This window comes from Bos mutus, chromosome 3 (genome assembly GCF_027580195.1).
Source record: "Bos mutus isolate GX-2022 chromosome 3, NWIPB_WYAK_1.1, whole genome shotgun sequence".
Taxonomy (NCBI): domain Eukaryota; kingdom Metazoa; phylum Chordata; class Mammalia; order Artiodactyla; family Bovidae; genus Bos; species Bos mutus.
In genome coordinates, this window is record NC_091619.1 from 111,471,917 (window position 1) to 111,544,005 (window position 72,089).

Genomic DNA, 72,089 nt, shown 5'->3' on the forward strand with positions numbered 1-72,089 from the left:
TTCTTGGATTTCAGTATCAAGATGTGAAGAAATGAAATGTGAATGCTTTGAGGGCCATCGCTTTATTCCTTCCATACAAATAATATCCTTGAAATACCCTCTGAGCCAACAAAGGTCCGTCTAGTCAAAGCTATGGTTTTTCCAGTAGTCATGTATGGATGTGAGAGTTGGACTATAAAGAAAGCTGAGCACCGAAGAATTGATGCTTTTGAACTGTGGTGTTGGAGAAGACTCTTGAGAGTCCATCCTAAAGTCCATCCTAAAGGAAATCAGTCCTGAATATTCATTGAAAGGACTGATGCTGAAGCTGAAACTCCAATACTTTGGCCACCTGATGCAAAGAAGTGACTCAATGGAAAAGACTCTGATGCTGGGAAAGACTGAAGGCAGGAAGAGAAGGGGACAACAGAGGATGAGATGGTTGGATGGCATCCCCAACTCAATGGACATGAGTCTGGGTCAGTCTGGGAGTTGGCGATGGACAGGGAGGCCTGGCATGCTGTAGTCCATGGGGTCTCAAAGAGTTGGACATGACTGAGCGACTGAACTGTTCTGAATTGAGACCCTCTGAAGCCACCAATGGTTTTCATCTCTTTCTTATATGTTTTCTTTTTCTCCTTCTAATTTTGCGATTTTTTCCCTCCTAGGTCTTTAGTCTCTATTCTCTTCCAAGTGGTTAAACTAATTTCTCCCACACTGCTATCCAGATTTTATAGAGGACTCTGAAAGAGGACATACAATCAGGGTTTAATAAAGCATCAAAGAAAAAGCTCTGGGCCGGAAGTTAGGAGACAACTTTTACATTCATTAGGAGTGATTGGTTATGGGCAACTGGGCAGGTTGCAAAACTTGTTTCCTCATCTGTACTCCCTCCCTCACTCAACAAGTCACTTATTGAATTATTTGCAATAAATGACTTTGTTCCTGCCTTCAGAGACTCACTGTCTAATGAGGCAGACAGGAGAACTCAAGATCTTCCCACGGTGAACAGTGTGACATCAAAGGAAATCCTGGAGAGCCACTGCAGAGCCCTGCAGTGGGCAGAGGAAGGTGATCTGTCAGAGTGAGCCGGGGCCTGAGCCCAGTCTGCTCGGGCGACTGGCCATGAAGAAGGCCAGGACAGGGGCTTTAGTCAAAGGAAGCAGTCCCTACAATTTTTACTGAGTCTTTCCCTTATCATCCTTGCTTGCCAGGCTCTGGCTCTATGATCAAACCTCTAGTGCTAGTCTCCCTTCCAGGGGAGAATCTTTATCACCCCCAGGGCCACGTGTACCTCGTGGACAGCAGTGTGAGGTTTCTGTGAAGGGCCCAGCCCCCCTCCGCCATAAGCCTACTGTCTGGACCCAGCCTTCTTGTCTGCCTAAAGGGGATCCTATTAGCATCCCCCATGGGGTGGTCATGCTTCACTCATAGCTCAGCCGTAAAGAATTCACCTGCAATACAGGAGATGCAGGTTTGATCCCTGGTCTGGGAAGATGCTCTGGAGATGGAAATGGCAACCCACTCCAATATTCTTGCCATGAACCTAGGAGACTGGTGGGATACGGTTCACGGGGTTAAGAGAGAGTCGGACATGACTGAGAGACTGAGCACGCACACGACCGGTGGTTGTGGGACCTGAGGGCTTGACACAGACCTTGGCAAAAGGCAAGCATCCAAGTGCCTGCATCCAGATGGGGGCAGGGAAATTTGGAAATTATTCATGGCCTCTAGTCCCATCACTTCATGGCAAATAGAACAAGGAATCATAGAAGCAGTGACAGATTTTCTTTTCTTGGGCTCCAAAATCACTGCAGATGGTGACTGCAGCTATGAAATTAAAAGGTGTTTGCTCCTTGGAAGGAAAGTTATGACCAACCTAGACAGCATATTAAAAAGCACAAATATCACTTTACCAACAGAGGTGTGTATAGTCAAAGCTAAGGTTTGACTATATAGTAGTCATATATGGATGTGAGATTTGGACCATAAAGAAGACTGAGCACTGAGGAATTGATGGCTTCCAATTTTGTTGCTGGAGATGACTCTTGAGAGTCCCTTGGACTGCAAGGAGATCAAACCAGTCAATCCTAAAGAAAATCAACCCTGAATATTCACTGGAAGGACTGATGCTGAAGTTGAAGCTCCACTACTTTGCCACCTGATGCAAAGAGCTGACTTATTGGAAAAGACCCTAATGATGGGAAAAATAGAGGGGAGGAAGAGAAGGGGCGACAGAGGATGAGATGGTCAGATAACATCACTGACTCAATGGACATAAATTTGAGCAAACTCTGGGAGATGGGGGAGGACGAGGAGCCTGGCATGCTGCAGTCCACGCGGTTGCAAAGAGCTGGACAGGACTCAGCCACTGAACAAAAACAACTTTCTTTTTTGCCTCTTTGAGAACACAAACATTTCCCCAGTTGGCTTAGCATTTCCATCTGCCTGGGGTGGGAGGAGGGAGCCCAGATCAGAAACATATCAGCATCCTGCAGGGAGGCAGAGATAGTTCCCAGTTTCTAACATGCATAATAGGATTAGGGAGTAAGCAGTTAGCCTTGGAAGGCAGAATATTGTCTAGAGGTGGAATTTACAAACTCTATTATTCTCCTGTCCTGAGTCTTCTCCCCACCAGTCTTTAGAAGGAAGACAAGAGTGATTCAGGGCATCTGGTGAGAATATGAAAGACTGTCAGTATTATTTACATCTATGTGAGTCAATAGAAAGAGTTTAACAGCCTCAGTCACCTGGCGTTGGCTGACCTGCCAGGAACCAGCAGGGAGACAGAGCCATGCTGGCCCCAAATAGGTCCCATTCCTTCTGTCCTTCAAACAAGCATATGCTTGGAAAATGGCTGTCATGAAAATATCCATATCTTATCAGGTAGAAAAAAAATTAATATTTCTAATTCATTTCAGAGAGGTACAAACAATCTCAAGAATTTGGAAAAATCACAGAAGCTTTTAAATAAATCTTTGGAGTGCATTCAGTGATTGAGCCTGCAAACAGGTCCTCTGATTTACATTTTTAAAATAAAAGTGTGCTATTTTAAAATTAGCTTTATTCCAGTCTCATAGAAATGGCATTGTGCTTCCAAGGGGTTGGAACATGGCTAGATGTGGTTAATGGAAGGGTTCAGTTCAGTTCAGTTCAGTCACTCAGTTGTGTCTGACTCTTTGCGACCCCATGAATTGCAGCACGCCTGGCCTCCCTTTCCATCACCAACTCCCGGAGTTCACTCACACTCACGTCCATCGAGTCAGGGATGCCATCCAGCCATCTCATCCTCTGTTGTCCCCTTCTCCTCCTGCCCCCAATCCCTCCCAGCATCAGAGTCTTTTCCAATGAGTCAACTCTTCACACGAGGTGGCCAAAGTACTGGAGTTTCAGCTTCAGCATCAGTCCTTCCAATGAACACCCAGGACTGATCTCCTTTAGAATGGACTGGTTGGATCTCCTTGCAGTCCAAGGGACTCTCAAGAGTCTTCTCCAACACCACAGTTCAAAAGCATCAATTCTTCAGCGCTCAGCCTTCTTCACAGTCCAACTCTCACATCCATACCTGACCACAGGAAAAATGGAAGGGTAAAAGCTTGCAAATCATTCTTTGTTGGGGGTTACTGAGTTCTTTAGTTTTCTTTGCTCTTAAGTGATGCTTATGTGTTGGTTGTGAAAATGGAAACAGACTCAGGATTTGCTCCAGGGCTGAGCACTTGGAGTTGTGTGGCAAAGATGCCAGTAATGCAAATCATCTCTCTCTTCCCTTTTCTGCAGAGAAAGATGACATGGAGGAGAACATGGCAACCCACTCCAGTACTCTTGCCTGGAAAATCCCACGGATGGAGGAGCCTGGCAGGCTACAGTCCACAGGGTCACAAAGAGTCAGACACGACTGAGAGACTTCACTTTCTTTCACTTTCTCTTTGGGACTCTCCATTAAAGGATTGCCCTCCAGCACACCCCACTGCCAACACACACAGAATTGTCATCCTGGAGATCCCCTTTATCTCAAAACTTTGGCACATTAAACCCCTGGTTCCTGCAACTCAACTTGGCAAAGATTATTATCCCTACCTCTATAACTATTGTCCTAATTAGTGGATTGTATTTCCCGGCCTTCTTTGCAATAGGTGTGCTCTATAACTTATTTTTGGCCAGTGAGATACAAACAATAATGTATGTTAACTTTGGAAAGTGTCCTTAAAGAAAAGAGGCTCACCCTTTTCTGTCTTTTTCCTCATCAAACTGCACATAATAGAATGTGATGGCTGGAGCTTCAGCAGGCATTTTGGGTCATAATGACAAGGATATTTTGCAGAGGTCTAAGCCCCTAATAATTACAGCACCACAAACCAAGCACCAGTCTGTTCATTGCCACATCTTTATTTTTTAGTGTGAGAAATATACTTTCATCTGGCATTCAATCTAGTATTAAGCTTTTGGTCACATGAGGTTGAAGCTGATTCAAACTGGTCTTTTTGCTCAGTTAATTCCATTGTTTTTGTGGAGCACATCCTCTTAGCTGTGGCTCAGTCAGGAAATAGAAGCAATTCATATCATGTATGAAGACTTTTAATACAGTAAAGAAACTGTTAAAACTTCACAACTTTTATGAAAGTTAATTCCAAATGGATTAACTAAGTATAAAAAAGGAAATCTAACACATAGGTAAACATTGATGTTATTCCAAGCTGGAGGAAGACTGTCTAAAGATGACACTAATAGAAATCATGTTGAGTGGGTTTAAAATAAAAATAAGAAATGAAAAGTAAAATCATTTGTGATACGTGGAACACCAAAAATAAAATAATAAATAAAAATGAATAGGAAACATTAAAACTCGGAGTTGCTCATCAGAGTTCTTTCCTTTCACCACGATTTCTCAGCCTTGGAGCTATTGACATTTTGGACTTGCATTCTCTGTTATGGGAATCTGTCCTGTGCCCTGTAAGGTGTTCAACAGAATCTTTTGCTTCTACCCACTAGATGCCCACTACAACCTCTCCCCTAGTTGTTGACAACTAAAAATGTCTCCAGATGTTGTGAAATGCCCTGGGGGTAGGGGGGCAAGCTGACTCCCAACTGAGAACCATTTGAGTGCTCATCAGAATCCCCTGGAGGATTTGTGGGACACTGATGTCTGGTTCTTCTCCCTAGGGTGGCTGACATAGTAGGTCTGGGTTGGGGGTTGAGAATTTACATTTGCAGTAAGTTGCCATGTGATGCTGAAACTGCTGGCCCAGGGAACACCCTTTGAGAACTTCTGATTTCTGCCACTTTGATTGAAAATAAACATGCCATCCCCTATAAAATAAAAGTAACAATAATATTGACGTTTTGAGAACATGGAAAAAGACAGCGAAGTTCAGGAGTTTAGAAACCAGGCTATTACAATAAATTGGAAGACAGCTGCAAAATTTGTGGTTTATGGATTGGATGAAGATATGGTTTATGCTTGGTCTTCCCAGGCGGTGCTAGTGGTAAAGAACCCACCTGCTGATGCAGGAGACATAAGAGACATGGGTTTGAGCCCTGGGTCAGGAAGATCCCCTGGAGTAGGGCATGGCAACTCACTCCCATATTCTTGCTTGGAGAATCCCATGGACAGAGAAGCCTGGTGAGCTGTAGTCCATGGGGTCACAAGCAGTTGAATGTGATTGAAGCAACTTAGCGTGTACACACATGGCTTATGCTTGCTCTAAATTTAGTGATTTTTCTCAAATAATATTACTGGAAGGATGACCACAATGAAAAGAAACTGTCTCAAGAGAAATGATAAAGGTAATAACAATGAATTATTAGTCTATGATGGATGTCATACATCTTTATTCATCTTTTCCAAATTTCTCATTAAGCTTCCAATGATAAGTTTTATATAAATTTCCAGAGGCCACATAAGAAAAGTTACACTGTACTCTTTCCCTTAGTGACACAGAACTTTTAATACCTTAACTAAATCCTTTTTGTTGGAACAGCAGGAAACTGCTGGAATTATTGCTGTGTACATTTCTGCCAATCAGAAAAAGAACAATGAAAGAAATCATTGTGGCTTGAATTTAAGTGGTTGGCTTCTATTTAATCTTCTAGGTTTACCAGACATGATGGAACTCTGCAGAGACATTTTTAGTAGTAATCGCTCTTTAGCACTCATCAGCGGCTGCCCTGCATGCCCAGTGTCAATGTTTATTGTAAACAAATGAATCTGAGAAATAAAATGATTTATCCTCCGCACCAGCAGGATACAAACAAAATCAATAGCCCTGTGCTGGCAATGTTATTTTATTGTTGTCTCCTTAATCTCCTCTACTTTTTGCAATTACTTCTATTATTACTGCTCATTTAATGAGACCCTGGAGTTTGGAGCCAGATGGTGCAGTCAGTTAAATCTGGAAGGCCATAATAGAGTTGAGTTCAAACCAGGTTAAGAGTAACAGAATCACAAACCTTAGCGGTCGTCATCTCATAGGGAATGGTTTTGTGTACATTTTGTGCACCAGAAATCGGTGCAGGCTTCAAACAGAAAGACTTGGATTGAGGTTCAGAGAGACCAAGGGGGCTCACTCACTCACTCATTCATTCATTTACGCATTCGTTCAACAAATATTTAATCATGTTTCTACCTGGGTGCTTTAGCATCACGATTCATGGGGTCGCAAAGCATCAGACACGACTGAGCGACTGAACTGAACTGAACTGAGCTACCTGGGTGCTGCACTTTGACATCAACAAGACAGGTGTGGATCCTGCCCTGTGGAACTTACAGTCTACTGTGAAAGTGAAAGTCGCTCAATCGTGGCCTACTCTTTTCGACCCCATGGACTGTAGTCCATCGAATTCGCCAGGCCAGGATACTGGAGTGGGTAGCCCTTCCCTTCTCCAGGGGATCTTCCCAACCTGGGAATTGAACCGGGGCCTCCTGCATTGTGGGTGGATTCTTTACTAACGGAGCTATCAGGGAAGCTCACAGTCTATCAGCCAGTTCAGTTCAGTTCAGTCACTCAGTCGTGTCCGATTCTTTGTGACCCCATGAACCTCAGCACTCCAGGCCTCCCTGTCTATCACCAACTCCCCGAGTCCACCCAAACCCATGTCCATTGAGTTGGTGATGCCATCCAATCATCTCATCCTCCATTGTCCCCTTCTCCTCCTGCCCTCAATCTTTGCCAGCATCAGGGTCTTTTCAAATGAGTCAGCTCTTCTCATCAGGTGGCCAAAGTATTGGAGTTTCAGCTTCAACATCAGGCCCTCCAAAGAACACCCAGGACTGATCTCCTTTAGGGTGGACTGGTTGGATCTCCTTTCAGACCAAGGGACTGTCAAGAGTCTTCTCCAACACTACAGTTCAAAACATCAATTCTTCTGCACTCAGCTTTCTTCACAGTCCAACTCTCATATCCATACATGACCACTGGAAAAACCATAGCCTTGACTAGACGGGCCTTTGTTGGCAAAGTAGTCTCTGCTTTTTAATATGCTATCTAGGTTGGTCATAACTTTCCTTCCAAGGAGCAAGTGTCTTTTAATTTCATGGCTGCAATCACCATCCGCAGTGATTTTTGGAGCCCAGAAAAATAAAGTCAGCCACTGTTTCCACTGTTTCCCCATCTATTTCCCATGAAGTGGTGAGACCAGATGCCACAATCTAAGTTTTCTGAATGTTGAGCTTTAAGCCAACTTTTTCACTCTCCTCTTTCACTTTCATCAACAGGCTCTTTAGTTCTTCTTCACTTTCTGCCATAAGGGTGGTGTCATCTGCATATCTGAGGTTATTGATATTTCTCCCAGCAATCTTGATTCCAGCTTGTGCTTCCTCCAGCCCAGCGTTTCTCGTGATGTACTCTGCATGTAAGTTAAATAAGCAGGGTGACAATATACAGCCTTGACGTACTCCTTTTCCTATTTGGAACTAGTCTGTTGTTCCATGTCAAGTTCTAACTGTTGCTTCCTGACCTGTAAACAGATTTCTCAAGAGGCAGGTCAGGTGGTCTGGTATTCCCATCTCTTTCAGAATTTTCCACAGTTTATTGTGATCCACACAGTCAAAGGCTTTGGCATAGTTAATAAAGGAGAAATAGATATTTTGGTGGAACTCTCTTGCTTTTTCAATGATCCAGCGCATGTTGGCAATTTGGTCTCTGGTTCCTCTGCCTTTTCTAAAACCAGCTTGAACATCTGGAAGTTCACGGTTCACATATTGCTGAAGCCTGGCTTGGAGAATTTTGAGCATTACTTTACTAGCGTGTGAGATGAGTGCAATTGTGTGGTAGTTTGAGCATTCTTTGGCATTGCCTTTCTTTGGGATTGGAATGAAAACTGACCTTTTCCAGTCCTGTGGCCACTGCTGTGTTCTCCAAATTTGCTGGCATATTAAGTGCAGCACCTTCACAGCATCATCTTTCAGGATTTGAAATAGCTCAACTGGAATTCCATCACTCCACTAGCTTTGTTCGTAGTGATGCTTCCTAAGGCCCACCTGACTTCACATTCCAGGATGTCCGGCTCTGGGTGAGTGTGAACGATCACACTTTCGTGATTATCTGGGTCGTGAAGATCTTTTTTGTACAGTTCTTCTGTGTATTCTTGCCACCTCTTCTTAATATCTTCGGCTTCTGTTAGGTCCATACCATTTCTGTCCTTCATCGAGCCCATCTTTGCATGAAATGTTCCCTTGGTATCTCTAATTTTCTTGAAGACATCTCTAATCTTTCCCATTCTATTGTTTTCTTCTATTTCTTTGCATTGATTGCTGAGGAAGACTTTCTTATCTCTCCTTGCTATTCTTCGGAACTCTGCATTCAAATGGGTATATCTTTCCTTTTCTCCTTTGCTTTTCACTTCTCTTCTTTTCACAGCTATTTGTAAGGCCTCCCCAGACAGCCATTTTGCTTTTTTGCATTTCTTTTTCTTGGAGATGGTCTTGCTCTCTGTCTCATGTACAATGTCACGAACCTCTGTCCATAGTTTATCAGGCACTCTGTCTATCAGATCTAGTCTCTTGAATCTATTTCTCACTCCCACTGTACAGTCATAAGGAATTTGATTTAGGTCTATAGGAGAAAGAAAATATCAAACAAACAAGCAAAATTACTACCCCTTGTGTTAAGTGCTAGGAGGGAAGAAGCAGACAGCTGAAGTAGGGGGAAAGGATGTGTGACCTTCAGGTGGGTGGTTAGAGAAGCTCTCCTGGGAGGTGCTATTTAAGCTGAAACCCACATGAAAGGAAGATGTGCAGGTGAGGAAGCAAGAGAAATGTCCATGTCCTGTGGAAGGAATGGCACAAGCAAAGGTCAAGGAATGGAAGTCGCTTGTCCTGGAGGAACTTCAAGGATACCGGTGTGGCTGGAACCTAGTGCAGGAAGGAGGGTGGCCCAACAGGAGGCCAGGAGCTGGGGGACTCAAGGATGATGTGTGTGTGGGGAGGGTGGAGGGCAATGGGTATTTAGGCGCTGGGATTTTCTGGGGATTTTAGACACAGGCTTTGTGCCAATGTGCTGATGACTAAGACTTACAGGAAGAACACGTTTTGGGTGAGGGCAATAAGTATTCATGATCCAGACGGTACGTAAAGTCAGAAGTGCGAGTTTAACCCTTTGTGCAGAGGGCAGGGAAAGCAGAGGGAACATTTTGGTTAATAAATTTGCCTTGTGTAGTAGCAACAATTAGGATTTTGCATCTCTGCACTTCCCTTTAAGGCACATCTTTCCTGTTGAATCTACCCAGTGTTCCTGCTTCCGTCCCCCCGCCCCCTTTCCTCCTCTGTGTTGGTAACAAGGCCTGGCCTGCCTCTGGCAAACGTCACCTCCCCACATCAATTACACCTTTGGAAAATGGCTGCAGCATTCTCCCCGTGGTTTCCTGTCTGTTCTTTTTCTTCTTGGCCTGAGTCTCCATCTCTCCTGTTGGATACTTCTGCATCTGTCAACCAAAGTGACACACAACCATCTGGGAACCAAAGTCAGGAAGACTGAACAAATTGCCAAAGACCCCAGTATCTCTAAGAACCCTCATAGCAATTTATGTTTCCCTGTTGGCACTGACATGTGCCTTGTTTAAGCAGGGTGAGCTAGATGATTCATTTATTTAGATGTTCTCTGGATGCCGATAATTCTTCAGTGCTCAGCTTTCTTTATAGTCCAACTCTCACATCCATATATGACTACTGGAAAAGTCTTTTACATAGCAGATTCTAAAAAAATATTTATCAAATTAAATTCTTGTCAGCAGTTCCTATTTATTGAGCAATTAATTTGGCCAAGCATTCTCTCTAGGGTTTGTTATTTAATTTTTATGTGATGATTGATTTTGTGTGTCACCTTGGCCATGGTGCCCAGGTATTTGATCAAGCATTATTATAGATGTTTCTTTTACATCAGTCAGTCATCAGTTCAGTCAATCAGTCTTGTCCGACTCTTTGCGACCCATGAACCACAGCATGCCAGGCCTCCCTGTCCATCACCAACACCTGGAGTTTACTCAAACTCATGTCCATCGAGTCGGTGATGCCATCCAGCCATCTCATCCTCTATTGTCCCCTTCTCCTCCTGCCCTCAATCTTTCCCAGCTTCGCATCAGATGGCCAAAGTATTGGAGCTTCAGATTCGACATCAGTCCTTCCAATGAACACGCAGAACTGATTTCCTTTAGGATGGACTGGTTGGATCTCCTTGCAGTCCAAGGGACTCTCAAGAGTCCTCTCCAACATCACAGTTCAATAGCATCAATTCTTCAGCGCTCAGCTTTCTTTAGAGTCCAACTCTCACATCCATACATGACTACTGGAAAAGTCTTTTACATAGCAGATTCTAAAGAACAATTTGTCGAATTAAATTCTTGCCAGCAGTTCCTATTTATTGAGCAATTAATTGGCCAAGCATTCTCTCTAGGGTTTGTTATTTAATTTTTATGTGATGATTGATTTTGTGTGTCACCTTGGCCATGGTGCCCAGATATTTGACCAAGCATTATTATGGATGTTTCTGTGATAATTTTTAGTGAGATTAACTCTTAAATCAGTGGACTCTGAAGAAGTCAGATTGCTCTCTGTATTGTGTGGGGGCCTCATCCAATCAGTTGAAGGCCTGAATAAACAAAGACTGTTCTCCCCATGAACAGAAAGGAATCATGACAACAGATGGCTTTTGGAGTTGAGCTGTAATTTTCCTAGGTCTTTAGCCTGCCACCCATCCTGCAGGTTTTGAATTTGCAACACTCCCACCATTGCATGTGCCAACTCCTTAAAATCAATCTCTCTCTGTGCCTTCCTGAATAATAACACACCTTTACATCTAAACATTTATACCCATTTTATGGATGAAGAAGCTGAGGTTCAGAGGTGCTGAGTTCATGCCTGAGGATACGTATCTGACAAGCATGGAACCAGGATTCTGGTCCAGGTGTTTCTGAGCCCCAGAACAGTACAGCTTCTAAAGCGTGAATTCAAGGACTGAGAATACCATGAATTACAAGTAACACAACATGTATTTACTGTAAAAAGTCTCTTCTTTTTAATGATTCACAAACTACCTTGAAATCTTACAGTGCATGAGACTCATCAGTATGCAAATACCTTGTCATCCAGGTGAGATGCGAAAACAACCGTTAGCAGAGAAGTCTGGTGGACATGAAGGCACATCACTGCTTTTTACTGCATGTGAACTTGCTGGGCATATTTACATTCTGAAGGCTAAGTTCTCTCCTTTAAAGTCATAATTTCCAGTGAGATTGTGAAATAACCACACATTTTTTACGAACAGTCATCTTTAGGAATATGAGAGGGAACGAAACAGATAACATTTTAAAATTAACCACTTTGTGGAGATGCAAACATAGAGAACAGACTTATGGACATGGTAGGGGGAAGGAGAGGGTGGGGTGAATGGAGACAGTAGCATGGAAACATGTATACTACCATATGTAAAATAGACAACCAATGGGAATTTGCTGTAGGACTCAGGGAACACAAATTGGGGCTCTGTAACAACCTAGAGGTGTGGGATGGAATGGGAAGTGGGAGGAGTTTCAAGAGGGAGAGTTTCATATGTACACATGTGGTTGATTTACAGTGATGTACGGCAGGTCAGGAAGCAACAGTAAGAACTGGACATGGAACAACATACTGGTTCCAAATAGGAAAAGGAGTTCATCAAGGCTATATATTGTCACCCTGTTTATTTAACTTCTATGCAGAGTACATCATGAGAAACGCTGGACTGGAAGAAACACAAGCTGGCATCAAGATTGCCAGGAGAAATATAAATAACCTCAGATATGCAGATGACACCACCCTTATGGCAGAAAGTGAAGAGGAACTCAAAGGACTCTTGATGAAAGTGAAAGTGGAGAGTGAAAAAGTTGGCTTAAAGCTCAACATTCAGAAAACGAAGATCATGGCATCCGGTCCCATCACTTCATGGGAAATAGATGGGGAAACAGTGGAAACAGTGTCAGACTTGATTTTTCTGGGCTCCAAAATCACTGCAGATGGTGACTGCAGCCATGAAATTAAAAGACGCTTACTCCTTGGAAGGAAAGTTATGACCAACCTAGATACCATATTCAAAAGCAGAGATATTACTTTGCCAACAAAGGTTCGTCTAGTCAAGGCTATGGTTTTTCCAGTGGTCATGTATGGATGTGAGAGTTGGACTATGAAGAAGGCTGAGCACCAAAGAATTGATGCTTTTGAAGTGTGGTGTTGGAGAAGACTCTTGAGAGTCCCTTGGACTGCAAGGAGATCCAACCAGTCCATTCTAAAAGGAGATCAGCCCTGGGATTTCTTTGGAAGGAATGATGCTAAAGCTGAAACTCCAGTACTTTGGCCACCTAATGCGAAGAGTTGACTGTTGGAAAAGACTGATGCTGGGAGGGATTGGAGGCAGGAGGAGAAGGGGATGACAGAGGATGAGATGGCTGGATGGCATCACCGACTCGATGGACATGAGTCTCAGTGAACTCCGGGAGTTGGTGATGGACAGGGAGGCCTGGGGTGCTGGGATTCATGGGCTCGCAAAGAGTTGGACACGACTGAGCAACTGATCTGATCTGATCTGATCTCTGATGGCAGAAACCAATACAATATTGTAAAGCAATTATCCTTCTATTACAAATGAATAAATTTAAAAAATTAACATGGAAGCAACCTAGATGTCCACCAGCAGATGAATGGATAAGAAAGCTGTGGTACACATACACAATGGAGTATTACTCAGCCATTAAAAAGAATACATTTGAATCAGTTCTAATGAGGTGGATGAAACTGGAGCCTATTATACAGAGTGAAGTAAGCCAGAAAGAAAAACACCAATACAGTATACTAACGCATATATATGGAATTTAGAAAGATGGTAACAATAACCCTGTATATGAGACAGCAAAAGAGACACTGATGTATAGAACAGTCTTTTAGACTCTGTGGGAGAGGGAGAGGGTGGGATGATTTGGGAGAATGGCATTGAAATATTTATAATATCATATATGAAACGAGTCGCCAGTCCAGGTTCAATGCACGATACTGGATGCTTGGGGCTGGTGCACTGGGACGACCCAGAGGGATGGTATGGGGAGGGAGGAGGGAGGAGTGTTCAGGATGGGGAACACATGTATATCTGTGGCAGATTCATTTTGATATATGGCAAAACCAATACAATATTGTAAAGTTAAATAAAATAAAATTTTAAAAAATCTTAAAAAAAGAATAAAAAAACAAAAAATTAACCATTTTGTTGAAAGATTACATCTCTCCCTCTAAAAATGAAATGAAATAAAGAGAAATAGATAGTCCATCTGGGTGAAATTAAAATAGAGAAAAACAAAAAGTGCACACAGAGTCCCCGCCTCTTGATGGCTTTTGCTGTGGGCTGAAGTCCTGTGTTGAGGTCCAAACTCCAAAAGTGGCCTCCAACTGGACCTTGTCCATTGGAAAAGCCAGAAGTAAATATTGATCCCAGGATCAATTAGAGTCTCTGTTGAAGCCGCCGTCTGCTCCAGTTGGAAAGACCAAGCCAGGTCACGCTGATAAACAGCTGCTTTCAGGACAACTGGTCAGCCCCAAAGGCACACAGACAATCTCCCGTCTCTGCACGGAAATTGTTCTTCCCATAATGGAGAAGATGGCGATGAAGATGTTGGTGATATTTGTCCTTGGAATGAACCACTGGACTTGTACAGGTAAGGAGCCTGGGGACCGGGGCTGCCTGCCCTTGATGATGTGGCTCTGTTTGGACCCAGATCCTGACTCACTGTGTCCCTGTGTGCCTGTGTACCCAGGTTTCCCAGTGTATGACTATGACCCGGCTTCCCTGAAGGAGGCTCTCAGCGCCTCTGTGGCAAAAGTGAATTCCCAGTCACTGAGCCCCTATCTGTTTCGGGCGTTTAGAAGCTCAGTTAAAAGAGTAAGTGCCTGTTACATCTCTATACTGTTCTGCTTTTTTTCCTCTTGTCATTTTTTGGGGGTACACATTAAAATTTTTCCAGTTTAAAAAGATAACAGCTACTCATCTCTTCACATTATTTTTTTGAGAGAGAAAGGATTTAATTACAATGGTCATAAAGCTCTCAAAGCTACCTCAGATGCCTGATCCTTCTTTCAGTTTTCTTCCCTCTGGCCTCATTTCCTGTTTCCAGATGTTACCCTCTGCTTCTAGACTGAAAGTCCCCATGGTTCTTTCTGAGACGTTTATTAAAAACTGCTTGTTTATTAGAAATGAGGTCTTTTCAAGTTTAGCAGTTCTGCTGCTAATACTTATAGGAAATAAATTCTGGCTTTTGAGCCAAAGAAATCCACTTTCCTTTGTCAATTTGGTAATCATCTGTTTCCTGTTAGCTTGGGGAAATGGGGAAAAGACGAATTTTCATGGGCTTCCAATGACTAAGACCATGATTGGCAAAGAAAGAAACACAGAATTATCTTTCAAAGGAAATGAGAAACTAGACAGCGGTCGTCTGTCCCTTCGCTGGGCCCCGGGTGACTCCACCGCCTGCATGTTGTCTTCAGCAAGGGGGAGCAGAAATATCCTCCAGCAGAGTTAAGATTAAGATGAGAGGTGGGGAGCGTCTATAAGGTTCCAGGTCTTAAGAGTGAGAACTCGTTAGAGCCAGGCCACCCAGGAAGTTGAGAACCAAGGAGAAATGACCAGGGGTCCAAGCAATGCCTGCTTCCTCACAGAGGTCAGAGGGCCATTGCGTCCTCTCCACCTTCGTGCTCACGTCTCCCATCCCTGCAGGGTACCACCTTGTATGCGTGATAGCTCAGTCGTGTTCAACTCCTTGTGGCTCTTTGGGCTATAGCCCACCAGGTACCTCTGTCCATAGGATTTTTCAGGCAAGAATACTGGAGTGGTTTGCCATTTCCTCCTCCAGGGGATCTTCCCAATCTAGAGATCCAACCAGCTTCTCTTGTGCCTCCTGCCTTGCAGGCAGATTCTTTACCTCTGAGCTCTTGGGGAAGCCCTGGGTACTGCCTTGGCTCTCACCTCATTTGCCCCTCTCCTCCTGTGAAGGGCACACAGCTGCTGGCCCCACAGCTCCAGTTTCCAGATAAAATATCAATACATTCATCTTGACCCTGCTTCTTCAGGAAATGGCTCAGTTTCTCATTCCATATTCCTGGGAAATGTATCGAATTGTCCCAGTTGTCTTTTCTAATTGGGTCATAGGTCATGAAGATGATGCTTCAGCAAGGCACCCTGCCCAGAACTGGGCTGCTGTAGACAGTCAGTCACTTGGCCTGGCTGTCACAGGGCGGAGACCCTGGAAGATAAATGTGGTCAGCTGCCAAGCCAAAGGGAGAGTTCCTTCTGGAGGGGTACTGGATGGAATAAAGAACCTCTCCCTCCCACACTGGCTGTATTGGCTTCCATCTTTCACATTTAATGAAATCCATGTACGTGGCAGGGTGGGTATCTGTGTCCTTTTGCCAAGCTTGCAAATAGACAGTTTAGATTTACTTGTAATTTAGCTAGTGCTTGCTACAGAAGAAAGTTAGTAGTTAATTAAGTGAATAAGAGCCTGAGGACAGCTCCCGAGAGAACCAGTTACTGACACCGTGGAAATCTGGCCAGTGGAGATGAGCTTGCATGAGGTGTCATCATCCAGAGCACATTCCAGCACATGGGCCATCTTGTGCTGGATTTCACGGCTGCAGTCACCATCTGCAGTGATTTTGGAGCTCCCCCCCAAAAAAGTCTGCCACTGTTTCCCCATCTATTTGCCATCTGAGCCCAGACACACAGGCACCTGCAAATAAACATACCTGTGTGGGATCCTTGATGAGAACACAAGCAGGAGATGCCCCTCCACCCCCAGTAGGCTGCCTTCTCTCTGGAATTCTGCCTGATTTTGTTTCTTTCCAGCCTTTTCTCATTATTCAAATTCACTGGCCAAGTTCCATCACCATGTCTCTGCCATGAAAACTTCCCTTCTTCTCCCAGTGGAAGGAAAACTCTCCCCTTTTGATCTGTCCTGGTGATGCGTCTTTCTTTTTAGAAGTGGTTCACATTTTGCTTTTAATTGTACGTGTTCAGTTCAGTTCAGTCGCTCAGTTGTGTCCGACTCTTTGTGACCCCATAAACCCCAGCACGCCAGCCCTCCCTGTCCATTACCAACTTCCAGAGTTTACTCAAACTCATGTCCATTGAGTTTGTGATGCTATCCAACCATCTCATCCTCTGTCGTCTCCTTCTCCTCCCACCTTCAATCTTTCCCAGCATCAGGACCTTTTCTAATGAGTCAGTTCTTCACATAGACAAAGTATTAGAGTTTCAGCTTCAGCATCAGTCCTTCCAATGAATATTCAGGACTGATTTCCTTTAGGATGGACTGGTTGGATCTCCTTGCAGTCCAAGGGACCCTCAAGTGTCTTGTCCAACACCACAGTTCAAAAGCATCAGTTCTTTGGGATTCAGTTTTCTTTATAGTCCAACTCTCATATGTATACATGACTACTGGAAAAACCATAGCCTTGACTAGATGGACCTTTGTTAGCAAAGTAATGTCTCTGTGTTTTTAATATGCTATCTAGGTTTGCCCTAGCTTTTCTTCCAAGGAGTAAGTGGCTTTTAATTTCACGGCTGCAGTCACCATCTGCAGTGATTTTGGAGCTCCCCCCCAAAAAAGTCTGCCACTGTTTCCCCATCTATTTGCCATGAAGTTGTGGGACTGGATGCCATGATCTAAGTTTTCTGAATATTGAGCTTTAAGCCAACTTTTTCACTCTCCTCTTTCACTTTCATCAAGAGGCTCTTTTAGTTCTTTGCTTTCTGCCATAAGGGTGGTGTCATCTGCATGCCTGGTTCCAAACAGGGAAAGGAGTATGTGTTAGTCATGCTTTCTACAAATGACCTAAACGTGGCCCCAAATATGCCAGCTTTCCCCCCGCCCCCATAACAGTAGACCTGAGAGATCCACTCAGAGTCAAGCAAAGAGCTCAGGAAAGAGATGAAGGAACAGATCTCTGGCACTGAGGGTACAAAACAACTCACAAAAGAAGGAATACAAATGCACCCGAAGCATTGGAGAAAGTACATCACCTCTCTAACAGCCAACAAAATCACAATTAAAATACCAAGGTGAAAAGGAAGGAGAAGAGAAAAAGGGAAATCTCAAACATCGCTAGAGAGAGGGTAAGTTGGTAAGATTATCTTTGGGAAGCAGTTTGGAAATAAGCGTTAAGAATGTTTATAAACACGTTAAACATTAAAAACAGCAAATATAATTTTTCATCTTATAGTTTCATTTCTAGGACTACGTCTAAAGGAAATAAGTGGGAAACAATTTGGAAACATGCATTAAGCATATTTATAAACATGTTAAACATTAAAAATAGCAAATATAACTTTTGATCTCATAGTTTCATTTCTAGGAATACGTCCAAAGGAAATAAGTGGTTTTGTCATGTTTGTGTATATGTGGTAGGTTTGGGATAGAGTTCAGTGGACTCAGGGAGAGGGGTCCGACCTCGATATTTATCCCTGAGTCTGCTTCATAAGTCCAGTGCTTCATGAGATTTCCCTGCTGGTCCAGTGGTTAAGACTCCATACCCCCAACACATGGGGCACTGGTTCGATCCCTGGTGGGGGGACTAATCCTGCTTGCCACGTGGTGTGGCTTAAAAACAAAATATCTCAAAAACCCAGCGATTCTTGATCTGGCTACATGTCAGCATCACCTGAGAGGCTGAACTATTCCTGATGCCTCTTGGTAGCTTATATGGGAAAAGAATCTAAATTCAAAAAAGGAAAGAAATATACTCGACATCCAAGAGGGAAGGTGGCTAATTAAGCCCCAGTCTCTGAGGGTGGAGCTCACCTTCTCACATGCTTCCTGGTCATTCGATGTGTAGTCAGGGTTAAGAACCACTGGGTTTGCCCAGCAGACCTGGATTAAATACTCTTGCAATTGACTTTGAATAACTTATCCCTTGGACTCCAAGTTTAGAAAAGAATGCGGAAACTTGGGGAAATGGGACTTCAGTCATGAAGATTTCCTTGCTCCTCGACATCAGGCTCATTCAGACTGTTCCCTCAGTGGACACAAGCAGAGAAAGACAAGGTGGACATGGACCCTGTACTGGGGACGAGGAAGACAGGATGGACCAGATGGGGCTTGTGTTGACTTGAAAAGATGCACAACATGAGAGCTGTGAGTTAAGTTTTATTTGGGGCAAAAAGAGGACGGCAGCCCTGGAGACAGTACCTCGAAAGCTTTGAGAAACTGCTCCAAAGAGATAGCCGGGAAGGACAGTATATATGTGATTTTGGTAAAGGGGGAATACATGCAGTCAAGCACATTTATTTTTTAGAAAGTTTCTGCTGGTCTCATGAAGCTTCTTCTAGTCAGGAGAAACAGGATTTTCTCATGAAAACCATGAAGAATTTTAGTGCTTTCCTAGAAACAGGGAGATACAAGAATTGGGCTCGTAAAATCAGCTCCTGAGAATATCTGACTCTCTGAAGACGTGTCCTGCCGGTTTTATCCTGAGTACAGAGTGCCTCCTTTCTGCTCTCCACCTTGAACTCCTACAAGAGGTGTTGAAGGCCAGCAGCTGCAGCAGCACTTGATTTAATCTTTGTAGAGGTAGATAATGGGCTCCCAGGTGGCGCTAGTGGCAAAGAACCTGCCTGCCAATGCAGGAGACTTAAGAGACTTGGGTTCAGTCCTTGGGTTGGGAAGATCCCCTGAAGGAGGGCACGGCAACTCACTCCAGTATTCTTGCCTGGAGAATCCCATGGACAGAGGAGCCTGGGGGGCTACAGTCCACAGGTAGATGGCAAGTGCCAAGTTGTAGTTGACACTTCCATGGAGCTCAGAGTCCATTGCAGAGAGAGAGGAAGAGAAAAGGGAGGGAGAGGGAAGAAGGCGATGAAGGAGAATGGGGTGAAAATACATAAAAAAGTGAAGGAAGTCTCAGAGAGTGGAGAGTCCTGTAGAGAAAATAAAACAGGAGGATGGATGGATGGATCTGGGCTGGGGCAGCTGTCAGATGGACAGACGTATCCACGGAGACACCAGATTTGAGCTAGGACTCAGGGAGGAGAACCTCCAGCTGTGGAACTACCCCCTGGAGGGGGTAGGGGTGGGGCTTTAAATAAAGTGAGAGAAGCCCTTCAAAGACCTCTGAAGTGGAATGCGAGGGAGGAGGCCCAGACAGCGACCATGGGAAGCAGGCGATGACCAATGATGGCACCGAGCCCCTTGGCGCCAGGAGGGTGGGGAGTGGATGGATTCTGGGACACTGGGGCAAAGCCACGGAAGCTTGGGGATCCTTTCTGTGTGTGTGCCCGTTCCTGTCCGCTTTTACCTTTCCTTCTCTTTGCATTTTTTGCTTTTTGTCTTCATACATTATTCTAGGCAGATATACCTGACATTTACTCTTTGTCCAATCTTAAGGCTTAGTTTGAAAAACCCAAGTGATCTCTGTGTTAGTCGGGCTTCTCCAGAGAAACAGAACTGAGAGAGAGAGACAGACAGACAGGGAGATTGATTTTAAAGAATTGGCCCACACTGTTGCAGAGGCTTGGTGCTGCCAAAGTCTGCAGGATGAGCGAGCAGGCTGGAGATCCAGGGAACTGACACCGCAGGTAAAGTCTGAAGGCCGTCCACTGGCAGAGTTCCTTCCTGCTGAGGAAAAGGTCAGTCTTTGCTCTATTTGGGCCTTCAAGCGATTGGACGAGGCCCACACACAGGAAGAAGGGTAATCCGCTTTTCTCAAAGCCCACCACTTTAATTTCATCCCAAAACACCTTCACAGAAACATCCAGACTAATATTTGACCACAGATCTGGACACTGTGGCCCAGCTAAGTGGACACATAACATTAAACATTATAATCTCAAAAAGGAATTGTTATGGGCCTTTTATGGCTTATATATTTTTATTTCTTTTTGAAGAGTAAAAAAATCAGAATATACTTAGTATAAAGAGTCACAAGACTCAACAAGAAGGAAAAAACTAAAAGTAACATCTACCATTCAGTCCTCTGAGACGCCCACTACAGACACGTGGCAGATGTCTTTTGGATCTTTTTCTCTTCATATGTGGTATAAAATACATTTTTAAAGAAAAACAGGACCACACTGTAACGCTGATTATAAAGCACTGCATTTTAATTTCAGCCATAATGCTGGGTTTGGGATTTTCTCCAATTGATTTCTTACTGTTGAGTATTTGGGTTGTCCTACCTTTTTCAAAAAACACAGAGAAGAAATTGGCTGAAAGTGAATTCAAATGAAAAAGCAGAGCTATTAGGCTTTTCTCCATATTCTGGAGTTATGCTTAGAGATGCAAAAAAGCCTGCAAAATAATCTCATAGTTCAACAAAATGATCAGTATTCAGACCCCCCACATTTGCATCTTTTGAACTATGCCTTTGTCCTGCCAGCTTTCATCAGATTGCTTTAAGGAAAACTGTGGAAGCATAATGCAGGAGGGGACGATGTGAGGAGCAGGGGGCAGGTAGGGGCAGAGGGAGCAGAGAAACTGAACAGTGCGCTCCAGCTGATAAATGAGGTTTTACTTGTTTAATGAGACTCATATTTAGTATCTGATATTTAAAAATTACCAATAAAGAAGGTGGGAAATAATGGCAAGACTGAGTTTTTAGTCCTACTTGTTTTCAGAGAACTCTGCTTGTATCAGCCTTCCTCATTCTGTATCAGAAAGAGACACGAGGACCCCCAGCACCATCTCAAGCTTGGAGCCTGTTACCTGTTTCCAAAGCAAAGCATCCCTTTGTTCTCCATCTGTAAGTGGTCTGTAGGGGCTACCCAGGTGGCGTTAGTGGTAAAGAATCTGCCTGCCAATGCAAGAGCTGCAGGTTCGGTTTCTGAGTCGGGAAGATCCCCTGGAGGAGGAAATGGCAACCTATTCCAGTATTCTTGCCTGGGAAATTCCATGGACAGAGGAGCCTGGCAGGCTACAGTCCATGGGGTTGCAAAAAGTTGGACATGACTGAGCACAGGTGCGTGCACTCACACACACACACACACACACACACACTGTAACAGCGCTATATTTCGGGCCTGCACGGGGCTCAGTTAACACATGTATTTTCTCCAGCAGGCACATCACAGCCTTTCTGCACTTGGGAAACTAGGCTTGGGGGCCAATTTCAGTAGCAAGATCACCCAGGAAAAGCACAAAAATGAGAAAAACATGCCACAAAATGGACCATAAAAATGACTTGCATTCAGTCTGGGAGCCGGGACAAGGAGGAGAGCATCACCTTGTCTGCCCCTGGGCAGGAGCGTGTGCATCGGGCCACTCAAGTTCTTTGCTGCTCAGCGAATGTCCATGAGCGGCTGTGACAGCACCCAGGAGTGACTTGGGGTTGAGTATACATTTAAGGAAATTTGCAAGTATGGAATTGGTAAATAATGAGGAGCCACTATACAGAGAAGTCATTAGAATAAGCTTGGAGTCAGGACACCCACGTCCAGGTTCCGTTGTCTCAGTGAAGTCCTGTGAACCTTCGTAGAGCGCTTCCTGCCCTGGTCTTCAGAATGAGGGTGACAGTCGAAAGCTTTAGTGGGGGGAGATTCTGGCACCTTTTCTTCTTGTGCAGGGAGAAACATTCCTAGCACGTGACCTTCAGAAGCACATCTGTAGCAAGCTGCCCCTTGCTTGCTTGTTTTTCTGAAGGTCAACGCCCCTTGCCCCTTGTTTTTCTGAAGGTCAACGCCCTGGACGAGGACAGCTTGACCATGGACTTAGAGTTCAGGATTCAAGAGACGACGTGCAGGAGGGAATCTGAGGCAGACCCTGCCACCTGTGACTTCCAGAGGGGCTACCAAGTGGTGAGTGTGGGGCAAAGGCCACCAGCCTGGAAACAAACGCCAGAGAGCTCTGCCTTCCTGCATCACCCGGAGCCAATGCAAAGTCACACCGAGGTCTTGGCTGTGTCTGGTGTCCGGCCACCCTCGGAGGCACCATTAACTGTGTCCACGCTGTTCCCTGGGTGGGGGCGGTGTGACTCTGTGGTCAAGGACTTAAGCTCTGAAGTCTGCCATCCTGAGTAATCCTGGCAAGTCAGTTAACCCCTGTTGCCTCAGTTTTCTGCTCTTCAAAATGGGCATAATGATGGTGCCAGGCAAAGTGAATACAAAGTGGCCAATAACAAAGAAAAATCCCTGAGACATTTCAAATTCTATCTTAAATGAATTCAAAATGCCAGCTGTGTTCCTGGGGTGAGGTGCATGTTTTATAGTTGACTGTCATGCAAAAATCCATCTCCCCCACCAGCTTGTGGTCCACGGGGGTCAGGACTGTAGCCTGGTCAGTTCTGCTTCTCCAGTGACCAGCACATGGCCCCAGGCTTGGTTATCCCCAAGGGTAGGAGCCCGCCTGCACAGGCCAGCACCACCACCCCAGACTCACTCTCCGAGGTGTTCCATGGGTGTCAGGGTTTTGTCATTTTACTGGTGTGATGACGTCTGTTGCTGCATAGCAGTATCAATTCTGAAAAGAAGACCTTTTGTTTTGTTGTTCCGTGGAAATTTTCGCCATGATTGTTTCACAAACACCCCAAACCCGAGTGTCACTAGCATCTGAAGGAAATCTGAGACCAAGGGAGAGCAGAGCAGAGGCCTTTGGGGATCTTCCCAATTCTTGTTCTCATGGGGAACCATGCAAGGTAACCAGCTCAGTGCTCAGTGAGGGAATGTTTGCTTTCCAGGGGACTTGTAATGTAGCAAAGGCTCAAGAGATGCTTCAGCCACTGTTTGCTTTGGCTTAGGTTTTGAGAAATGAAAATGAAATGGGAAAAATGAAATGACCAAATTCCTCCTTTCTGTGTGCACCATTGTGCCAAGCCTTATGATGTTGCCTGATTTCTTGGGGAGGTCCTAGCTGTTTACCCAAGCTGCTGGGCATGGAGCTCACCATTTTTTCTTTTCCAGCCCGTGGCCGTTTGCAGAAGCACTGTGCGGATGTCTGCTGAACAGGTGCAGAACGTGTGGGTCCGCTGCCACTGGTCCTCCAGCTCCGGGTCCAGCAGCAGTGAAGAGGTATGCACGGGGGCTTGCACAGGTGTGCACCCCATCCTTCGAGGGGTGATAGAGCAGCTGGACCTTCAGGTGCCTGGGCAAGTGTCTGGATCTGCAAACTCACATTCATTGTCCCTTGCTTCTTCCAATCCCACCTCTCTAAGATTTTGAACATGAGCTTAAGAAAACAATGAGCAAAAGTTCTAGATTTAAGTGTGCAATTCACTGCCTCTCTAGTGTAGTGGAATGAAGGGGGCCATTTTGGATAGATCAGTGTTCATTTACCAGCACTGCAACTTAGGTTAGGATATTTAATCTCCATGAATCTGAGGCTTCTCCATCTGTTACGTACCAGTAATAAAGATCACCCAATAGGATGTTAAGGAAACCAAGTAAGTTCATGGATATAAAAGATCTGGTCCAGGGTCTAGCACATAACAGATGCTCAGTAAATGAAAGAACACATCTTTTCCCCCTCAATTGCATTGATAATCATCTGCAATAATACTGAGAAATCAATAACATGTAAAGTTCTGACTTGGAATTATATTACTTAGTGTCTGATTTTCTTACTGAAGTATATATCTCATGAGGGCAGGGAATGTTTGTTTTATCGTCTGCTACTGCTAAGTCGCTTCAGTCATGTCCGACTCTGTGCAACTCCATGGACTGCAGCCTACCAGGCTTCTCCATCCATGGGATTCTCCAGGCAAGAACACTGGAGTTGGTTGCCATTTCCTTCTCCAGTTTTATCATCTAGGACAGTGTTTGATACAGGGTAGAAGTTTAGTCAATAATTAAACACATACAATAAAGCTGGGGAAGAAATTATAGCGGTATGATACATATAGTATGAGGAATAAAAGCATAACTGAATAAAAACATAAACATGTTTGTTTATTCATAATGGGATAATCTGTCCTTCACTGCTATTTAAAAATGTTTCTACCATTACAAAGCCAAACCTGAACAGCAACGTCTTTCTCTGCTGATACTTTTATTCATTTTTTCCAAGGTTTAGATCTGTAGTGAAAATTACATGAGAAGAGTATAAAATTTCAACTTCAAGAATTATACATAAAAGTAATGTTGCTGTATTATGAACATACCCAGGCCCTACCTATTTGTTTGTTTGTTTGTTTATTTGTTGCCTCATAGTTTGGCATGTGGGATCTTAATTCCCAGACCAGAGAATGAACCCATGACCCCAGCACTGGGAACGTGGAGTCTTAGCCACTGGACTGCCAGGGAAGACCTGGGCCTTACATATTTTATATGGAAGTCCATTTTAGAGCTAGGAAGGAGTGACACTCACGACTGAGGAACTCCTGTTACAGTTCAGTTCAGTCGCTCAGTCGTGTTCGACTCTCTGCGACCCCATGGACTGCAGCACGCCAGGCTTCCCTGTCCATCACCAACTCCTGGAGCTTGCTCAAACTCATGTCCATCGAGTCAGTGATGCCATCCAACCATCTGATCCTCTGTCATTCCCTCGCCTTCCCGCTTTCAATCTTTCCCAGCATCAGGGTCTTTTCAAATGAGTCAGTTCTTTGCATCAGGTGGCCAAAGGATTGGCTGATCAGCTTCAGCATTAGCTCTTCCAATGAATATTCAGGACTGATTTCCTTTAGGATGGACTGGTTGGATCTCCTTGCAGTCCAAGGGACTCTCAAGAGTCTTCTCTGACACCACAGGGGTGGCTTTACCATTAGAAGGAGAATTGTGCAAAAATGTTCAGTCGAGCATAACCTTGTTGATCGATCTCGTTCTCATTGGCAATGTTTGGGGGTCAATCTCCGGGTGATTTCTGGGTGATTTCCTGTCTCCTTGCTGCTAGTTCAGGTACCCAGGGCCTCCTGTTTGACTCCAGTAAAGAATTCAGGAAGTGAGGTCAGCTTCACAGCTGACACACTGGTGGATGGCTGGCCAAGCTAAGTAAGCCAGAAGTGACAAGGACTAAGCATCAAGTCACAAGCATTTTGTGTTGAGTTTGTGGTTTATGTGGGGGAAGCCAGGAAACAGCCAAGAGCAAGAAAGACACATCTCTGGCCCTTGTGGAGTCTGTAGACCAGTCTGGGATATCCGTTATGCAGGGGTTACCCTGACTACCAGACAGGCTTTTGGGAACACACAGTGGGAGGATGGGTACATGTGGGCAGAGCAGGTTTTCCAGGGAAACTAGAGGGTGGGTGACCTCAGGATGAAGGGCACAGGGTGTGGAGGGGCGGGAGGGAGATTTCAAGCATGAGGGAGAACACGACGGAGTTCCCGGAGTGTGAGAGAAGCCAAGCTGAAGGGTTGAAATGGACAGAGATCCGTTGTAACTGGGAGCAGAATGTGAGAAGAGAGGCAGAAGGTGGGGCTGGAGAGGACCCGAGCCCATTCAGGGTGGGCCTCATGCGTCTTGTCAGGATCCTTGGCTTGGGGCTACTTGAGAATTATAAGTAGGGGGATGCAGAATAGATGGAGAACAGACTGGCACTCGGTAAGAACGGAGCACTGGGAGGCTGGTAGGTAGGTGAGGCAGGATGCTAAGGAGAGCTGGGAGGTAGTGGTGAAAGTCCCGAGAAAGGATGCCAGTTCTTCTGCGGCCTTTAACAGTGGGCCCCAGTTTAATCCCTCCTCCATCTCTGATTTGCGAAGTTGATTCTTGCACAGCCCACAAACCTGTAGCAACTTTCTCATCGCAGACTGAAAACTACTCACTTTTCTTCCAATCCTAACTTTTGTATGAAGGCTCTGATAGAAAGTTAGTCGCTGAAACAAACACAATTTTAAAAACAAACTCCCAGCTTTCTTTCCCTCAAAGATTAGGAAACTGTAAAAAATTATGAGGAAGTAAAAAATTCCTTAAATTAAAGGATTCTGCAACTTGAAAGAAAGAGGAGAAAGCAGATGGAGGTTTAAAGTAATTCCTGGAAACTCTAAAATAGGTTTCTTATATGAAAGAGAAAGAAAAATTAGATGACAGCTGTTAACCATTTTCAGTGAAATAAATGGTGGTACTGCAAACACGAAAAGACAATTGACTGGGATGAATTTAGACAAAGAACAAATAAATCATTGTTGGAAGTAGGAAATAAAAGAAAACTGAAAAAAAAAATAAACCCTCAGAGTAATGAATATAAAGACCACTTGAAAAACATATGTAGATAGTAAGAGAATTTCCAGAGAAAGGAATATAATGTAAAGAAAGATGGAAGCCAAAAATAGAGAATAAGACTGAAATCCCAATTATTATGAAATATTGTTATGAAATGTCTCATTTATATAAGTAAATAACTTATTTTATATAACAAATAAGTTTTTATTATGAAATAAGACTTAGCTCAAATGGAAATTATCTGGCAAGAATACAGTAAAAGAAAGTGTCTCTAATATAAAAAACTTGGGTTTTCCACTATATAGTTATAATAAGTATAAAAGCTTTGTTAAAATGTTTGAAAAAATAAATTTCTAAAATTGCTAATATTCTCTCTTAACCAAATAAATATTTAAATTATGGGTAGTTTTAATTATTTTTATAGTTTTAGTATTTTATAAAATATTTTAATATTTAAATATTTTATATTGTTATATTTTAATATTTAAAATAAATATTTAAGTTATGGGTAGTTTTAAATATTTCAATATTATTTTTATATTTAAATATATTTATGTATTTTTATAGTTTTTAAATTTGTAAGAGAAGTATGTAGACGGTAAACAATTTCTATATGGCACGTCAGTCAACCATCCGATTGCAATGCTAACATCTGTAACTTGGTGAATGACTCGACTTTGGGCAAATCTTTCTGATTTGGAGTGGGTGGGATGAAGTTTGACTAGAGTTCAGCCTTGAGACCCAACACAGTCCAAAAGGAGAAACTGAGAAAGAATGAGCAGGAATTCTGAACTCGGGGGAGGAGAGTTGCAAGCGTTTCATTTATTTACTCTCTTCCATTTCACATGATAGGACTTCAGCTGGAAGTGGTCTAAGCCAAAATGAGAGGGTTCTCTGGCCCACGTTCCCAGAACAAATGGGAGGAGCTGTGCTCGCGGATGACTCCATTTAGGGACCGTCGACAATACTAGCGCCAACTTCATCTTTTCCTTCTGCCCTCCTCTTACTGCTCGTGAGTGTTCTCCTTGCAGCAGGAGGCAAGACCACAAGCCACTCCAGAGTCATATCCTCCGTACCGAGGAGGAAACTGAGGCTTTCTCTCCAACTTCTTGACATGCCTACCATTAGCCTGGCTTGGGTCATGTGTCTCATTGAAAAGAAATAGTGCTGTTACTGAAACATAATTCACAGACCATACAATTCACCCATTTAATGTGTACAATTCACCCAGTGGTTCTGAGTATAGGATTGCACAACTGTCGCTGCTGTCTAAATCCTGAATGTTTCATCATCTCCAAAAGAAATTCCAATACCCCTTCCTCCTACCCTATTCTTTCCAACACTCAGTAACCACTGCTGCTGCTGCTGCTAAGTCGCCTCAGTCGTGTCCAACTCTGTGCGACCCCACAGACGGCAGCCCACCAGGCTCCCCCGTCCCTGGGATTCTCCAGGCAAGAACACTGGAGTGGGTTGCCATTTCCTTCTCCAATGCATGAAAGTGAAAAGTGAAAGTGAAGTCGCTCAGGCGTGTCCGACTCCCAGGGACCCCATGGACTGCAGCCCACCAGGCTCCTCCATCCATGGGACTTTCCAGGCAAGAGTACTGGAGTGGGGTGCCATTGCCTTCTCCGCAGTAACCACTAATCTATTGATATTTTCTTTGTCTATGAAGTTACTTTTCTGGCCATTTAATATAAATAGAAGCATGCAATATGTGTTCTTTTGTGACTGGTTTATCTCAGCATGTTTGGAGGTTCATACATGTTGTAGCATGTATCAGTACTTCTTCTGTGGTGGAATAACAATCCATTGTATAGATAAACCACATTTGATTTATCCATTTATTAGTTGATCAAAATTGGGGCTGTTTCTACTTTTTGGCTGTTTTAAATAATGATTCTGTGAACATTCATGTACAAGCTTTTGTGCAGGCATGTATTTTTGTCTATCTTGGATATTCACCTACAAGTGAAATTTTTGGAGCATAAACTAAATTTTTGTGTTAATTTTAGAGAAACTGCCAAGCAGTTTTCCATAATAGCCATACCATGTTATATTTCCACCAGAAATACATGAGAGTTCTAGTTTCTATACATCCGCATCAACACTCGTTATTGTCTTTTTTTTGAGTCATTCTAGTGGATGTGAAGTGGTATCTCATTAAGATTTTGATTTGCATTATCCTAATGAGTAATACTCTGGAGAAGGAAATAGCCACCTACTCCAGTACTCTTGTCTGGAAAATTCCATGGATGGAGGAGCCTGGTGGGCTACAGTCCATGGAGTTCCAAATAGTCGAACACGACTGAGTGACTTCACTTCACTAATAAGTAATGATCAGCTATTTGTATATCTTTTTTGGAGAAATGTCTACTTGAATCCTTTTTCAATTTTAAATTGGGTTATTTGTCTTCTTGTTGTTGAGTAGGAAGAGTTCTTTGTATATTTTGTATATAAGTTCAAAAAACAGTGCCAATGTTTTCTCCCATCTGTAAGGTTTTTTCCTTTCTTGATGGTGCCCTTTGAAGAACAAAAGTTTTAAAGTTTAATGAAGTCAAATTGATCTACTTTTTTCTCTTGTTGTTTGTATGAGTCTTTCATTGAGATTCATGGCCCACTTTGATTAGGAAGGGATCCAGCTTCATCCTTTTGCATGTGGATGTCCAGTTGTCTCAGCACCATTGATTGAAAAGTTATTCTTTCTCCCACTGAACTGTGCCACCTCCTAGACCAGTCACTCTGAAAAAGGTCAGCAGGCTTACTGGCTGTTAAGGATGGAGAGGGTGACAGGTAGGCGGCCCAGACAATTGGAAGAAAAGTTGTGAGCCAAACTGCTACCTTACTTTGTGACTCTGGGCTTTCATGGGCTTCCCTTGTGGCTCAGCTGGGATAGAATCCACCTGCAGTGCCGGAGACCTGGGTTCGATCCCTGGGTCAGGAAGATCCCCTGAAGAAGAGAAAGGCTACCCATTCCAGTATTCTGGCCTGGAGAATTCCATGGACTAAGTCCATGGGATTGCAAAGAGTCAGACATGACTGAGCAACTTTCACTTCACCGGGCTTTCAGTGGCTTCATGAAGACTTCTCGTGCACACCGTTTCCTATTGAACACATATGGGGACTTCATAGAAAGGAAACTCCCAAATTTGACCTGAACACAGTCTATCTGCAAGTCCATGTAACAGAGTTCCTTCTTTCTGGTCCGCATCTAGGAGTCATTTTGAGTCTAGTGGAAATCTTTTTAGATGATTTAAACTTCATATAAGTTGCTCTTCCCTGTATCCTTTTTTAGACACACGTGGCTTCCCTGGTGGCTCAAGGGTAAAGAACCTGCCTGCCAATGCAGGAGGTTTGGGGTGGAGTTCAGTGGAGTTAGGGAGAGGGGGACAGGCCTCTATTTGTATCCTTGAGTTTGCTTCATAAGCCCAGGGGTTCATCAGACCTCCCTGGTGGCCCAGTATAGTTAAGACTCAGCACTCCCAAAGCAGGAGACTTGGGTTCAACCCCTGGATGGGAAGCTCCCCCTGGATAAGGAAATGGCAACCCAGTCCAGTGTCCTTGCCTGGGAAATCCCAAGGACAGAGGAGCTTGGAGGCCTACCGTTCACGGGGTCACAAAGGGTCAGATATGACTCAGTGACTAAACACCAATACGTTCAAAACCATACATTAATTAAAGTTATTTAATATAGCTTATCACCTTATTTCATTAAAAAGTTATATGAGTCTTCCAGTTAATAGCTGCATATTTCGCAGTGTCTTTCCTTTTTCTCTTTCATGTGCTGATATATACCAATGCCTGAATTAGATGTTTTTTGGGGATATCTTGGGATCCTCTACATCAAGAAACAGTTACCTGCTTGGTAAGTTGAGACCTTTTTAATATTAAGATCTTTTTAATATTTTTTTCATGAATTAACTTCATATTGAAGCTCTGTATCAGGGAATCATTTAAAACTGGAAATAGCTCTATATAAGCTTTGTACGATGACAGAAATTATGGAAAATAAACATTTGCTTTTGCCCCTATCTTAACAGTAGGCAACACAGCTCTTCATTTAAGCAACTCTTCATTTATGCAGAGACTTTGCAGACATATTTCCATTTCACGGCTCTAACATCTCTGCCAGTTAGGCAGGACAGTTGCTGGTTTTCACCCTAAGAAGGTCCCCGAACTTGAACATGCTTGTTCCTTCCTGGGTGCAAGACCAATTTTAGGACTCAGGTATGCAATGAAACATGGGCTTCCCAGATGGCTTAGTGGTAAAGAACCCGCCTGCCAATATGGGATGCAAGAAATGCAGATTTGATCCTTGTGTGGGGACGATCCCTTGGAAGAGGAAATGGCAACCCACTCCAGTGTTCTTGCCTGGAAAATCCCATGGGCAGAGGTGCCCTGTGGGCTACACTACGTGGAGTCACAAACAGTTGGACGCGACTGAGCATGAACGCACATGCAGCAGTGCACACGTGGAAAGCTCTGGACTAGGCCTCTTCTGACTGGCAGGGGCTGTAACCCTCCAGCCATGTCACCAGAGCTGGCCATCCCTTTAAGAATCTTGCTTGGGAGAGGGAGGGCTCTCCGCTTCCGCTTCATAAGCAGCCTCTCGTTTGAAGGCGGGTCAGGTTAGTGTTCTCTGGCTTAGGGAGCATTTTTGATATGTGCTTAGTTGCGTCCAACTCTTTGTGGCCCCCTGGGCTGTAACCTGCCAGGTAACTCGGTCCATGGAATTTTCCAGGCAAGAATACTGGAGTGGGCTGCCGTTTCTCCCTCCAGGGGAGCTTCCTGACTCAGGGATCTACCCAGAGCCTCCTAAATCTCCTGCATCTCTTGCGTTGCAGGCAGATGCTTTACTGCTGAGCCATAAAGGGAAGCAGAAACCATTTTCACCTATTGATAAAATAGGTAAATGGGAGGATTTTCCCTATTGGAGCTGAAGGCAGAGAAACTCTTTGGTGATCTTCCACCGCTTCCTTGTGGGAAAGGTGTATTTGTGGCTTCAGTAATAAAATCATAGAACCTTCCAGAAGTGGGCAATCATAATTGCCTTATGACTATTACTGTATTACAGGCCTCACTCCTGACAGATCCAGAGGTGAACCGCTTTATGAACCATCACGTGGTAAGTGGTCCCGTTTTCTTTTGCCAGATACCAACACATCCTCTTCTGATCAAGCCAGAATGCACTGAAGCCATGTCATAGGAGATAAACCCCTGAAATACAAAATATTTTAAAGGAAAATGAGAGGAACAGTCCTGCATAAACTTGTTTTGCACATCACTGAAAAGCTGACTTTGAGGCATTAAAACTCACTTGAAATTTATCAGGATTCAAAGCATCCAATCTGGCTGAGAAAATTAGCACTGACCTCCCTCCTGTCCCAGTCTGCAACATTTTCTAAAAATCCCAAGCTCTTATGAGCTCCTCATTACCCTCCCCCTTCAGCTGTACTTTTCAGCAGCAGACAGAGCTATCAGTTATTTAGTTTCTCCCTTTTAAAATAAGTGTTCTCATTTAATCATCATGATGGCGCTATAAACCGGGAGTATTATCTGTTTACACAGAAGAGGTGAGTAACAACTCATGATGTTTGTTGTGACACAAAATGCTCACCCTCTACTAATTGTTTGACAGTTTCCTCCTTCAGCTTCACAACCATCTCGACAGGGAGCACTACGTTCCTTCCCATTTCGCAGATGAGCGAACTGAGGCTTAGAGAGCTTCTGTAACTTGTTCAAGGCTTCACGGCCAATGTAGAACTTTGATTCCGGTGGGGAGTGGCAGACACAGGACCTAGAGAGAGATCCGTCAGACTCTGAAGCTTCTGTTTTTCCCAGGCCATGTGCCAGAAAAATTGTGAAATGTACTCTCTGATCAGAGTTCTCTATTACAATAACACAGGTATTAATGTTTCATTGCACTCAATGTCTGACCACCCTTCAGCTTACTCCCAATTTGTCTGAAGTTCTAAAGCTTACAGCATGAGGCTTGCTTACAAGAAGTGCCTAAGTTTAGCCTCCTTCAGTGTGCCATTTCGAAAGAAATACAGTTATTCTAACAACGTGACCTCTACTGAGAACAGTTTTGAACACTTGTTTTTGGAATTATCCGCAGATTCTAGGGCCCGTTCTTTTGAGTGTCAATAGTAGTGGAAAGCACGTGCTCTTGGATTTACTTTTGGAAATAAATTCAGTTAATTAGATTAATAACCAACTTGGGTGCATGAGTCATCTGTGGTTGTTCAGTCGCTAAGTCGTGTCCAACTCTTTGTGACACCGTGGACTGCAACACGCCAGGCTCCTCTGTCCTCCACTAACTCCTGGAGTTTTGCTCAAATTCATGTCCATCTGTTGCGGTGTGTCAAATGACCATACAGCCTAGCAGCTTAAAACAGCACACATTTATTGTCTCATAGTTTCTGGGTCAGGAACCCAGCAGTAGCTTAGCTGGGTGTTTCTGGCTCAGAGTGTCTAGAAGGTGGCAGGGAAAATATTGACCATGGCTGAGACCTCATCTGAAGGCTCGACTGGGCCTGAGGGACCCACTGCCAAGGTTACTCAGGTGGTGGTTGGCAGGGCTCAGTTCTTTGGGGCTATTGGACTGGGAGCTTTGGTTTCTTAGCATATGGGCCTTTCCACGGCTGTCTGAGTGTTCTTAAAGCATGAAAACCAACTTCTGCCAGAGAGCATGATGAGAAAGAGAGGGAGAGAGAGCAATAAACAAGCAACAGAGCGTCCAAGACACACAGTCTTTTATTTCCTGATTTTGCACGTGATATAGCATCACTTCTGCATAGTTTATTAGCCACACACACTGACCCTGGTCCGATGTGGGATAATACTCAAGACTGTGAATACCACCACGTGTCCATCTTGGGGGCTGGCTACCACACTGGGAAAATGTCATTTGGGACAAATATATTTAAGTAAGTAAGTAAGTGAAGTCGCTCAGTCATGTCCGACTCTTTGCGACCCCATGGACTGTAGCCTACCAGGCTCCTCTGTCCATCAGATTTTCCAGGCAATAGTACTGGAGTGGATTGCCATATATATGGATATAAATTAATGTGACAGATCCTTTTTATATTCCTTGGAAGATAATCCCAGAGCTGAATTCTAAAAACATTCTGGGCTTTGGGACCATCATTGACTCAGATGTGCAGCCATCTCGGAGATTGCTTTGAACATGACAATTCAATTTAATTCAACAAACGTGTGTGACGGGCCCTGGGCAGATCCCACGGAGAACGGAGGGATCACTGTGACAGTCCCTGCCCTCGAGGGCGTACAGAGACGCGTTCAGCTTTAACGCCAGGCGGATGAGAGTGAGGGAGGCTTGACAAGGAAGATGAGGTCATCGTGTTCCTGGGGAGCCTCTTGGCAGTAGGGGCTCAGGTGGTGCCAGTCACAGTCCTTCTCATTAACGCATAGTCACACAGTCTGCGTTGTCTGAGGTCTAGATGTGAATGACAGAGCCTGTATATCCCCTTTCTGTCTTCAGAGAGGAGAAGAAACTTTCCTCTTGGAAATAGAAGGTACTCGAACCCGTGGCCCAGAGCAAGAGTAAACCCCGGCTTTGAGTGACAGCCTTAAGGTAAGGGAACATGGCTAAAAACATGTGTAATTAGAAATAGAAGCTACTGGAAGGAATGCCTTATAGCTGCTGCCACTGCACCTCCAAATGTCTGCAGTCCACTCATCAGCTCCCATCTCACCTCCCACCTTCTCTTCTCTCCTCCTGGATCCTGATCCTCAACTGTCTCTTCACTCTTTTTCCTGTGGCTTTTGCATGTGCTGCTGTCAATGTGTTCATATTTCTCCACTTTAAGAGCAAAAATTAAACAGCAATCAAACAGAACAGCCCCTTTCTTTGACCCGGCCTCTTCACCCTAACAGCTGCCTCCTCCTGTCCCTCGTTCCTTGTCAGATAAGTTTTCTGATGATGTGTGTTATTTGTACTTAGTCACTCAGTCGTATCAGGCTCTTTGCAACCCCCACCATGGACTGTAGCCCACCAGGCTCCTGTGTCCATGGGATTTCCCAGGCAGGAATACTGGAGTGGGTTGCCATTTCCTTCTCCACGGGATTTTCCTGAGCCAGGGATGGAACCTGTGAGATGTCTCCTCTGTCTCCTGCATTGCAGGCGGATTCTTTACCCACTGAGCCACTGGGAAAGCCCTAAGCTTCTTGACAAAATTGTGGCCCAAGGCTGCTGCTGTTACCTGCCCACCTCCATTCACTTTTGGGCTTTTTGCCAACTGAATATTAGCCCTTCAAATCTCCGATGTCTAATCTGCCTTCCTTTTCTTGATCAGTCGTTTAAACCCTGACGCCCGTTCTTGCGATCTCCTTCACCCTGCTCTCCCTTTCTCTGTTACCTCTTCCACGTGCCTGCTTTCCAAACACACATTGCTCACCTCGCTGTATCCTGACAACCAGGCTCTTACATCAGCTGCCCACTGCATGCAGTTGCGGTAAGCATCCTTGAGCCCTTGACACTCAAATGGCCTCCTCTTCAGTCTTAGTAGAGACATCACCACCCACTGCATTTTCTCCTGTTCAAAATTTTATAGTGTCATTTGCTCTTTAAAATTTTTGTTGAAGTATAGTCAGTTTACAGTGTGTGTTATTATAGTTTCAGATGTATAGCAAAGTAATTCAATTATATACATGTGTATCTATTTTTTCAAAGATTCTTTCCCATCATAGGTTATACAATCTTGGCTCTTCTTTACCCTTCATCTCCTCCCAATATCCACAGGGGTCTGATCCTATGGATTTTGCCCACACGTTTTCTCTGGCTTTAGCCCATCATTGCATCACCATCACCACTCACATCATGCCATCTTGCCTCAGCTCCTGATTCCACACTGTCCACCCTGCACGTGGCCCTCAGGAAGTGCAGAGACTCTGACCCTTCTCCATGCAAACGCCACGCACTCAATTCACTTATAGGACAAAGTAGAGACAGACGGTGAGCCGAGAGGAAGGACAGCCCACTTGCCCTTGTGCTGGAGGCTGAGCCCTGGTTCTGCAAACCCACACTGGGCACCACTGGGCCTCATGCGTGTGCATAATAAACTCCCAGTTACCAGGGCCTGCAGCAAAGGCAGTTTTGTCTTTTTAATGCCTCCCAAGTACTAAAGGAATGTGATGAAGGTACATTTAAAAGGGATTTTTGGATAAAATTATACTTAGAGGCTCAGAGAACATTCATTCTCACACACAGACACTCATAAGTTAATCATGAAGCCTGGGCTGTCACAGATTTTAAGTTTACATAACACTGTATGCTTTCAGGATAAAGTCCAAATTCCCTAGTGCGGCCCACAAAGGTCCATCCCTTGCCTGCTTCTCCAGCCTCATCACTGCCAAGGCTACCAGCCCTGAAGCTCTGGCGACCTGAAGTGCCTGCAGTTTCTTCTGCTGAGACCTCTCTCTGGAACATGAAAAAGTGAAGTGAAAGTGTTAGGCGGTCAGTCATGTCCTATTCTTCTGCGACCCCATGGACTGTAGCCCATCAGGCTCCTCTGTCCATGAGATTCTCCAGGCAAGAATACTAGAGTGGGTTGCATTCCCTTCTCTAGGGGACCTTCCCAACCCAAGGATCAAACCTGGGTCTCATGCATTGCACGCAGATTCTTTACCATCTGAGCTGCCAGGGAAGACCTACCTGGAACATCCACCTGGCTAATTCCTTCTCCTCACTTACATTTCAGCTCAGCTCAGCTCAGCGTTACTTCCCCTTAAGGGTCTCCCCAGGTCAGAGTAATGTCCCTTTATGGGCTCCACTATTGCTGGGAGAATTACCAATAACATCAGATACGCAGATGACACCACCCTTATGGGAGAAAGTGAAGAGGAACTAAAGAGCCTCTTGATGAAAGTGAAAGAGGAGAGTGCAAAAGCTGGCTGAAAACTCAGTATTCAAAAAAGAAAGATCATGGCATCAGGCCCCATGACATCATGAGAAATAGATGGGAAAACAATGGAAACAGTGAGAGACTTAATTTTCTTGGGTTCCAAAATCACTGCAGATGGTGACTGCAGCCATGAAATTAAAAGATGCTTGCTACTTGGAAGAAAAGCCATAGCTTGCTCATAAGCAAACTAGACAGCATATTAAAGAGCAGAGACATCACTTTGCCAACAAAGGTCCATCTAATCAAAGCTATGGTATTTCCAGTAGTCATGTATGGATGTGAGAGTTGGACTATAAAGAAAGCTGAGTGCCAAAGAATTGATGCTTTTGAACTGTGGTGTTGGAAAAGACTCTTTAGAGTCCCTTGGACTGCAAGGAGATCCAACCAGTCCATCCTAAAGGAAATCAATCCTAAATGTTCATTGGAAGGACTGATGCTAAAGCTGAAGCTCCAATACTTTGGCCATCTAATGTGAAGAACTGACTCATTTGAAAAGACCCTGATGCTGGGAAAGATTGAAGGTGGAAGGAGAAGGGGACAACAGAGGATGAGATGGTTGGATGGCATCACTGACTCAATGGACGTGAGTTTGAGTTATCTCTGGGAGTTGGTGATGGACAGGGAAGCCTGGCTTGCTGCAGTCCATGGGTTCGCAAGGAGTCGGGCACGACTGAGCAACTGAACTGAACTGAAGTCCCCATGACAGGGTGCTGCAATTACCCATTTCTTCTCTGCTTCATCTGACTCCTCTAGGTCCCCCAGGGAAGGGCTGAAATAACTTCTGTTGCCAGCATGTCCCACGGCCCCACACAGAGCCAGGCACCCAGCAAGCAGCAGAAAGTACTTTTTTTTTTTTTTTTGAGTGGATGACAGAATCTTTCATTTTGGATATTGAGCTTCTGTTATCAAAAAAGTCAGCTGAGCTTAGTGTGATTAATTTTTAACCACCGGAATTTGAAAGAGGTCAACTGACATTATAACTAAAATTGAAAAGAAATTTACCAGCGAAGCTGTATAGGATGAAAGGTGCAAATGGTAGATTTTTTTTGAATCTATGTACACCCTAAAAATAACAACTAACTTCAGGCTGAGATCAGGAGAGTACTCATTACAAAGAAACAGACTCATCAGATTCCTTTTTTATAAACTTAAATCATGTCGTTTGCTTTACAGAACATTCTCAAGGGGAGAAAATACAATTCTCAATGGGTTGACTCTATGTTATTTATTAATGATTATACTGGATGTATATATTTAATAATTATATTATATATTGTATTATACATATTATACAATATATATAATGATTATATTATATATATAATGACTAATAATGATTATACTGGATGTATATATGTGTGTGTGTGCACATGCTCAGTTATGTCCAATTCTTTGAATGACCTCATGGACTGCAGTCCACTAGGCTCTTCTGTCCATGGGATTCTCCGGGCAAGAATACTGGAGAGGATTGACATTTTCTACTCCTGGGGATCTTCCTGACCCAAGGATCAAACCCAGGTCTCTTACATCTCCTGCACTAACAGGCAGATTGTTCACCACTGTGCCACCTGGGAGCCGTATATGTAATGATTTGATTTCTGTAAAGAAATTGATCACTTAAGAAATGTTTCTTTAAAGGCAATACACACCAAAGGACAAATACTGCTGTCCTGGCCTGGACATTGACCTTGCCTATCGTCCCAGTTATGACCCTGCACTCCCATGACCCTCCGCAGGGCAGGATCCCTACAGTCCTAAGATAAGGCCTTCGTAGGGGGCCCAGAGAGGAGGCCAGTCCACCGTGTCTGGAGTCTGGTTCCAAGCTTTCTCTGCTGCTTTAGGAGGGGTGAGGATGATGTACTCCTTCAACCCCTCAGGCTCAGTTTTTCAAAGATTTATGATTATTATTATTTTTACTTTTGTCCCTGCTAGATCATGAGCTCCTTGAGGATGTGTTACCTTGTTATCCTTATTATTTTAGTTTAGTAACAAGATAATATGATTAATAATATGCCTGTACTGTTATTAATAACAGTATCCTATGTCTAATTTCTAATGTTAAAAATAATTTCTGTAATACAATGAGTTCCCTCAGGTTGAAAGAAAGGAATGAACCAATGCAGGATCAAATACAGTACTCTTTTCAAATTGTGAATGATATGCTTCCGGTGGGGAAAGGGCTCCAGAGGCAGAGCCTTTGGTTCATCTAGAATCAGAATCCTCGGAGCCTAGTTTCTGGAACAAATGAGGAGCTGAGGAAATATTTTTGTAATTTAATAACCACTGTTTTGGGATTCTTTCAGACTGCTAGAAGATTTATTTAATATGTAGGAGTGGGTAGTGAAAGAGAGTGTTTCAACAAAGAGGTCTGAGATTCTTTTTCTTATCTGCTACTTTGAAATAGGAATTGGGGAAAGCAGGTCCCAGCTCTCATGTTGAAAGGAATCTGTTTGAGAGGCTCACACTGTCTTGATCTCCACAGCTGGCCTAGTTCTGACTTCTGCACAAGGCAGTGGTCCAAAGTCTACAAACCATACTGCCTGTGCTCAAACCACGGTCACGTGAGCGATGAGCATGTCTTAAGGTTGCAGTGTGGATTAGCATGAATTCCTACCCTATGGCTTCCTTGGTAGCTCAGAGGTAAAAGAATCCTCCTGCAATGCAGGAGTCCTGGGTTCCATCCCGGGGTCAGGAATATCCCCTGGAGGAGGAAATGGCAGCCCACTCCAGTATTCTTGCCTGGGAAATCCTATGGACAGAGGAGCCTGGTGGGCTACAATTGGTGAGAGTGTAGAGATGGACATGACTAAGCGACTAACCCACCACCACCACCACCTATCCTATATGGCCAAGAGCAGCAGAGGAGGCAGTTATTGGTGGGATCTTTTGTCAATAACTGGTAAGAAGGAATCAGCCTCCTGAGTTTTGTCCAACAAATATTCACCAAATGCCCGCTTCATGCCTGGCCCTACACCAGCGATCAGAACTCTCAAGGTGCCTGGGTCTGTGTTTTGTTTGTAGCTTTCCACCTACACTGCCTTGTTTAAATCCTGCAACTGTCCACGTGAAGCCTCATCATTATTACCTCCATTTTGCAGATGACAAAACTGAGGCCTTGGAGGCCCCTCCTCTCAGAGCAGGTGCTGAATTGAGATTTAGTTCCCAATGTCTGTCTGTCTGTCTGTCTCCAAAGTGCCTCCTTTTCTTCCTGCGATACTCGAACTCATGTCAATATCTATACACTTAGAAAATAGCATGAAGGAGCAAAACCTCAAGGATCATTTGTTTAGGAAATATTTGTGATGCGCTGGGTGAAGCACATATGGAGGGCAACCCAAAAGCCTGAGCCATCACGGTGAGCCTGCTGAGTGATTTCAATGTTCAGGAGTCAGGCTTATTAGTCATAACCAACCTCTTGTCATGATCTTCCAAGATAGCCTGCCCATCGGGAGAGGCAGACTCCCATATAAGATAGAAGAGCCGAGTCAGTGTCTGGAGGCGGAAAACTAGATTTCCTCACCCTCTGCTGTGACACTCGTCCCCTGCACGTGCTTGCTGACTGCCCCACTGAGCGCAGTGTGTTCCCACTACTTGCAGTAGCGATGTGCTACAAAGATGCTGCAGAGTTGCATCAGTGAACACCGAACCATCTCTCCTGCGGGAAATACAGGGTTAAGTTCCTATGAGCCTTGGGTCACATTTTGTCTGGTAATCTGTACGCATCCTTCATGTGTGTTTCTGTTGAAAGGCGTCTTATTTAATACATATGGTTGGTTTATTAATATGGGACTCACAGCCACGGCACTGTTACTCTTGCCTGAAGGACGCTTATCTCATGGGTGTACATCTCCCACCAGGCACAGCACGGTCTTCTCATGCTCAGGGCCCTAGACCGCACTTGAGGACTATATGTGGGGGCCATTTTAAATGGCAAAATCGCCAACAAAAATCAAAGGAAAACAGGAGACATGGCACCAAATCAACCCAAGAGGACACTCGTTTATAGCATGAGAGCCAAACCCGGGCAAATGGCCTCGTACGAGCTCACTTGGGAATGGGTGCAGTTTTTCTTACTCTGAATATTCTAGAATGACTAAAAAAGTGGCCCAGAAGGTAAAGACTCTACCTGCAATTCAGGAGACCTGGTTTCAATCCCTGGGTAAGAAAGATCCCCTGGAGAAGGGAGTGGTTACGCACTCCAGAATCCTTGCCTGGAGAATCCCATGGACAGAGGAGCCTGGTGGGCTACAGTCCATGGGCTCGCAAAGAGTCAGACACGACTGAGAAACTAACACTTTCAGTTTCATTTACAAGTAAATACCAGCCAGGAGACAGATCTCTGTGAGTACAGTGGGCTCCCCACCCCAGCTTATCCCTAGTTTCTCTGTAATCTCTCTTGTTCCTTCCCACCTGGTGTCTGCACCTGCTGTCCCCAGCACCTCTCTCAGGCATTGGCTCTGTGTCCACCCTTTGGCTCCATCTGGCCGTCGTCCATCCATTTCCGGCTGAGCCTCGCAGCTGAATTTCATGCTGACGAGCACTCCCTTCTTCCCTGAAATCCTCTGGCTCCTGAGACGTGGCCTCCTTGGCCCTCCTCTCGGCCACAACCCTCAGTGGATACTCAGTGCATACATGTTTATCGAATGGATGAATGGCAGATGAATGAATGAATAGTCCCGTCTCAGATGAGCCAGGTCCTCACATGGCCACGGCTTCAGCCAGTCTCCTCCTTACCTGACTTGACTGGTTCCCTCCCTTTCTCATCACCAGCACCTCCTTAGTTCAGACTGAGTCCAGGATCTGGTTGCAGCCTTTCCTCGGGGAGCCTTCCCTCTCTGAGACTTGACTTTCCTTTATGGGACTGCATTTCTGTTGCATAGACTCCATGATCTTGTCTTCTCCCAGCAGGTGTCTTTCATGCTGCACCCCTCCTCTTTTTTTGTTGTTCAGGGAACTGGCTTCTTTGCATAGTTTCTCTAGTCTCTGGTCCATCTTGGATCCCTTTTCAAACAGCACCCAGGAATGCTGCGTCCTGTGCCTCCATAGTAAGAGTGTGAAATGTGTGCCACACGGTCTAACCCTCCTCTTTTTGTCTCTTTTAACAGCAAAATGCACTGGAAGGAATAGAAGTTCCAATGAAGAAAGATACCTTATGAATTGTGTAATTTTCTTTTGATCAATTGCAGTCCCTAATAAATGGCTTACTTTTCCTCTTTCATTGCTTTTTTTTTTTCCCAAGTAACTGTCATGTATTTGCTTCCCTGGCAGCTCAGATGGTAAAGACTGCCTGCAATGTGAGAGAACTGGGTTTGATCCTTGGGTTGGGAAGACCCCCTGGAGAAGGGAATGGCAAACCACTCTAGTATTCTTGCCTGCCTGGAGAATCCCAAGGGCAAATGAGCCTGGTGAGCTACAGTTCATGGGGTCACAAAGGGTGGGACATGACTGAGCAGCTAACACTATCTATCACCATGTGTTTAGAGGAGAAGCTAATGTCATGAGGATGGTTCACTCAGTGTGTGTCTCTTCCCATGGGCTTGCTGAGCCCCAAAGGAAGGTGACACTTGGAGGCCACCTGGGCTGAGCTCGCGCGTGTGGCTGTGCTCAAGCAGGGGGAGGGCTGAACCATTCCCACGTGCACGCTGACAGCACAAATCAGAGCGTTTCTGGTGCCGGAGACACGACCTGACATACTCCTGCCTCAGGGTCCGAGACTACTGCTAGGCAAGGACTGGACATTTCCGGTGTAGTGTTGGTTTAAAACTACAGCATGCTGGTTGCAAAGAAGCCTGGCTCCAGGAAAGGCACCAAACTGGGGCCTGTTTCTAAGTAAGCAGCTTGTGGGACAAAGACCTCAGTCCCTTGGGTTCTTTCTTGGTGATTCCTGTGTTGGCAGAAAGCTCACTTTGCTCAGCAGGCAAGAGAGCTCACTAGCTCTTGGCAGCAATGGGGACTTCATGAAAGATGGGGGCTGAGTGTGGGACCCGTGTGTTCCGCTCGCTTGCCAAGTCTGTTCCTGAGAACAAAGTGACCTCGTGGCTTTGCTTTGGCATGGCCCTGTCCTCAACCGCGGGTGGAGGGGTGTGGCCACCACTAGCCTCCCTCCCAGCTCTGACCTCTGCGGGAACTCGGTACAAGACCAACCCGTCAGTCAAACATCATTGTGCCACTTCCACACACATTGTGAAATAGATATTTCAGGATACCCCTATCTCGAGATCTTAATTAAATCACATCTGTGTGTGTGAGATCAGTTGCTCAGTCGTGTCCGACTCTTTGCAACCCCATGGACTGTAGCCCTCCAGGCTCCTCTGTCCACAGAATTTTTTAGGCAAGAATTATGGAGTATTCTTGGCAATCTCAGGATACACAGGTTTGACTCCTGGGTCTGGAAGATCCCCTGAAAAATAAAATGGCAACCCACTTCAGTATTCTTGCCTGGGAAATCCCATGGACAGAGGAGCCTTGTGGGCTACAGTCCACGGGCTTGCAAAGAGTTGGACATGACTGAGCACGCGCGTGCACGCACACACACACACACACACACACACAGTTTGGTGAATAAAGTAGTTGCTCAGTCGTGTCTGCCTCTTTGCAGCCCCATGGACTATAACAGTCCGTGGAATTCTCCAGGCCAGAATACTGGAGTGGGTAGCCTTTCCCTTCTCCAGGGGACCTTCCCAACCCCGGGATCAAGCCCAGGCCTCCCACACTGGGGGCGGATTCTTTACCAGTTGAGCCATAAGAGAAGCCTGAATAAAGCAGAGGAGAAAGGAAAGAAAATCAAGCCATCTCTCTAGGCTCCCCAAAGCACTAGGTGGCAGAATTTGCTCAGCACAGCTCTGCGGGCCACCAGCTGGGACTGGCTTGGTGTTGTTGCCCGGGCCCCGTAACTAGGTCACAGTTAAATTGGGAAACGTGTGTTGTCCTGTGGACAGAAGCTCAGGGGCTGTTGCTGCTTCTTCAAAGGCAGGGCTGTGCATGGCCGGCAGCTGCTGCAGGCGGCCTGCTGTCCCCTTTCCTTCCTATTTTCTCTGCTCTGCTGTGCCATGAGGGTTCTCGTTCTCTCTCCTTCTCTCTCCTTCATCTCCTGCTGGGCCAGGACCTGCTGGGACGTCACCCAGTTCAACACTGGTGGCTCAGATGGTGTGGTTCCTGCCTCCCATTCCAATCTACGCACACTCTGCTTTAAAACAGCTTTTGTGGTAGCAGAATCCACATTTTCAAGAAAGTGCATAGCTTTGTTAAAAGAAGCATCACGTTAAAAAATAAAACAAGAATGAAATAATGCCACTTGCAGCAATATAGACGGATCTAGAGACTGTCATACTGAGTGAAGTAAGTCAGACAGAGAAGGAGAAACACTGTATGACATCCCTCATATAGGGAATCTAAAAGAAATGATGCAAACGAACTTACAAAACAGAAAAGGACTCACAGACTTAGAGAAGGAGCCAAATGAGCCCTGGGCCAGCTGTGCTGGGTTGAAATCGTGTCCCCTGAAAATACATGTCCACCCAGAGCCTCAGAATGGATTCTACTCTGACACGAGGTCTTTGCAGATGTAAACAGTTAAGATGAAGTCATGCTGGATGTGTTGTTGTTCAGTCGCTAAGTCGTGTCCAACTCTTTGTGAAACAACCAACTGCAACATGCCAGGCTTCCCTGTCCTTCGCTGTCTCTGAGAGTTAGCTCAAACTCATGTTCATTGTGTCTGTTATGGTATCTAACCATCTCATTCTCTGTTGCCCCTGTCTCCTCCTGCCTTCAATCTTTCCCAGCATCAGGGTCTTTTCCAATGAGTTGGCTCTTCGCATCAGGTGGCCAAAGTATTGGAGCTTCAGCTTCTGCATCAGTCCTTCCTATGAATGTTCAGGGTTAGGTTAGTCTCTTGTAACCAGGAAGGGTTAATTTTGAATTTATGATGGATCAGCTTGTGTGTATATATATATATATATATATATATATAAAGAAAGCTGAGCACCGAAGAACTGATGCTTTTGAACTGTGGTGTTGGAGGACTCTTGAGAGTCCCTTGGACTGCAAGGAGATCCAACCAGTCCATTCTAAAGGAGATCAGTCCTGGGTGTTCATTGGAAGGACTGATGTTGAAGCTGAAGCTCCAGTCCTTGGGCCACCTAATGCAAAGAGCTGACTCATTTGAAAAGACCCTGATTCTGGGAAAGATTAAAGGCAGGAGGAGAAGGGGGCGACAGAGGATGGAATGGTTGGATGGCATCATCGACTCAATGGAGATGAGTTTGAGTAGACTCCGGGAGTTGGTGATGGACAGGGAGGCCTGGGGTGTTGTGGTCCATGGGGTAGCAAGAGTTGGACACAACTGAGAGACTGAACTGAACTGAGCTTCTGTGACTTTAACTCTTTTTTGTTATTATAAACATACATAATGGCATGCCTCAGGGAGATAACCTGAGCCCACCCGTGAAGGAAGTGAAACTAACACATCCCTTGCCTGAGGCCTGCCATTCTCTAGGAGACATTTAGAAGAATTGAATAGACTTTTTACTTTGTTTCCTCACCTCCCCCCATCTCTAATCCATAAAAGAACCTAGCAACGAGGCCCCTTAAAGAGGGTTATTTTGAGGCGCTAGCCTGCCATCTTCTCGGTAGTCGGCTCCGGAATAAAGTCCCTTCCTGATCCCAGCACATTTGTCTTGGATTCATTGACTTATCTTGCAGCGAGCAGACTGAGCTGTTACTCGGTAACAGTCCTAGTCCAGTGACTGGTGTCCAGAGACAGAGGGGAGACGTCCACGTGATGATGCAGCAGAGATTGCAGTGATTTCTCCACAAGGATCTCCCAGGATCTCCCAGGATCGCTGGAGTCCAGGAGGCGGGAGGGAGGATGGACAGAGCCCCCTTAGAGCCTGCACAGGGAGCCGCCCTGAGACGCTTCCAGACTGTGAGCGAGTAAACCGCGGCTGTGTGAGGCCACCCAAGTGCGGAGCTGTGCTGTGGCAGCCCCGGCCTCCCCCCTTAGTCTATATCGTCCCGGGAAACACCCACACATTGTTTGCCCTGTCAACCCTGCAGGGCGGAATGACCCCCAGGGCAGCCCTCCCTTGACCCTGCCCCCAAAGCCTTGGGTCAGCTCTTCTGCTCTCTTCACCTCCTGGGGGCAATAGGACCCAGTCCAAAGTCTGGTTCCTTCTCTTCACTTCGGGCCTCAGCTTGACTCTCTCCCTGGGCTCTGGGCTGAGAATTAGCATCCTCTCTCCCCTGACCCAAGGGTGGGTGCCCATAGCAAGGCCACCCTTCTCTCCAAAGAGACCTCTCCCCAGTCTCCTCCACAAGGCCTCTCTCTGATGCTTAAAAAACCCCTCCTTGCTAAAAGGCCCAGGTGTTGGGCCACAGGTTCCTTCAATCCCTTTGAAGTTGTGCATCTGGGGGCAGTTTGGGGGTTTTTCGTGGTCATTTGGTCCCCCAGTTCCCTTCTAACATCCTATTACAGGTGTGTGTATATCTATATACACACAATACGTATGTATGTATATAAATATTTTTATGTTGTTCAGGGGGGACTGTATAAAGTTTGTAGTTGTTGTTGTTGTTTAGTTGTTCAGTCGTGTTCAACTCTGCAACCTGATGGACTGTAGCCCACTCTGTCCATGGGATTTCCCAGACAAGAATACTGGTATGGATTGCCATTTCCTTCTCCAGGGGACCTTCCAGACCCAGGGATCAAACCTGCATCTTCTGCATTAGCAGATGGATTCTTTACCCCTGAGCCACAGGGGAAGGGACATAAAGTTTATATACTGCTTTTCTAATTGTAATAGGTTGAATTATGCTCCCATCCACCCCGCAAAAGACATGTCCTCCCAGAACCCATGAATATAATCTTATTTGGGAAAAATATCTTTGCTGGCATTATTCATGTAAGTTTCTCAAAATGAGATTGCCATAAATTGAGGATGGTCCCTAAACCTGGTGTATTACAAGGAGATCAAACCAGTCCATCCTAAAGGAAATCAACCCTGAATATTCATTGGAAGGACTGATGCTGAAGCTGAAGCTCCAATACTTTGCCCATCTGATGGGAAGAGCTGACTTACTGGAGAAGGGACCCTGATGCAGGGAAAGATTGAGGGAAGGAGGGGAAGGGGGCAGCAGAGGATGAGATGGTTAGATAGCATCACTGACTCAATGGACATGAATTTGAGCAAGCTCTGGGAGATAGTGGAGGACAGGGAAGCCCGGGGTGCTGCAGTCCATGGGGTTGCAAAGAGTTGAATATGACTTAGTGACTAAACAACAACTAATCCTGGTGACAGGTGGCCTTATAAGAAGGATGAGGTGAAACAGAGGTGCAGGTGATGTGGAGACAAGGCTGAGACTGGAGCCATATAGTCCCAAGCCAGCAAATGTGTTGAACCTCCAGCTGCTGGGAGTGGTTCTCCCTTAGAGCCTTGGGTGGGAGCCGGCCCTGCCAACAGATTGGATGACCCCCTTCTTTCCAGCCTCCACGAGTGTGCAAGGATAAATGTCTGTGGTTTTAAGCCGCCCGCTTGGGGTAATTTGTCACGACAGCCTGAGAAAACTGACACTAATTATATTATAAACATTTTCCCATGCTATTAGATCTTGTGATAATTGTTTTTAATGACAGCACACTATTCTGTAGTATAAGGAAGCCAATCAATTCTCTGTTGTAAAATATTTAATATTTGAAAATTGAGCTAACTAAATAAAAAGCATTACATGCACGTGAACATTCATTTTGAGTGTGTGATCATTCCTGTAGGAGGGTTTCCTAGGGATGGGACTGTGGGGGGTGGGGTGGGACTTCTGGGGGTTGGACTGCATACATCTTTCAGTCTGCATAAGCCTGTTTTGCAGGAAGCCTGTCACTCAAGGCCTGTAATTTCTGCAAATATTATTTTATGCTAGTTGGTACAAAACTTTCAGTAACCCTGTGACTTACTTATATAACAATGCTCACAAATGTTGTCCCTGTGAGCTTGAAACACAACCTTCTGTAAACAAGGCACCAGCTAGTACTTACCTCCCTGGGTCACCCATCTGATATATTTTAGTCACAATTAGTACACATCCCTCAGTTTTGCCACCAGATATATATCAAAATGTGTTTCTTTGTGCCTTGTCTTTTATTGGTCTCAACTCTAAAAGCAAACCCTGAAACATAGCAAGTCATCCTTAAGCACCCAGAACAAATGTGCCTTGGGTCAGGTTCCTGCTCCGTCCTGAATGCTTAAAAACATCAATGTAACAGAGGCCGGAAGTAATGTTAGCACAAAAAGTCTATGGGCATCTCTGCCGTGAGGAGATCAGCGTAGAAAAAAAATAACTGAAAACTGTATTTACCTAGACTCAAAGGATCTGGGATTCAACTTGCATTTTGCTAGCATATAATTATTATTTTTTGGTTGCTTCCCTGGTGGTACAGTGATAAAGAACCCACCTGCCAATGCAGGAGACTCAGGTTTGATCCCTGGGTTGGGAAGATCCCTTGGAGAAGGAACTGGCAACCCACTCCAGTATTCTTGCCTGGAGAATCCCATGGACAGAGGAGCCTGGCAGGCTACGGTCATGGGGTCGCAAGAGTCAGACATGACGTAGTGACTAAACAACAGCAATAATTATTTTTACCTTAGAAATGCTTGCGTCACTTAACCTTGGTGACACATTCTGAATCATGAGGGTAGTGGGCTAAACAAACTCCAAGATTGCCAAGACCCTACCCTCATGCTATTGTTTAGATGACCCATTTGAAACTCATTTGCACGTTTATTTCTAAGGATTGAGGAAAACGTGTCTGAACCACATGAAGTCTCCATACATCATTTGGAGATGGTCTTTGGAGTCAAGACCTTGCCAGAATAACAACTACAAAGATCACAACCAAATTAAACTAATGCAATCGTACCAGGAGTCTCATTTTTTTTTTTTTCAGTTGACTAAAACATTTGATTTGTATTTGAACTGCTATCTTGATACACAAGATTATAATTAGAGACAATAGAGTAAACCATGGAATCATTACCCTACTAGCTGTGGTGTGTCATTTGTGAGTTTATAAGAGACTGTGGCCTGCCATAAGCTTACAAAACATGTCTATATAATTCTGACTTGGGATCTGAAAATGATTTGAAATTTTAATGTAGAAAGAAACTGATCAGTGCAAATAGGAGATACATTAGAAGTTTGTTATCAGCTTGTTATTAGCTATTGAATAATTAGAACTTGAAAGAGATGAGAATACCAGACCATCTTACCTGCCTCTTGAGAAACCTGTATGCAGGTCAGGAAGCAACAGTTAGAACTGGACATGGAACAATAGACTGGTTCCAAATAGAAAAAGGAGTACATCAAGGCTGTATATTGTCACCCTGCTTATTTAACTTATATGCAGAGTACATCATGAGAAATGCTGAGCTGGAGGAAGCACAAGCTGGAATCAAGATTGCTGGGAGAAATATCAATAACCTCAGATATGCAGATGACACCACCCTTATGGCAGAAAGTGAAGAAGAACTAAAGAGCCTCTTGATCAAAGTGAAAGAGGAGAGTGAAAAAGTTGGCTTAAAGCTCAACATTCAGAAAACTAAGATCATGGCATCTAGTCCAATCACTTAATGGCAAATAGATGGGGAAACAGTGGAAACAGTGACAGGCTTTATTTATTGGGGCTCCAAAATCACTGCAGCCATGAAATTAAAAGATGCTTACTCCTTGGAAGGAAAGATATGACCAACCTAGACAGCATATTCAAAAGCAGAGACATTACTTTGTCAACAAAGGTCCATCTAGTCAAAGCTATGGTTTTTCCAGTGGTCATCTATGGATGTGAGAGTTGGACTATAAAGAAAGCTGAGCACCGAAGAATTGATGCTTTTGAACAGTAATGTTGGAGAAGACTCTTGAGAGTCCCTTGGACTGCAAGGAGATCCAACCAGTCCATCCTAAGGGAAATCGTTTCTGGATGTTCATTGGAAGGACTGATGCTGAAGCTAAAACTCCAATACTTTGGCCACCTGATGCGAAGAGCTGACTCATTTGAAAAGACCCTGATGTTGGGAAAAGTTGAAGGCAGGAGGAGAAGGGGACGACAGAGGATGAGATGGTTGGATGGCATCCCCAACTCAATGGACATGAGTTTGGGTAAACTCTGGGAGTTGGTGACAGGCAAGGAGGCCTGGCGTGCTGTGGTTCATGGGGTCGCAGAGTCGGACACGACTGAGCGACTGAACTGAACTGAACTGAACTGATACACATATGTACAACACAATGTATCAGCACTCGAAGGCACACACACCAAAAACTATGATGGATGCAGAGTAACATCCCCGCTTGCTTCTTCTTGGCATCTTTGTGCCACCATCCCCTTTTTGGGAAAAGTTAACAGCGCTATATACTGGGAGGAAAGGTCTGATGCAGTAAAACTATCATCAGTAAAGATGACATTTCCACATAACATCCTTTTGAAGTTAATGAACAGCCAGTACACATTGGTCCTCAAGTTGCCCACTGTAATCCTAAGACCCAGGGACAATTTACCTAAATTACTTAAATTTATTTTTCCTTAATATTATGTTACTATTTTGTCATTTAGTCACTAAGTCTTGTCCTACTCTTTGCGACCCCATGAACTGGAGCCCACCAGGCTCCTCTGTCCATGGGATTTCCCAGTCAAGAACACTGGAGTGGGTTGCCATTTCCTCCTCCAGGGGATCTTTCCAACCCAGGGATCAAACCCACATCTCCTGCACTGGGAAGCAGTTTCTTTACCACTAGCGATACTTGGGAAACCCATCCTGTGCATTATAGGGAAGAAAATAAAGAGATAAGAGAAAGCTGTGGTCTCTCCCCTCCCCTCCCAGCCACATGCCTAGACTTTTCTCCAAGAGTGTAGACCACTCTTTTTTGTCTCATTTTCAGGGAACCCGCGATTCCTTCCTACATGAACACACCTCTTTTTGTTGTTGTTCTGGACATTAACAAACAAAGTTACTAAGTCATGAATCAGACAACCTGGTTTTAACACCTGGAAATGATCTTGAGCAGGTCATTTCTTTTTTTTTTTCTTCTTAATTTTATTGTAGGGTTGATTTACAATGTTGTGTTAATTTCTGCTGTACAAAAAAGTATTTCAGTTATAAATGTATATATTCTTTTTCCTGTTATTTTCCACTATGGTTTATCACAGTATATTGAATAGAGCTTCCTATACTACACAGTAGAGCTTTGTTGTTTCTCCATATTATCTATACAGGTTTGATCAGGTCATTTCAATGTCACTCTGAAAAACTTGGTGTCCCCAGGCCTTTGCTCACTCATCTGAAAATGAAGGCAGTAACCCCCATCCAGCACATTTTCTGCCTGAGCTGCGCCCCAGCTTGTTACGGGGGACCAGTTAGATTAGTTGAGTGCCCAGTACGTAAAAGGCACAGTGCCGGGGGGAGATACAAATGTAAAGTGTACAGCATTATCTAAATGTCAGGTCTTGGTACCATTATAAAAACACTCATCTGGAAACTACATCAAACATTTTACTTCTTCTTCAACTACTGTCATCTTCCACATCCATAACCCCCCCAGCTCTTCTATTACCCACATTAGTGGTAAAGACAAAATGCCATCCTTTCATGCCCTGTCACCTTCCTCACTGAGCAATAACCGTGTCAACTGGAAACATCAGAAAGGTCACTGGCTGAAACGTTTATTCTGCAGCCCTGCATCACTGGGTATTCTTTTTTTGAGTGTCATCAAATATTATAAGGGGTTGTTGTCCCCGATAATTCTCAATTTTTGTTTTCTACTTAATAAGTCAGACACAGACCAGAAAAAACACAAACCTTTACTTTCTGTGTAAGATGGTAGTCAAAAGAGATTAAGCTGCTTCTGAGTTGTTTAACTCTGAAAATGGCATCATGCTAGTTAGAAACATCCTTTTCTAGGTTATGGGTTGAATTTTGTCTGTTTCCCCCTCTCCAAAAGAAAGATACATGAGGTCTGAAGCCCTGGTGACTCAGAATGTAGTGTGGTTTGGGAAAGAGGGTCACAGCAGATGTGATTAGTTAAGATGAGGTGAGGTCATCCAGGAGAAGAGTGGGCTCGAGTCCAGTGTGATCGGGGTCCTTATAAGAAGATTCCCATGTGAAGGCGGAGACACACAGAGAGAAAGCCACGCGACAACGGAAGCCCAGACTGGGCAATGCAGCTTCGAGCCAGAGAACACTGAGCTTTGCAGCAACTGCCAGGAGGCAGGCAGAAGGAAAGAAGGATTTCCTTACATATTTCAGAGAGATCCTGGCCCTACTGACACACTGATCTCAGACTTCCAGCCCCCAGAACTGTGAGAGGATACACTTTTGCTGTTTGAAGCCATCCAGCTTGTGGAACTTTGTTAGGACAATCTTAGAAAATGAATACAGTGTATAAGACATGTGGGGAAAAGAGAGCTTCCAAATGATGCTGTATTGTTCTCTATTTCTGGGTAACAGACTACCTAAGCTTGGCAACTTAATACACCTTTGTCATCTCATAGCTTCTGTGAGTCAGGAACCGGAGTGTGGCTCGACCTGTCCCGCGCAGGCTGCACTCAGGGTGTCGGCCGGGGCTGGGGTCTCACCTGAAGGCTCACTGAGGCAGGGTCCATCGTGAACTGATGGTGGTTCAAGGTCGGCTGCAGGTAGTGTGTGGGCAGCAGGCGGGTCTCAGATAAGCTCCGGAGACCAGTGATGCTGGCCTCAGGTACTCAAGAAGGAGCGAGGGCTCATCATAATAAAACGAGCGAATTTTTCAGACACAAGCAATGAAAAGTGTATTTTTTTTTCAACTATAGGTATTGACCTTTATTTGGTAAAGGAAAACAGTTTTGACAATTGAGTTACCAGAGTCTTAAAAATACAATTATATATTAAGAATTCGTGTTTTCTTAAAAGAATATTGTTTTGAACCAAATATGGGCTGGGTATAGTTTATTTACATAATGAAACTACTCTTGAACACAGCTTAAAATGTTCTCATCTCAGTCAGTTTTTCTCTTCTCAGAGTTAAATGCCTCATATCATCATTGTGCTGAATTCCTCAGTATATTCCAAATCATTTCTAGGGGAAATACTTGGGAAGCAGGGAATGCCTGTCTTCCCTCAGAAAGACACTCATAACATGGAATTTTTCTTACTACGTTGTGTGAATATTCTCACAACTCCTACCTTCTGCTCTTTTGAGATGTGCGTTTTGCCACAACAGGGAAAAGCACACCACTAGGATCTGGAAAACCTATTTCTTGATGCCAACGTTACGTCCATTAGGACTACATGTTTGGTACAATGGGATATTAGTCAGTTATTAAAAAAGAATGAAAAAATGCTATTTGCTGCAACATTAATGGACCTGGAGACTGTCATACCGAGTGAACTAAGTCAGACAGAAAAGGAGAAATATCACATGACTTCCCTTATATGTAGAATCTAAAAAGAAATGATACAAATGAACGTACAATACAGAAAGAGACTCACAGACTTAGAGGACAAATTCATGGTTGCCGGGGGAAAGATGAGGGCAAGAGATAGGGAGTTTGGGATGGGCGTGTACACACTGCTGTATTTAAAATGGATAACTGACAAGGACCCACTGTATACCATATGGAACTCTGCTCAATGCTGTATGGCAGCCTGGATAGGAGGGGAGTTTGGGGCAGAATGGATACATGTATATGTATGGCTGAGTCCCTTTGTGATAATTTCACCTGAAATTATCACAACATTGTTAATTGGCTATACCCCAATACAAAATAAGAAGTTATATAAATATATATATAAAATGTTCTCTCTCTTTAATATATATATTAAAGAATACATGTTTGGTTATCTTTTTCTGGAGCACCTGTATTTTTGGAAATGTGATGTTTTTAACTATGCCAAAATAGGTTTGATGAAAGATTAAAGACATTAAGCTATCTTATGACTTCCTTTTGTGGTATCTTGGGGAAATCAGTGGTGAGATCTCTGTCCTCTCAAATCCTGGAACTGAAGGGAAAAGGAAAGCAACAGCAGACCTGACATTTAGAACATATTTATTACACAACTGCCCTGTGTGACCTACTCCATTACTTTTCCAGAGGAAACTCATTCATGCATATATTTAAACAGCCTTTAAAATACCTATTGGACATCTACCGTATGTCAGGTGCCTGGCACTGGGGATACAAAGATAGTGAGAAACCAGTTTTCGGTTGAGCTTTAAATGGCACAAATGATTCAGTGCTCTGTACTCTGAGTGAAATAGTTTCACTTAGAAACACAAGTATAGACTAGGAATCGAAGCTCCTGTCTTGTTACCGATGGATTGGAAAAATTATCTTCCTGGTTGTCCACCAAATTGTAGTGGAGACCCTGGTGAACATTTCTGCCCAGGGCAGCAACAGATGGGAGAATCTCTGTGGTCTGTGTGCAGGAGAAGGAAGGGACAGGGAGGGGGAAGAAGGAGAGAGAGAGAGACAGAGAGGAACAGAGAGAGGATGTCTTACTTGAAGACTATGCCCTCCTACCTTCCAGGGGGCCAGTGAGGTGGGCAGGGCCCAGCTGGGTGGTTGTTGCAGGTTTGGCTCCTGGTTAATATTGCGTCAGAGCTGTGGGTCTCTGTGGGGAACATTGGAGGAGAGGGCCTTCTGCTTGGTTCATCGATGGGGGCATTTCTCTTATCTGAATGGCCTGTGTGTATGGCAGAGCAACATCTAATTACGTCTGCTCCTCTCCTCTCCTTTGAATGGCCTTCGTCCCCTTCGAAGCACCAGGCCCGGATCCCATTCCTTTGTGTAACCAAAAGTGGGATCTGGCTGTTTGCTGCCCAAAAGCCAATAGAGAGGCCAGGGTGGTGGAAAGGAAAGTTTGCTTAATTTTGGATGCCAGTGACTGGGGTGAGGAGGCAGGAGTAGACTCCTGTCCAAAGGCTGACACCCCTCCCTGCAACTGACAATCCGTGGGAAAGAACTTTTATAGACAGAGGGAGGGAGCTATATGCAGAAACAGCACAGTCAGCTCTGACAGTCATCTTGAAATTGATCATTGGTGGTCTGACCAATGTCATCTTGATTGCTTTAAGTGCAATCAATCTTCAGTTCCAGACTTGGTTTGTTCCCGTTTCCGTGAGGCCCGTTCTCGGAATTGTGGCAGCTTCCATTATGGCTACAGTCTGGTCATCATGTAGTTAACTTCCTTCATCTGGTGGGGGTTTCATTACCTTCAGGAGAGCTCACAGAATATGGCTCAGAATGTTATCTATAGTCCTTGAGGAGGTCCTTGACTATACTTAAAGACTAAGCTATTATTATTTGGTCTCCTTTGGCTATTTTCCTTTGTTTCTGCATTTTCTCACTTCTCTGATCAAACTTACTCTTTGGTGAAAGTTTCTCCACAGACAAAGGCAGGCTGAGGACATGGGACAGCTGGTGGGGGAAGGACCATGGGCTCTGTTCTGTTTCATTAGCTCAGGATGGCACATTGCCTTAGTTCTTATATTTTTAGAACCTGTGTGTATGAAATTAAATTTGCTTTTTCCCCCATTACTCTGTCTCACATCAGTTTAATTATTAGACCAGCCAAAGAACCTAGAAGAAAAGAAAGGAAAGCTTTTCCACCTGACAATAGAAAAGAAAAGCAAACTGGGAGCCACACAGAAAGAAAGCATTGCCGATGAAAGCAGACCAAAGCTTACGGTGACAGGATTGAGAAAGACAGGAAAAATGAAACCAACATGAGCCAAGAGTTGTAAAGAATTGGAGAGAAGTGAGAAATAAGCAAGACAGACAAAGGAGATCAAACACACACGTAACTGATGCCTCAAAAGAAGATAACAAAATAATGGACAGGAAGGATATTTAAAGTTGCAATTCAAGCTCAATTTCCAGAATTAAAGAAAGAAGTGGGTCTTCAGGTCAATAGATCACAGCATTTGTCCTAGAGGAAAACATTTACATTGGACCATCAATGTGGAGGCTCATCTTAGTGAAGTTACTGAACTTTAGAAAGAAAGAACCCTTTGGACACTTAGACCAAGAGATCAAATGACCTCTTGGTGGGGAAAATCAGTCTTGCTCAGAGAACTCACAGCCTCAATTAATCCTTGAAGTGACAGAGCAAAGCCTACAAAGTCGTAAAGAAAAACCCCATGACACAAGAATTTATAGCCTCCTGTGCCTTATGTCACAAATGAAAGCAGCAGAAAAGCATCTTTGAACTGCAAGAGCTTAGAGAATAGCGTTCCCATGAGTTGCTTTTAAAGAAACTACTAGATGACATTCAGCTACTTGAAAGGTCAATGGGAAAAAATACAGCAAAAAGACCACCCGTGAGGGCTGAATTCATTACACTCTGGGGTTAAGACCAAAGCACTTGGTTACGGGCATTAGAAATTATAGAATCAATGAAAACCAGGAGACAAAGATGGGAACTCTGTAGCTGGAGAAAGTGAAGGAGGGATATACTCTTTTTCATATAACATTTTCTGGTTTTCTTTTAATTTCATCCCAGGTGCATTGACATACACAAAAAATAAGTAATGCATTTAAAAAAATAGCATGAAATGGGCCAACATTTGCGACTTTACTATTCTGTCAACTAGAAGCCAAATGATGAGGCAGAGTTTTGTACCATCTCAGCCACAACCGATGGGGGTGGAGAGAAGCCATCTAATTGCTCACAAAACCAGAAAAGAAGGCAGAGAAGGAAAAGCAAAGGAAGTGTAAAATTTTGTATTGGGCGTAACTATTAGCCTGGTACTTTTCTTGTGGCAAACATTCAAAAGATCCTTTTGCAAGTTCAGCATACTATGTCAATGTGTAGTGGTGTTTTTTTTTTTAAGAGGAAGTGGTGGCTGAGGAGACTTTTCAGGTCCAAGTGGCATCTACTATGGACTTGTGGTTTTGACCCTTGTCTCCTGTGTATCCTCATGGCCGGTGAAGGGGAGCAGAGTTGGTCTCCCCAAAATGTGGTTATTTTTTCAGAAACAACAGACGTAGCAAAAGCTCTGAAAACCAAGTAGAGGTTGTTGTTGTTGTTCAACCCTCTGTGACCCCATGGACTGCAGCACGCCAACCTTCCTTGCCCATTTCCTGATAGTTCTGCCCTAGTCCTGGTTCTGGGGTGTTTCAGATAGCATCTGAGCCTCAGGGAGGACTTGCAGTGCCTCAGCCCTGGGTGCCTTCTCTGCCCTTGGAGCCTGCCATACCAGACCTGCAGTGCCTCAGCCCTGGATGCCTTCTCCGCCCTTGGAGCCTGCCATATCCTGTGCTGCAGCCTGGGTGATGTCTGTGCCCTTAGCTCCCTGCCTGGGGCTTCTGTGTTGGTTTGTTTTGCTCTGACTCCTTCTAGCCCCTCAACCAAGGAATCATGGCCTCCTCCTGGAATCCCAGCCTGGAGGTCAAGACCTTTGGAAGAGACGATGTCTTGCCCCTCATTGGGTCAAAATCCCCTACTGGGACACCTCAACCTTCTTTTACAGTTTTTGTGCTATTTTCACATTATGTTTCTGGTTGATACTGTTTGAAAACTCCCTTGACCACCCAAAGCTCCTCCGTGAGCCAAGTTAACTTTACAGCCTTCTGACTTGAATGAATAGGTTTTCTGTCTCTGAAATTCCCCCTCCTCTTCCTCTTCTTGCTTTCTGTTAGAACAAGAAATCACCAATTCTTATGCCTCATTAAATGGTTTATTCATAGAGTTGTTGACTGAAAAAATGCCCAACCTAAAAGTGGAGAACTATCTTTTATTTGGCAGACAAACCTGAGGGTTTAAGCCTGGACATAGCATCTCAGCTTGAAGAGACTGTTCCGAAGAGGTAAGCAAGGAGCCAGGATACATAGGAGTTTTTGCAACAAAGACCAGGTGGTTGGAACATCAAAAGGTTACTATTAATTAAGGAAAACCAGACATCCCAGGTTAAGGTACTAGGTGCTTTTTTGGGTATGTGAAGATGCAAGAGTCTGGTCTCTTTGAAATCATTTCATTGATATGTACCTCAGCTATCTGGGGCCAGCATCCTGTGTTTTCTCATCCTGAATTTCTTCAGATGCACCAAGGGAGGGATGCGGCATGGCATCAGCTGCTAATTGCTAGATGGAGGGAGGTATACTGCCTGCATCCCGCGTTCCCTTAGGGCTCACCACTGGGGCGGCTATAATGGGATGACTTGGGCTACAACATCCTTTGTTTACTGATGTGGCAAGCAATATTTTTCATTCATAGGGTGCATCTCAAACTTTGATGTGCATACAAACCACCCCAGGGTTCTTATTAAAATGTAAAACCTGTTTCATGTAGGTCTGAGCTTGCACTTGAGATTCTTTTGTGAGGAGGAAAATGTTGACCCTCTTGGGGTTCTTGACTGGGTCTGAAAAAGACGGATGATCAGGAGGGAAGCACACAAATATATTTATTATAAATTTTATGTAACATGGGAAATTTCATGAGGAAGCAAAGACCCGAAGAGACAGTTAAACCTGAATCTTTTTTTTTTCTGGGTTTGGTGAAGAGTGGACAGTCGTGTAGAAATAAATCAAAAAGTGTGAGGCAAGTGTACCAACTGTGGTGTCCCAAGGACGAAAGAACAAGGTGAATGAGAAGGGTCTTGGAATGTAGGAACAGAGAAAACCAGATTCTATCGCTCTCCCCCCGGCCCCACGCCACGTGGTAACTATTGAGGAATTTTTGGACCCTCCTGAGTAGTATGGCCTGTCTCCCCTTCTACCCCAGATCCCCATATAAGGGAAAGGTATTTGCCTTACTTTTCTCCCGCCCAGTACACATAGCTCCTCCAATCAGCAAATGACTCGCAAGACCCCTACCCCACTCCTTATCCCCTGGCTATAGAAACAAACCAAGAACCCACATCCAAGGTCGGTTCTCCCTGACTGTCAGGAAGCTGGCCCACTATACTGGCAGCGACTGTCCCCTCCTCCACTCTAATAAGCTTATTCTCCTTTCATTCTGTCTCCTGTCTGGAAATTCTTTTCCAAGCCACACACAGACCACGACACAAACTAGGAGAAACTTGGCAAAATCTTTTGGTTCAGATTCTTCTCAGTGTTTCTGTGCCTTTGGAGACAGGTATGTTCTTTGCTCCAGGCATAGGGAAATCATCTCTCACATAAAGGTTCTGTGTCCAGGGCAGACGGGTGAGAGGGAAGGTCAAAGTGACCTTGCCATTTCTGCTGCTTTCTCAAGCTCCTCCAGCTAAAAAAAAAATCTCAATATGCCAAGGTTCCGTATTTTAGGGTAGCGTGTCCTTCACCCCATCGATCTGCACTTTTGACAAGTTTCCAAATGATGAGTCCAGGTACTCCTGGGAGGAAAACCACGTTTTGAGTGCCAGGAATCTCTACCATTCCACCAGGTGGCACTTGTGGTAAAGAATCCGCCTGCCAATGCAGGGGACACAAAAGAGGCAGTTCCAATCCCTGGCTCAGGAAGATGCCCTGGAGCAGGAAATGGCAACCCACTCCAGAATTCTTGCCTGGAGAATCCCATGGACGGAGGAGCCTGGTGGGCTACCGTCCCTGGGGTCACAAAGAGCTGGACACGAGTGAAGCACTAACACCACAACAACATTAGCAAAACCCTCATTAAATGACTTCACCTAAAGCAAAACAAGGCCTCTACTTCTTAGTATTTAAGACACCAGTTCGTATTGCTCTGGTCTTCTGCCCCTCCTTTGGGTCAGTCGATGAGTCTGCAATTCAGATTGATGGTGACTTTGAGTCCTGTTTACTCAAACCTAATGGTAAGCTGTTACGTATCTGGTTACACGTTACTGATGTACCGCGCATAATCTAACATGTGGTTTCCCCATTCCTTCAGTGAAGTTGTATCAGGCTTGGTTTCTTCATTAGACAATAGAGGGCACAGGGCACGCGACACTTTAGGGACCTAGGAAAATGTTTACATTTCTGTTAAAACCAGAAGAAAAAAAATATTTAAAACGAACTTTTAGTGTTGGATAAAATGTTTTAGTTTTTAATTCAGCCGCGATTGTATTAACAGTTGTCTTTATTTCAGTGGCAAGTCCCTCTTTCTCTGAGACCGACCACATGTCTTACTTGTGTGGAGTCAGTGCTGGGCTGGGCGAGAGGGATCCCTCTGGCCTCGAGACCTGGGCACTGCTTCTCTGGGTCACTGTCTTGAGCCAGACTCTGGAGTGGCTCTGCCCAGCCCTGTTCAGAGATGCTCTCAGGGGAGCCCTTTAGTGACGCACGTGGTGCCTTCATGTGGGAACCTCAGGAGACCTTTACCTTCTGGCTGCTTCGGGCTCTCATGTTGGAGGCCTTGCTATAGTCAGTGGAGTGGCCAGATCCCAGGGCCCCGCTCCTCCTGGGCGCATACTGCCTCTTGTCCTTCATAGCCACCAGACTGTTCAGTTACGTTAAAGTAAAGGTATTTGAGAGAGAGAGGAAAAAAAAAAAAACCAGAAACCTCATCGTTTCCAAGGACGGCTTAATTGCAGTGCCTTTTCCTTTCACATCCTTCTGTCCCCTAGGGTGAATTTCCAGCATTAAATAAACACTTCAAATATATCAGGGACTTCCCTGGTAGCTCAGATGGTAAAGAACCCACCTGAGATGCAGGAGACCTGGGTTCGATCCCTCGGTTGGGAAGATCCCCTGGAGGAGGGTGTTACAATCCACTCTAGTATTCTTGCCTGGAGGAAACCCCAAGGACAGAGGAGCCTTGCGGACTACAGTCCATGGGGTCACAGAGTCAGACACAACTGAGTGACTAACACATTTCAGTGGAGCTGTAAAATATGAATTTTAATACTTTAATGGAGTAAAGGCCAATGAAAATCATAATGTGGCCTTGGTCACATTCTAAAGGTCATGAATTAGTAGATGACATCATAGAAAGCAAAACAATGGTACTTTTTGTGAGATTTAAAACTTAGTTGGTTGACAGAGTTGGTTTTGGGCTTCCTGGGGGCTCAGTAGTAAAGAAACTGACTGCTGATGCTGAAGATGTGGTGTGATCCCTGGGTTGGGAAGATCCCCTGGAGAAGGAAATGGCAACTCAGGCCAGTATTCTGGCCTGGAGATTCCCATGGACAGAGGAGCCTGGTGGGCTACAGTCTGTGGGGTCTCAAAGAGTCTGACAAGACTTAGCGACTAAACAACAGCAAAGACTTGGTTTACGAACCATCATCTGCCAGTGTTGCTTGTAACCCCGACAGGCATCTCATGCAGCCTGGACGCACTTAGGAGCAGCCCATGGGCTGTCAACACTGATGGTCAGAGCCAAAGTCAACAACTCTGCCCCATGGAGCAAGTGAGAAGGCTTGCTGTTCCTAAGAATGGCCTGGGAGCCAGAACAAGTCCTGATGCCCAGACCACACCCATGCCCGGGCAGCCAGGACTCGTGGGCATCAGCTGGGTGTTGAAAATTCCCTTCATGATTCCAAGGTGCGGCCAAGTTTGAGACCCAGCGGTTCAGTTTCCCCCAGGGAGAGACTGTAGGGCCTTGTTTCACAGGGTTCACTCCACGGAGCCCTGGTTCCTCAAACTTTGACCCTGCCAAGGCTCGTTGAAAGATTTTCCCTAGAAAAAAGGGATTCTGGAGTCAAATATATTCGGGAAACATAAAAATAAAAGTAAAGCAGTTGCCTTTATTGTGGGATGCCTGGGAGAATTGATATTTGTTGAAATAAATTTCTAGGTCCAAGATACAGCCACTCCAGTCCAGGGTGCCACATCAGCAAACCGAAATTTCGATAAGTTTAGCATCTCTATAAGTCCCCCCACTGGACCAGAGAGCAATGTATCTGGTCAGTATTCCCCCAAAGCCAAGCACATTCTTAACTCTAATTTTCTTGTAACTTCTTACCTCAGACAAGGTTACTATATGGTCTTCGTCAATCAGATATTATCTAATTTCCTCTTTCTTGTTCTTTATCATTTATCCCGTAAAAGCTTCCTGCCTTCTGCTCATTTTGCAGTTCTCCAAAAGGAAACTGTCCACATCATGAATAAAGTTTGCTGGTATCACATAACTGTCCTCTTTAATCACTTTTTACCACTTACTAATATGAACTGAAATTTCCTAAGAGAGGGTATGCAGCATTTTGAAGAGTAGCAAAATATTCTACCCCAAAATATTCCTCTTTGGCATAAGGATTATTTTGAGTTGAGTATTTTGAGAAAGAGCAGATACAGCAGAAGTTCTGAAAATGGAATGGAAGTTATCCTTTTGAAAGGGAAATTTCCATGTATAAAGGAAATTGCTATTTATAAATTTGTCTCGCTTTCTCTACCAGGAAGAGAGAGATGGCTTTAAATCTTTCACAGGAAACTTCTATCAGTGGAGAAGGCTCTGAGCCGAATATTCAAAATAACTAGGATCTTCTCTGTAACTAGCCTTTCCCACCCCACATACCCTTTCTTTAGCTACAGATGGTATTGAAGCTGGTGGCTTAGGCCACCTTCAGAAATTACTTACTTTTCCCTGAGTGTGTATATGTAACATGTATATCTCATACTTCTAAATGAAATCAACCCTGACTATTCATTGGAAGGACTGATGCTGAAGCTGAAGCTCCAATATTTGGCAACCTGATGTGAACAGCTGGTTTATTCCCTGATGCTGAGAAAGATTGAGGGCAGAGGGGGAAGAAGGTGGCAGGGGATGAGATGGTTAGATAGCGTCACTGACTCAATGAACATTGAGCAAACCCCAGGAGACAGTGAGGGACAAGGAGGCCTGGTGTAGTACATGGGGCTGCAGAGAGTCGGACACGACTTTGAGACTGAACAACAAGAACAAAAATCTCACCTATGAGGCTTCCCAGGTGGCTCAGAGATAAAGAATCCACCTGCCAATGCAGAAGACGCAGGAGATTCGGGCTTGATCCCTGGTTTGGGAAGATCCCCTGGAGGAGGAAACAGCAACCTGCTCCAGTATTCTTGCCTGAAAAATCTCATGGACAGAGGCGCCTGGTGGGCTAGAGTCCCTGGGGTTGCAAAGAGTTGGACACGGCTGAGCAACCGAGCACACGCACATCTCATATATACATCTATATTTCTGCAACAGCTTATGCTGTGAAAGTGCTGAACTCAATATGCCAGCAAATTTGGAAAACTCAGCAGTGGCCACAGGACTGGAAAAGGTCAGTTTTCATTCCAGTCTCAAAGAAAGGCAATGCCAAAGAATGCTCAAACTACCACACAATTACACTCATCTCACAAGCTAGCAAAGTAATGCTCAAAATTCTCCAAACTCGGCTTCAACAGTACATGAACTGAGAACTTGAAGATGTTCAAGCTGGATTTAGAAAAAGCAGAGGAACCAGAGAGCAAATTGCCAACATCTGTTGGATCATAGGAAAAGCAAGAGAATTCCAGAAAAACATCTACTTCTGCTTCATTGACTGCACTAAAGTCTTTGACTGTGTGGATCACAACAAACAGGAAAATTCTTAGAGAGATAGGAATACCAGACCACCTTACCTGGCTCCTGAGAAATCTGTATGCAGGTCAAGAAGCAACAGCTAGAAACGGACATGGAACAACAGACTGTTTCCAAATTGGGAAAGGAGTATGTTGAGGATGTAAATTGTTACCCTGCTTATTTAACTTATATGCAGAGTACACCATGAGAAACGCGGGGCTGGATGAAACACAAGCTGGAATCAAGATTGCCGGGAGAAATATCAATAACCTCAGATATGCAGATGACACCACTCGTACGGCAGAAAGTGAAGAGGAACTAAAGGGCCTCTTGATGAACATGAAAGAGGAGAGTGAAAAAGTTGGCTTAAAACTCAACATTCAGAAAACAAGATCATGGCATCTGGTCCCATCACTTCATGGCAAATAGATGGGGAAACAATGGAAACAATGAAAGACTTTATTTTCTTGGGCTACAAAATCACTGCAGATGGTGACTGCAGCCATGAAGTTAAAAGACGCTTGCACCTTGGAAGAAGTTATGACCAACCCAGATAGCGTGTTAAAAAGCAGAGACATTATTTTGCTGACAAAGGTCTGTCTAGTCAAAGCTGTGGTTTTTCCTGTAGTCATGTATGGATGGGAGAGTTGGACTCTAAAGAAAGCTGAGTGCCTAAGAATGGATGCTTTTGAACTGTGGTGTTGGAGAAGACTCTTGAGAGTCCCTTGGACTGCAAGGAGATCCAACCAATCCATCCTAAATGAAATCAGTCTTGAATATTCATTGGAAGGACTGATGCTGAAGCTCTAATAGTTTGGTCAGCTGATGTGAAGAACTGACTCATTTGAAAAGACCCTGACGCTGGGAAAGATTGAAGGCAGGAGGAGAAGGAGACAACAGAGGATGAGATGGTTGGATGGCATCACTGACTCAATGGACATGAGTTTGAGCAAGCTCTGGGAGTTGGTGATGGACAGGGAAGCCAGGTGTGCTGCAGTCCTTGGGGTCACAAAGAGTCAGACACGACTGAGTGAGTGAACTGAACTGATGGAAAAACCCCAACTTTTTGGCTAACCCGATGTATATGAGATATATATGTTAATAGACTTCAGTTTGTTCTTCCCTTGTTGATCTTTTATTACAGGGGTCTCAACTCAGATGAGTAGAGGAGAAATGATTTTTCCTTCTCCTCAATTTCCCAAGTTTATCTGATCAGTCTTCACCTTCCCCCACTCATTTGCGAGGCTTCACAGAGGAAGCGTTGGGAAGTGCTAACCTAGAGTTATATTTTACTAAGTAAAATTTAAACCCTCTACAGTTGCCTGTTTGGCTTTTGGGTTTGGGGAAGATGTGTTCCTGGCATCCAACTTGGAATTCAGAATTCACTTGCTGCAAAACAACACAGCTAAATGTAGTTGAAACAGTATGATTACAGCTGTAATTTGGATGTTTGGGGGTAAAACAAGCTTTTGTGATCTATTCCGGAAACCACACCCCCAGAGATAGAGGAGAGGATCATTAGGGGAGAATCCACCCGGGGTGCATGCAGATTAGATGCACATGTGTGGAGTTCAACTCAGGCTTAACCGAAGAGCTGATTCTACTGTCATTCTCAAAGCAAAGTTTTTAATCAGATATAACACATGCACCCACTTTTTGAATGACTGAATGTAACAAGAATGTGTCTTACTTATCGCCCCCTTGGGTGCCTCCAAACTCTGAGACATTCTTTCATGCTGTATTTTTCTTAAGAAGAACAACAACCACCACCACCAAGTAAATGTCTTACAATTAGAACCAACTTTAATTACTTGTTGCTATGAAGTTTTGCTTGCTTATAAATTCTTCATCTGCTGCTCCTAATTCAGCTGAGATTTCAGAGGCTGAAGGGATATTCTGACTTTACTGAGAGACAAGGCAACCATACGAAAAATTTTTTAATGGTTTTAATCTTCACTATAGCAGGGCCTACCCAAGGAGTGCCAAGAGATGAAAACAAAACTGGAAACAGAGCTATCTCGTACGTGAACCAACACAGATCTTTAAGAAGAATGATTTGGAATGCTTTCTCTGTAAGGGATGGAAATTTTTGTCGTAACAGCTTGAGAGTGAAAGAAAAAGCCATTTGTCAATGGATTCATTTTAAAACTCAAGCTGTTAGCTGGGTGGCAGTCTCCCCATTAGAAATTATATGTTAACTTGGTTTTTTTTTTTCCCTGAAGAAAAAAGGTTAGCTGTTGTCAAAATGGTCCTGATAATCTTAATCTGTGTTTGATGGAGCAAAATAAAATTCAATGCTAGACTGGGCCAGATAAATTGAACAAACTCTTTTTTTAAAAGCACAGATATTTTATTAAATAAGAGTAAAATCAGACTGCATCAGTTCATGGGGGCTTGTTTCAGACATTTAAATCCATATGACACAGGGAAGCTGAGCATTTGTCATGATAATTCCTCATATGGCTGTTTTCTCTTACCATTTAGGAATGGAATTTGGGATAAAAGTTGAAGTATTTAGAGGTAAAAAGGTAAAATTTAAAAAACAATTTGGAACCGGGGCTTTGTAACGTGTCAACTTGGCTAGGTTGATCTATATTTCCCAGAATTCCCTTTCCTACAGGTTTCTGATTAGGGAGGACCACAGAGGACGTTCTTGGGAGGCTCTGAAGGCAGAAGGATGCAGCAGTCATCCTGCAGGTCCTGTGTGTCCTCCCTGAGCAGCAGGCTCACCTCTCACTTTGTCCGCATGAGGGATGCTGGGCTGCAAGCCCTTCACCTTCCCGGAGATCCTCCTTCAGCTTCTCTGATCCCTTGGCTGGGTGCATGTTCAGTTAGGGCTCTGGTTTTTGCAGGATTCCTGCTTCTAACAAGGTTGGTGGCATCAAGAATGTTGTGAGTCTATGACTTGCAGACTTCCGCTGCTCTCTGAGGACTTGCCATCTGTCTACCTTTGTGTGGTTGCAGCCTTGATCACCTCCATTTTAAGTCAGTCGACCTTTCTGGCTCAGTCTTCAGTACCAAACACAAATATCGCATCCTTAGAAATACATGGAAACAAATACAGACATGCAGATATATAGACTTGCAGTAGTTCTCCCTTTCTGATGAACTCTGATACACATGCCTACTCTCTTATGTAAAAATATATATGTATACATTTATACACATATAAAAATATGTAATACTGGTAAATATGTGTAATATTATACCTCTTTACATATGAGGCTTCCCAGGTGGCGCTAGTTTTAAAGAACCTCCCTGCCAATGTGGGAGACCTTGGTTCGATCCCTGGGTCGGGAACATCCCCAGGAGGAGGGCATGACAACCTATTCCACTGTTCTTGCCGGGAGAATCCCCATGGAGAGAGAGGAGCCAGACAGGCTACAGTCCATGGGGTCGTAGAGTCGGACACGACTGAAGCTGCTTAGCATGCGCTCATGCTCTTTACATATAATGCAGGAACCTACAACAGTATATTTCCATTGTCTCTTGCACTTTTTTTTCATTTACAAACACGGATTTATTTGGCTGCGTTGGGTCTTAGCTGCGGCGTGAGGGACCTCGGTGCATCGTGTGAGATCTTTTGTTTTGCTACGCATGCGCTTGTTGCAGGGCCTGGGCTCCTCCAGTTGCGGTGCGCAGGCTTCTCTGTAGTTGTGGGGCATGGGCTTAGTTCCCCAATGGCACGTGGGATCCTAGTTCCCCATCCTGGGATAGAACTCATGTCCCCTACGTGAAAAGACGGATTCTTAGGCAGTGGGCCACCAGGGAAGTCCCTTTCTTACACTTTGTGTTGTCATTTCCACCCACTTTACTCTCAGATATGCTACCAAGCCAATAGCATGTCATTAATTTTAATAAATGGGTAATTATATTTTAAAGATAGAAAAATGCCTTTTATGCTTACTCAAGTAATGATCATATTCAGTGCTCTGTCCTCCTTTTGATAAAACCAAGTGTTCACCTGGTACCTTCTGCACAAACGACTTCCTATAATATATCTTGCAATAGAATTCTGATAGAAATATATTCACTTAGCATTTGTTTTTCTGAAAATACATTTTTTATTTATTTTTTTACTGAGTGAAAAATTCTGGGTTGAAAAAAAATTTTTTTCTTACAGTGCTTTATAAAAATACTGCCTCACTGTCATCTGGCTTGTATAACTTCAGATGGGAAGTCTGATGTCATTATTATCTGTTTCTCTCTGATCATAAAAAGTATCTTTCCACTTGGTGGTAGAGCTCAGTTACTCAGTTGTGTCTGACTCTTTTTGACCCCATGGTCTGTAGCCTGCCAGGCTCTGCTGTCCATGAAATTTTACAGGCAAGAATACCGGAGTGGGTTGCCATTTCCTCCTCCAGAGGATCTTCCTGACCCAGGGATTGAACCTGTGTCTCTTGTGTTTCCTGCATCAGCAGGCAGATTCTTTAACACTGGGCCCCCTGGGAAGTCCTATCTTTTCTCTTAGGCAGTTTTTTAATATGTATTTTTCTTTGTCATTAGAAATTATATTATTATATACCTTGTTATGATTTTCTTCAAGTTAATTTTGCTTGGCTTTTATCAATTTGAAGGTTTATACCATTCATCAAATTTGGAAAACATTATAGATAGCCATTTTTTCTTCAAATATCTTTTCTGCCCTCTGCCATTTTCTTTTGGGATTCCATGCCTGTGTATTAAACCAGCTAATTTGTTCCATAGTAAATGATGGCCTGAACTTTTTTTTCCTGTCCCTTTTCTTTTTGTTTCACTTTAAATAGTTTTTGTTGCTTTGCATTCACATTCACTTATCCTTTCTTCTGTAGCACCTATTTGATATTAATTCTGTCTAGTGCATTTTTCATTTCAGATATTTTATTTTTCATCTCCAGATGTTCTATTTGGGTCTTTTGATATGTTATAGTTCTTGCCTCATCACACTCTTGTTTTCTAATACCTTCTTGAACATGTGTAGACTATTGATGATAGCCACGTTATCATCCTTTTTGCTAGTTTTAATATGGCTCTCATTTCTGGCTCAGTTTCTACTGATTACGTTTTCTCGTGCTCTTTGTTAGCTTCTGATGGACACAGGGCGTTATCATTTTTTTGTTCTTGAGTGCTAGATTTTTTTCTGTATTCTATTATTAGTGCTGTGTTTTATTCTATCAGTTGGTTAGATTGCTTGGGATTGGTTAGATATTTCTGAGCTTGCTTTTAAGCTTTGTTAGGGGTCATCCAGGAAACTTTACTAAATACTAAAGCATATACTTTAGTAAAGTATAAACTTTACTAAATACTAAAGCAACACTGTGAGGATTTTACCCACGGCCCCATACGTCACAAAGTCTTCCCATTCTGCATGGTGAGGGGGTGGGGTGGGGGAGGGGAACAAAGCTAGTCCCAACTCTGTGGACTTGGGGAATCCTCCTGCCTCCACTTTTGGTGATTCTTATTCTGGACACAGTTTCTTCTCCCATATTCACAGGTCAACGTGCGAGCGTTGAACACTTTAGTCGTGTTCAACTCTTTGTGCCCTTATGGACTGTAGCCCACCAGGCTCCTCTGTCCATGGGATTCTCCAGGCAAGAATACTGGAGTGGGTTGCCATGCCTTCCTCCGGGGGACCTTCACAACCCAGGGATGGAACCCACGTCTTTTACATCTCCCACATCAGGCAGGTTCTTAGCACTAGCGCCACCTGCGAAGCCCCCACTGGTCAACACTCAGCCCGAGATTTGAAGGCTCTCCTTTGGCAGTCTCCAGAATTCTCTTTCTCTCAGTAGCTCTTTCCCTTCTAGTATTTTACCAGGAAAATTCTAGTCACTTTTGCCTTTCCAAGTTTCGATGTCTTTTTCCTCAACTCAGGGAGACCACTGGACTCCATTGGGATTCCCCCTTTGATCCTGCTGGTAGCTCAGCTGGAAAAGAATCTGCCTGTAATGCAAGAGACCCTAGTTCGATTCCTGGGTCAGGAAGATCACCTGGAGAAGGGATAAGCTACCCACTCCAGTATTCTTGGGTTTCCCCGGTGGCTCAGCTGGTAAAGAATCCGCCTGCAATGCAGGAGACCCTGGTTCAATCCCTGGGTTGGGAAGATCTTCTGGAGAAGGGAGTGGCTACCCACTCCAGTATTCTGGCCTGTAAAATTCCATGGACTGTATAGTCCATGGGGTTGCAAAGAGTCGGACACAACTGAGCAACTTTCACTTCTGTCCTGCAGCCTAGAAACTGTTCCCGGCTCATAAATTGGGACAATCTTAGGGCTTATTTCATTTGTTTTCTTCCTCTCAAGGAAACTGTGTTTTCAATTACCTACTCTCTAAAAGTGCATTATGTCATATATTCTGACCATCCTTTAGCTATTTAAGGCAGGAAGGTCTCTGTTAATCCATCTTGGCTAGAAATGTCCAGCAGTTGTTCTGGGTAGTATAAAAATATTTTATAAAATGAATTTTTAATTTTTAAAATTTTACTTCCAAGAAATAAAGACATAATTACAACTAAATGAGTAATCTTAGAATTCTAGTTTACATTTCTAACTTTAACTCACAGTAACTGAAGTATAAAACTCTCATGGGGAATTTAAGTTAATAAACCATCACCTTTTCTCAGTTTTGTGCACCAACAGTGAATCCTTCAAGCTCCATGAACTTGGTTATAATTTCCACTCCATAGGAATCTGTCAGATCAGTAAGCTTCTAGCCTCTGTTCCTCCCTGAGCTGTGTAAATTTAATTTTAGGAAGTAGAATTGAAAATGAGCCCTTTGTCCTTACTGTAGTGATGGATTAGGTCAACCCCAAATCTAATAGTGCTGACAACCCAGTAACTTTCTTCTGAAGACCATGTAACAAACAGCTAATATTAGTAATACTTAGATAGCAACAGGGAAGTGATCAGAGGATTCTATGTGCATTGAATTTCTGGCATTGTATTTCACAATGAATTTGTAAAATTTTTGCACGTACGTTATTTTATGCCTCATCTATTGGCTGCTTTTGTTTAAATATAATTATAAATGTTTTTCTTTTTTCAGAAAGTTAGCTTAAAATGTAAATTTTAGTTTTACAGTAAGTATCCAAACATTGGTACTGATTGTATTGAAGTGTGTACTGATTTCAAATATTTTGAGTTGCCTCCACTATCTGGGTACAACCCTTTCCATGAACGTTTTCCATTTTCTCTTACCCTTCTGACTTGGCTTCATTGAGAACTCAAAAGGCCCTGTGCCTAAGCTCTGCAAGGGAAGCTAGAGAGGACTTGGTGAAATTTTCTGAGAGAACTTCCCTGGTGGCTCAGATGGTAAAGAGTCTGCCTGCAATGCAGGAGACCTGGGTTCTATCCCCGGGTCAGGAAGATCTCCTGGAGAAGGAAATGGCAACCCACTCCAGTATTCTTGCCTGGAGAATCCCATGGACAGAAGAGCCTGGTGAGCCCCAGTCCATGGGGTTGCAAAGAGTCGGACACTAATTTCATGCTGTTCTCTTAATCCACTAACCACATTGTACTATAATCCTCACTCATCCTTCCCCAATATTTCATCCCTTTTAAAGAAAAGACTTTTATGACTTCAAAATCCTTTAGAAATTAACTTTTGTGTAACTCTTTTATTCTCCCCAAGTTACTTTGAAGCTTTTATTATCTCTCTCAAATCATAAACACAGCATTTCTTTTCCTTTCAAAAACAATAAAAATGTTTATTATCTATTATTTCTCTTTGAATCATATTTTCAAAGTTTAACACAGTGTTTGGTAAAAACATGACAATCTTAATTTATACCAATGTTTATAAACCACTTCACTCAATGGCCACTTGTATCATTGAAAACCTATTTAATAAGCTTAAATATTTCAACTATTAAAAAGTTTTCTTTTTAATAAGGACTTTTAATCAGTCCTTGCTATAATAAACAAACCAACACATTTGGGAATATTAGGTAGTCCTTGTACGATACATTTTTGCTTTTTTGATATTTTTAATTTGTCAATCTTTTTTGTAAGTGCATACATGATGCCTTATAAAGATTGCCAATTGTGGTAGAGACTGCTATTTTCCTGAGCAATATCTGTTCTACTGCCTTTCTTTAGAAAATCAGAGAAATAACCCTGATTTTAGTCACTTGGGATAAATGTTACATTTCCCAACTCTTTTTGCAGGTAGATGCAGCTATGGGACTAAGCCCCGGTCAATGTGGTATAAACAGAAGCATCGCTGGGGGCGTACAAGATGCTCCACGGGGAGGTACGCAGCCGTTTTTGCTTCTGCTTGTCCTTCTTCATGATAGCCTGGAATTGAGACTGACGGAGCTCTGGTAGTTGTCCGTCTTGGACTATGAAACAAAAATAAAACGGAAGCCAGGGATTAGGGAGGTAGAACAAGAAGAGAGAAGGGGCCTGGGACCTTGAACATCATGAAGCTGTGACCCCAGCCTGGATGGCTGACCCTTGGCCTCCTCCTAAGAAAGAGAGAGAAAACCTCCTCTTTTCTCACCATGGAAACATCCCCTCTGGAAGGGTTCTGGGTAAGAGGGGGCAGAGCTGAACTTGCTCAGCTAGCCTTGAAGAGAGGCACCTGTTCTGCATGGGGAAGTGCCTCCAGGTAGAAGGAGGAGGGCTGACGCTGCAGGAGCTGGCACAGTGCCCTGCCTTGCACAGGTGTTCCTGTGGACAGAGAGACCAGCTGACTTTGGAGTTAGATGGACCTGGGACTTGACCCTGATCCACCAACTATATGACCCTTTGGACAAACTGACTCAAAGTCATTATATCTCAGCTTTCTCATCTGCAAAGTCAGGACAATAAAACTTCCCACAAAGAGTTGTTATCAGGACCAAACGGAGGAGTGGAAGTCCAGAGCTTCACTCAGTGCTGGGTGAGCACTGAGAATCTGCCAGCAAATACTCCAACCACCCAGAGAAGAGCGATGTGCATCTGGATTGTGGCAGGGAGATGCCTCAGTCAGCTCAGGTTATTATAATGTTACCACACACAAGGGGACTTATACACCAACATTTCCTTCTCATGATCCTGGAGGCTGGAAGTCCAAGTTCAAGGCCCCAGATCTGGGGTCTGGTGAGGAACTGCTTCCTGGTTTGTAGATGGCCATCTTCTCAAGGTCTCCTCACATAGCAGAGAGCAGAGAGAGAGAGAGACCCCAAATCTCCTCCTCTATATATAAGAGCACTAGTCCCATTCATGAGGGCT

At 44.1% G+C, this 72,089-nt stretch overlaps 1 protein-coding gene across 1 annotated transcript; it reads left to right on the top strand.

The window, feature by feature from the left end:
- The first annotated feature begins 13,887 nt into the window (after window positions 1-13,887).
- SPP2 (secreted phosphoprotein 2) lies at window positions 13,888-41,676 on the top strand. Its single transcript, XM_005902600.3, has 8 exons — window positions 13,888-14,148; window positions 14,248-14,372; window positions 22,149-22,271; window positions 23,373-23,480; window positions 30,370-30,424; window positions 31,634-31,684; window positions 34,064-34,156; window positions 41,591-41,676. The coding sequence occupies exons 1-7, from the start codon at window positions 14,082-14,084 to the stop codon at window positions 34,144-34,146; spliced, it is 612 nt and encodes a 203-aa protein (XP_005902662.1). The 5' UTR covers window positions 13,888-14,081; the 3' UTR covers window positions 34,147-34,156; window positions 41,591-41,676.
- Window positions 41,677-72,089: the final 30,413 nt, after the last annotated feature.

What these genes read in the sequence shown, in the direction of transcription:
- SPP2 (XM_005902600.3), top strand. Translation starts at nt 14,082, where the DNA reads ATGGAGAAGATGGCGATGAAGATGTTGGTGATATTTGTCCTTGGAATG. An exon ending in GAACCACTGGACTTGTACAG is followed by an intron (nt 14,149 to 14,247) that starts GTAAGGAGCCTG and finishes CTGTGTACCCAG; the next exon opens with GTTTCCCAGTGTATGACTAT. An exon ending in GGTCCAGCAGCAGTGAAGAG is followed by an intron (nt 23,481 to 30,369) that starts GTATGCACGGGG and finishes TGCCTGAATTAG; the next exon opens with ATGTTTTTTGGGGATATCTT.